This window comes from Notamacropus eugenii, chromosome 1 (genome assembly GCF_028372415.1).
Source record: "Notamacropus eugenii isolate mMacEug1 chromosome 1, mMacEug1.pri_v2, whole genome shotgun sequence".
Classification (NCBI taxonomy): domain Eukaryota; kingdom Metazoa; phylum Chordata; class Mammalia; order Diprotodontia; family Macropodidae; genus Notamacropus; species Notamacropus eugenii.
The window spans coordinates 413,293,208-413,365,296 of record NC_092872.1 but is presented as its reverse complement, the minus strand read 5'-3'; the positions used below and the strand labels follow the sequence as shown (position 1 = coordinate 413,365,296).

The 72,089-nt window shown below is 42.6% G+C and overlaps 2 protein-coding genes across 2 annotated transcripts; both read right to left on the bottom strand.

Annotated features, from left to right (window-relative positions):
• Positions 1-26,748: 26,748 nt before the first annotated feature.
• On the bottom strand, positions 26,749-48,679 carry TSPAN17 (tetraspanin 17). The gene is made up of 8 exons (XM_072631103.1): positions 48,070-48,679; positions 45,677-45,727; positions 45,362-45,508; positions 42,134-42,304; positions 38,136-38,261; positions 31,461-31,508; positions 28,960-29,076; positions 26,749-27,400 (listed from the first exon to the last, which is right to left on the bottom strand). The coding sequence occupies exons 1-8, from the start codon at positions 48,154-48,156 to the stop codon at positions 27,335-27,337; spliced, it is 813 nt and encodes a 270-aa protein (XP_072487204.1). The 5' UTR covers positions 48,157-48,679; the 3' UTR covers positions 26,749-27,334.
• A 5,863-nt stretch (positions 48,680-54,542) lies between these two features.
• On the bottom strand, positions 54,543-59,720 carry EIF4E1B (eukaryotic translation initiation factor 4E family member 1B). The gene is made up of 7 exons (XM_072642535.1): positions 59,591-59,720; positions 59,314-59,414; positions 58,847-58,942; positions 56,303-56,366; positions 55,560-55,673; positions 54,923-55,062; positions 54,543-54,761 (listed from the first exon to the last, which is right to left on the bottom strand). Exons 1-7 carry the CDS (start codon positions 59,609-59,611, stop codon positions 54,647-54,649), a joined length of 651 nt encoding a protein of 216 aa, XP_072498636.1. The 5' UTR covers positions 59,612-59,720; the 3' UTR covers positions 54,543-54,646.
• Between the last annotated feature and the right edge of the window lie 12,369 nt (positions 59,721-72,089).

The window sequence follows — 72,089 nt, the reverse complement described above, 5'->3', positions numbered from 1 at the left end:
GTCAGAGGCATAAACCATAAGGACACACTAGCTCCTAGGACAGAATACCTGCCTCCCAGTCTCGCATAGTCAAGAGCCCTGGATTTGGAATTGGGAGAACTTGGCCCCAAACTACCTGGGCCCCTGCCACCACTTCACCACTCTGGTTAAATGCCCTCCTCTGTGGAATGAGCAAGACTATAGAAAAGATGTCAAGGGCCCTTCCCGTGCTGACGGCTGGAAATTGGGATTTCATGTCCTGTGATTTGGCGGCCTCTGGTGGACATTAGATGTCTAACAGCCTAAGTGCTTGGCTCCCCACCCACAGAATCCTAGCATCTTGGGGTTTGGGTATTGAGAGAGGTCATAGGGGGTTGTGGAAAGAACTCTGAAGGTAAATGTTTAACAATCAGTTCTCTAAATAAAAATGTAGCCATGACACACCTTAAAATTTAATCTGCATTATTAACATTTTCTCCATCGTTTCATAAATCTAAACAATCCAATAAAACAAAACAAAAAAAAGCAAGCCCTGATTGGTAGAATTTGCTCCAAGGTATAAATGCACACACTGAAAATTTAACCGTTAGCTTAGAGTCCATTGGAGTTGACTCTAGCGCAATCCTGGGTAGATTACTGTTTGTCCAGAGCTAGAGCTGGGGAAGATTTAGTCGAATCTTACACCCTAGCAACCACAAAATCCCTGTATGTGCCTAGAAGAGATCTGACTTTCCTAAGTGTGTGAGGAGCATGATAGTAAAGGCAGCACTAGAGTCCAGAGACCTGGGTTTGAATCCTGGCTCCAATACCCACTCACTCTACAGCCAAGCAAGACATTGACCTCCTCTGAGTCTTGGTTTCTTCAGCAAAATGGGGATATTATTACTTTAAAACAGTTAACATTTATATAGCACTGAATATGTGCCATTCATTGTTAACACTTTGTAATTATTATCTCATCTGATCCTCATATCAACCTTGAGTGCCCCCATTTTGTAGATAAAAAAACTGAGGATATATGACTTGCCCAAGGTCATCCAGCTACTAAGCGTCTGAATGTAATCTTAGGTCTTCCTGAATCCAGGTCCAGTGCTCCATCTACTGAACCATCTAGCTAGCTTGCCTTCAGCTGGGTTGTTGTGGTATCAGATGAGAAAGATAATAGATGTAAAATATTTTTATATGTAATTAAATAAATATCAGACTATGGAAAATTTAAGGTAGCTTGGGAACACTTGTATAAAATGATGCAGAGTCAAGTAAGCAGAACCTTGCTTGACCATGGTAATGTAAGAGAAAACAACAGTAAATGACAGCAAAACTCTCAGTTCAGGGACCAGTCATGATTTCAAAGGAAAGTGCAGAGAAGGATCCACATGTACAAAAATATTGATAGCAGCTCCTTTTGGGGTGGCCAAGAACTGGAAATTGAGGGGATGCCCATCCACTGGGGAATGGCTGAACAAGTTGTGGTATATAAATGTAACGGAATACTTTTATGCTATAAGAAATGATGAGCAGGCAGACTGTGGGAAAACCTGGAAAGACTTGTATGAGCTGATGCTGAGTGAAGTGAGCAGAATCAGGAGAACATTATACACAGCAATTGTCATGTTGTGCAGTGACTAATTTTGATGGACTTGACTCATCTCAGAAATGCAGTGATCTAAGACAATTCCAAAAGGCTCATGATGGACAATGTCATCCACATCCAGAGAAGGAACTATGGGTTCTGAATGTAGATTGAAGCATATTATTTGTTCTCTCTCTTTTTTGTTTTTTTCTTCTTTCTCATAGGTCATTCCATTGATTATAATTCTTCTTTGCAACATGATTAAGGTGAGAAATATGTTTAATATGAATGGTAAAAAAAAATCTTAAAAACAATAAAGGACGGTGCACCAGACAGAAGCATGCACTTGGCAGAGAAGTGGTGGGTTACAACTGTCAGTATCCTGCTGATTTGTTTGACTTTCCAGTCCTTTGTTTCCAGAGAGTTCTTGGAGGTGGGAGTGGGGCAACAAGATTGGAGAAGAGTCATTGAGAAGTGATGTCTGTGTAGAAAAAGCATCAGTTCACTTATTTGTCTGCACATGTGATTTCTTTGGAATGAGGAACTCCTAGTAGGTGAATTCCCTCCACCAATGCAGACCGATCAGAATAGCCTTAGAATTGCCTGGGGCATTGAGAGGTGCCTTGCCCTGGGCCACACAACCTGGATATATCTGACATTGGAGATGAAATGAGGCCCCAGCTAACTCCAGAGCTCACTCTCTATCCATTCCCAGATGCTCTCAAAGCGTGGGCCTGGCACCTCTAAGGATCAACAAGACATTTTCAGGGGATTTTCAGAGGATTCACAAAGACAAAACTTTTTCACGTTTTAACTTCTAGATAGAAAATATAAATAGATATAAGCCGTATAAAAAAAGGTTCTTTGGAGGCCTCAACCATTTTTAAGAATATGAAGGGAATCTGAGACCAAAAAGTTTGAGAGCCACTAAACCATGCCACGCTGCCTTCAAATATAGAAATAGCCTGTCGCCATAGCTATCTGTCTGTCACTGTGGTCCTATCTGGAAGCATCTGACAGGAGGAGATAGACAAGACTGAGAAGAGGAGTCCCATGGGGGAAGCCACACACCACAGCTGAACACAAAGCCTCCACAGTTTTCCATGAGGAGGGCAGACATCCTGGGCATGGGTCCAGGACAACAGGGGGACTTGGATCTGACACTCCTGCCTCTGTGTGTGTATGTTCCCCACCCCTACCCCAACCAACATTAGATTGAAGATCCATCAATCAATCAATCAATCAACAAGCATTTATAAAGTACCTGCTATATTCCAGGCACTGTGCAAGGTTCTGTGGTTACAAAAACAACAAATGAAACGATCTCTATACACAAGGAGCTTTCACTCAAGAGAACTGTCTCAGTTAAATTTAACATCTCTGTTAGTGCCCAGGAGATCACTTCTCACACTTAATATTGATTGAATTGAACTGAATAACATACCCAGGACCTGTAAGACCAAAGCTTCTGTTCCTAGTCAGTGTTTGGGATAAAAGCCCTTAGCTTTGAGGATAAGAGGCCTGGGCATCTGTTTCTCTCTATAAACCCTCCCTGCTGACTTAGCAAATTGATGATGATCTCAGACACCTGACCCAAGTTTTATCTGGCCTGTTCAGACCAAGTTACCCTCTAACAGCCCTGGCCAGCCTAACCATGCCTTTATCTCAGGGTCACAGAATCTCCAAGTTTTCAGGGACCTCAGAGACCACCTAAACCAGCCCATCCATGACGAATGGTCAGCTACCTTTTGCTTGAAAAAGACAACTCAGTGAAGTAGAAGAATGCAGTGCCTAAAGACCCAGTTCACAGGTTTAAGCGTGGGCTCTGCCTCTACTGACTGTGTGATCTTAGAGAAGTCAGCCTGTGTGGTGTCAGCCTCCTTATTTCCAAAACAAGGAGGGGAGGAGATAGATTGCCCAGGAAGAAAGTTCTAAAATGAGAAAATATTTGTAAAGCACTTGGCAAATCGTCCTAGCTGTTGTTAACTCAAAGAAAGATGGGTCGTCTCCATGAACTGATAGAAAAATAAACAGAATCCACAGAACAGTAAGCACAGAGCCTGTAACAATGTAAATGGAAAGAGCACTGAAAGGAAATTGAAATCTGACCAATGGAAAACCATTGGCAATCCTGGAGAAGAAATAATGAATCATGTTATGGTGAGTCTGTGCCCTAAACAGTAACTTCTGCTGTCACTTTTGTAATCATGAGAACAAAAACTCTATATTTTCTCCCAGCTGGAAAATGGGAATAATAATAGCACCTACCTCTCAGGGATTCTGGGAGAATCAAATGAGATGATATTTTTAAAAATACAAAAAGGGTCATGGGGAGAACTTGGTGTAATGCCTGGCACATAGTAGGTCTTATAAATAGTAGGCTTTACTCATCCCTTTCTCTTCTCCTTCTTGTCTCTGAATGCAACTAGTAGAGCATGCTAGAAATTGGTAGATGAATTAAATGATTTATGTAGCTTCTCTAGAGACACGTTCAACTAAATTAGTGTCATTTGACCAGCAATAAGTTTTGCTTTGTGTTCTGTGTTCCAAGTGCATGATTCATGATAAAAATTATGTTTGTATTGTATCCATGCATTTCTTCCATGAGATTTTGTGATATCTTTGTATAGAAGCGCTATTGAATTATGAGATGATACCTAGAGTGTGATGCTTTTACAAATGCAGCTTTAGGAAGTTAGCTCCTTATTTTTGATCTGAATGCTGTGATTTAGAACTGGAGGTAGTGTGCCCTTCCGGTTAAAGGCTGTCTTAAGTATTTAAAATGGGTATCCTCTGGCTCGTCAAAGTGAACTTAATACTTCCAAATGTCTCATCGTCATTATGAAACTTTGTGAGACTTTGCCAAACCTTCTAAATTTTTGCACTCTAGGAAGATCGTAAACCCTTCTCAGCTCCGTGAAAGAAACTGCTGGGAGGATACGTAAATGGGGTTTGTAAATTCTACCCTGAAACTAGAGATAATTTTAAGACTTTTAAATTTGACTTACCAAAGAACAAAATCTCATCCTTCTGTCAAATACTCACAATCTAAGGGGGAATGGGTTAAAGGTTGCTTATATGACATAAAAGTGATTTATATGGTGAATTGTATGTCTTATGAAATCTGTGGTAACTGAATTTATTGGCATATATCAGCATATTGTCTGAGTCAATTTGGATCACCAATTCAAAGCTTAAAAAAACCCTACAGACTTCTCTTTGGCTCTAGGCAGGTTTGGGGAACCTGCAGCCAGAAGGCCACAGTAGGTCCTTGGGTGAGGCCTTTTAACTGAGTCCAAGTTTTACAGAATAAATCTTTTCAGTAAGGGGAATCTGTTTTGTGAAGTTTGGATTCAGTCAAAGGTCCCACTTGAGGACCTAGAGGGCCATGTGTGGTCTTGAAGCGTCAGGTTCTATACCCCTAAGAACCCAGGGGTTACCATGCAGTCTACCATTAAGATATTCAGGCCAAATGCAGCATTTCTTTGGATTTTAAGTGAACTCATGGATTTACTTTATGAATAAAACTTCAGAATGTTATTATTTTCTTAATTTCTAATGGCTGATTTTTTTTTTTTGCACTAGGGTGTTTTAAACTGTAAAACTGAAAGCTTTAGAAAGAACTTGAATACTTTTAAGTACACAAGAATAAACATTTTTACTAATTGTTATTCATTATGAACTCACTGACATTACTGTTAACTTGGGAAATGATTGTACTCTGTTCTTAAGCTGTGCCATGAAACTTATTAAGTGAGAGGGAATATTTTGGGATTGTAATTTGACTTGCTCTGAGTTTGAATCCAGGTATGACTATTTAAATTATTAAATTGTTTGAGGTTGTCCTCCATTCAAGAAAAGATACCAAGAGTCACTAAGAGGGAATGTCATCTAAAAATGCTCCAGGTGAATGGCAATCACTGGGAAGGTTAAGAAGATGACTTTCTGAAGGTAATAACAGGACCATCTTGACTCAGTTTCCCCATTGTGCAATTTCCTTTATGAACAAGAAAATCCCCACTTTGTAGATCAAGAGCCTGGCTGTTCCAAAAGGCATGAATGACTTTTGCCTGAAGTTGAAGAGAACTGAAGGAGTTTTATACAACCGTTTCCCTCATTTCATGGCAAATTTCTCTATCCATTATAAGAGAACTGCAAATGTTTTATAATCTGACTGCTTCAATCACCTGGAATCACTAAGCCTTCTATAATGGGATACAGGTATAAAAGACCCTATTACTTCTATCCACACAGTTCTGAATTTGTGGCCATTATTTGTCTTAACCTCTTAACCTAGACATCTAGGACAAATCAGTTCTTGGATTTGCCATTTCCTCATACATTGGTTTAATAGTTACATTCACGGATAAGATTATGCCATTACAGTCTCACATTCTTCCTGTTTAAATAACCCTTCCTCTCCCATGATATGAGAATAAAAGTATCCTCAAAGGGAGGTAATACTGAAGACACAAAAGCTCTAATTCTGTAAACCTTCCTTTGAAAAAGGCAACGAGATTAGATTATTTCCACTTGAGAAACAGGATATATGGGCTTGTCTTCCAAATGTTCGCCAGTATGTAAAAGAATATATAGTTATCCTTTCCACAAGAATGGGGTTAGGGACATGGCAATCCTCCCCCTCAAATCTGGAAAATCTGTGTAAAATTTTTTTTGTCTCTCCCTTTATACCAGAGAAGAAGTCGGGAATTTTTTTTTCTTTTGTGAAGTATTTATAGCTAGGTGGTGCAGTGGATAGAGCACCAGTGCAGGAGTCAGGAGGACCTGAGTTCAAATCTCACCTCAGACACTTGACACTCACTAGCTGTGTGACCTTGGGCAAGTCATTTAACCCCAATTGCCTCATCCTGGGTCATCTCCAGTCATCTTGATGAATATCTGATCACTGGATTCAGATGGCTCTGGAGGAGAAGCGAGGCTGGTGACCTGCACAGCCCTCCCTCACTCAAAACAAAGTCAAGTGCAAGTCATGTCATTCTTTCTCTAATGGCATGGTCTTCTTCAGTAACGAAGGATGAACACAGACAGTACTGTATTGCAAAATTTGGGTGGATATTATATAATATTATTGTCAACCATTTACCAAGGTTTGGTCCAAAGAAACAAACAGAATCAGTTTCCCCCTTAATAGAAGTTTGTCCTAAAAAGAAACAGAATGGGGTCCCCCTTACCAAAGGTTTATTCAAGAACAAATAGAATCAGGCTGAACATGTGCTATAACATGCTTATTTATTCTCATTAAGCCAGAGAATCATGCATTGCATGGGATTCAGAAAATAATTCTGAACTCAGAGGTAAGCAAGCTGAAGGAGACTTTTGATACACTTAGAGCGATCCCAACTCAGGATACTTGTGTGAACTTATAATTATAGCTTCCATATGTGTTAACCATAATATAGGAAAAAAATTTCTTAATAGGATAGCTGCATAAATGCAGTGAGATAGAAGTGTCAAAGTGTCCATTGAAATTATAGTTCCAGGATGTTTGTGTTTCTTCCCATTATTCAAGACAGTGTCCAGTCCAAAGCTCCTTGTCCTTGACAGTCACAAACAGAAGGGCGCTCCTGATCGACTTCATCTGGCCTTGTAGTTGCTGACACAGGAAGTGGCATTTTGGGTTCATTCAGAGAGCAAAGCAAAGCATCTCTGTCATGCCAGAGCACACAAAGCATTATAGTAGGTTAAGCTCAGAGTGGGCCAAAAATTGTCTTTCTCCTGATTGGCCAAACCAGGTTTTAGGCCTTTCTCAGGGAATGGAAGGCTCAAAATGGTTCACTACATTTTGTGCATTTCTGAGTTTCTCAACTTTTTCTATGTCATCCGTTGGCCTTCTCAAGTTATCTTCCACAAAATTTCCAAAACAGCTCCATTTAATTTCATACGCCAACCCATGACATTTCAAAAACATGTTGGGGAAAGTCATGATATGAAAGGGATAACTATATTTATAGGAGTCATGGTAATTAGTAGCCTAAGAATTTTTGCTGTTATGCCAATGAAAAAAAGTGACAAAAGGAGAAATGAAAGTAATCGTCCTAAAGTGGTTTTATATTGGATTCTGTAAATAATAGTGAATGTGATTTAGAAAGGTTTAGAGCAGAGTTCTGAACCTCTTCTGGGTCTATTCAAATATCCACAGATGCCTCTCCATATCAATGCCCAAGTAGGCGGGCTTTGATTACATGGAGAACTGTTTCAATAGGAAACATTATATGGGTATTTTTCCTGTTTGAAATCTTTTTTCTGATAATATCAAAAGAAAAAAGGACTCATTTTACACAAAAATTTTTTATCTAACTTACAGACAGCTATTATCCTTGTCATTTACATAGTTTAGGTAAATTGAAAAGAGCATGGTATATGAATATTGAAACTCAAAATATTTTAGATGAGTTTTAGGTCCCTTGCTTTGATGGGTTTTTCCCCTATACTTCTGATAAGATAAACTGCATAAGGTTTGCACTGACTTTCATCACATGAACTATTTACTAGAAGGCCAATGTAGTTAGGCTTTGTCAGAACTTGCCAAATCCAACAAAGTCTTATCCCTGACAGATTTAAACAGCATTATATAGGGAATATCCACAAGTCTTATTGCATGACTTGGAATCTGGAAAATGGATCTTCTAGAAGAAATACTTTTACTAATTTGCCTTAGAAACAAGGTGGAAAGGTCCATTCCCAGTATAAACAGACAAAGCTGATGATATGTGGTCTAGGACAGATCCTATCTGATGCAGAATTTCAAAGGAAAATTGTTCCCCCAAAACAGCCGACTTCATAAAGTAGACAACTAAGTCCAAGACAGAACAAGGAGAGTGTTGTCTAAATGAACATTGAGACACTTTTTGTCCCTCTGGTTATAGAGTTCTATCATCCATTGTCTCTTAGAGTATCCTAACTGTTTTGTAAAGTTGAGATCTGAGTTATTCAAACAGCTTTTTTTTTCTCATACTAAAGGGCAGTACAATAATTTTGTTGTTTGATGTTTGCTACTTAGTTCTTAAAATATTCTGGATTTTATGTGATTTGTTCTCCACAATTATTTTTTAACTAAAATAACTCTTTTTACACTAAGTTTCCTATTTTGCTGTACAAATTAACTTTTTTAAAATTAATTAATTAATTTAACTTTTAACATTCATTTTCACAAAATTTTGGGTTCCAAATTTTCTCCCCCTTTGTCTCCTCTCCCCACCCCAAAACACCAAACATTCTAATTATCCCTATCACCAATCTGCCCTCTCTTCTATCATCTCTCCCTTTCCTTGTCACCATCCTCTCTTTTGTCCTGTAGGGCCAGATAACTTTCTATACCCTGTTACCTGTATTTCTTATTTCTTAGTTGTATGCAAGAACAATACTCAACAGTTGTTCCTAAAACTTTGAGTTCCAACTTCTCTTCATCCCTCCCTCCCCACCCCTTCCCTTTGGAAGGCAGGCAATTCAATATAGGCCTTATCTGTGTAGTTTTGCATATGACTTCCGTAATAGTCGTATTGTGTAAGACTAACTATATTTCCCTCCATCCTATCCTGCCCCCCATTGCTTCTATTCTCTCTTTTGATCCTGTCCCTCCCCATGAGTGTTAACCTCAAATTGCTCCATCCTCCCCATGCCCTCCCTTCCATTATCCCCCCCACCCTGCTTATCCCCTTCTCCCCCACTTTCCTGTATTGTAAGATAGGTTTTCATACCAAAATGAGTGTGCATTTTATTCCTTCCTTTAGTGGACTGTGATGAGAGTAAACTTCATGTTTTTCTCTCACCTCCCCTCTTTTTCCCTCCACTAAAAAGTCTTATGCTTGCCTCTTTTATGAGAGATAATTTGCCCCATTCCATTTCTCCCTTTCTCCTCCCAATATATTTCTCTCTCACTGCTTAATTTCATTTTTTTAAGATATGATCCCATCCTATTCAATTCACTCTGTGCTCTCTGTCTGTGTGTGTGTGTGTGTGTGTGTGTGTGTGTGTGTGTGTGTAATCCCACTCACTACCCAGATACTGAAAAGTTTCAAGAGTTACAAATATTGTCTTTCCATGCAGGAATGTAAACAGTTCAACTTTAGCAAGTCCCTTATGACTTCTCTTTACTGTTTACCTTTTCATGCTTCTCTTCATTCTTGTGTTTGAAAGTCAAATTTTCTTTTCAGCTCTGGTCTTTTCATCAAGAATGCTTGAAAGTCTTCTATTTCATTGAAAGACCATTTTTTCCCCCTGAAGTATTATACTCAGTTTTGCTGGGTAGGTGATTCTTGGTTTTAGTCCTAGTTCCTTTGACTTCTGGAATATCATATTCCATGCCCTTCGATCCCTTAATGTAGAAGCTGCTAGATCTTGTGTTATCCTGATTGTATTCCCACAATACTTGAATTGTTTCTTTCTAGCTGCTTGCAATATTTTCTCCTTGACCAGGGAACTCTGGAATTTGGCCACAACATTCCTAAGAGTTGGATCCTCTTTTTGGATCTCTTTCAGGCGGTGATCAGTGGATTCCTTGAATCCTTATTTTGCCCTCTGGTTCTAGAATCTCAGGGCAGTTTTCCTTGATAATTTCATGAAAGATGATGTCTAGGCTCTTTTTTTGATCATGGCTTTCAGGTAGTCCCATATTTTTTAAATTGTCTCTCCTGGATCTATTTTCCAGGTCCGTTGTTTTTCCAATGAGATATTTCACATTCTCTTCCATTTTTTCATTCTTTTGGTTTTGTTTTGTGATTTCTTGGTTTCTCATAAAGTCATTAGCCTCCATCTGTTCCATTCTAATTTTGAAAGAACTATTTTCTTCAGTGAGCTTTTGAACCTCCTTTTCCATTTGGCTAATTCTGCTTTTGAAAGCATTCTTCTCCTCATTGGCTTTTTGAACCTCTTTTGCCAATTGAGTTAGCCTATTTTTCAAGGTGTTATTTTCTTCAGTATTTTTTTGGGTCTCCTTTAGCAAGGTGTTGACCTGCTTTTCATGCTTTTCTTTCATCTCTCTCATTTCTCTTCCCAGTTTTTCCTCCACCTCTCTAACTTGATTTTCAAAATTCTTTTTGAGCTCTTCCATGGCCTGAGCCCACTGAATATTTATTTTGCCTGTTTGGGATACAGAAGCCTTGATTTCTATGTCTTTCCCTAATGGTAAGCATTGTTCTTCCTCATCAGAAAGGAAGGGAGGAGATATCTGTTCACCAAGAAAGTAACCTTCTATGGTCTTATTTTTTTTCCCTTTTCTGGGCATTTTTCCAGCCAGTGACTTGACTTCTGAGCTTCCTCTTCACACCCACCTTGCCTCCAGATCCTCCCAGCCAGCTCTTGGGGTCTGAGATTCAAATGCTGCTCCCCAGCCTCAGGGCTTTTGGCAGGGGCAGGGCTGCTATTCAGTGTGAGATTAAGTTCAGGTGCTCAGGTGGGGGCAGGGCCCCCACTGGGGCTCAGTTCCTTCAGGGGGTTTATGCTGAGACCTTCAACAATGGATCCAAGCTCCTGCCTGCTTTGGGAGCCCCTGTCCCTTGCTGCCTCTGCTGCTGCCTCCACTGCTGCCTCCACTGCTGCCTCCCGAGGGGGCCTGAATCATGGGGACACCCCACTCCCCTCTCGGCCACCCAAAAAGACTCTCTCACTGACCTTTGTCACCTGTGGGTGGAGGGACCTGCGTGGCCTCTGGAAATTCCATCCCTGAAGCCTGCTCAGATCTGCCCCTCTCAGTGCCGTGCAGCCAAGGCAGGGCTGGGCTCTGCTCTGGGTCTGGTGCATGACGGACCTTTTGGGTCAGTTTTTTGGGTCTCTCTGGAAAAGTAATCTCCTCCACTCCATTGTTCTGTGGCTTCTGCTGCTCCAGAATTTGTTGGGAGTTCTTCTTTACAGGTAATTTATGGGCTGTGGGTTTGGAGCTAGCATATGTGTGTCTTTCTATTCCGCCATCTTGGCTCCTCCCCCCTGTACAAATTAACTTATTGTATTGTGAACCTATTGTATAGGTGAGGGGTGGTGAACCTGCATCCCCGAGAGTTCTAGGTCTTTAGGTATGGCCTTTTGACTAAGTCCAAGTTTTATAGAACAAATCCTTTTATGAAGGGCATTTGTTCTGTGAAGTTTGGATTCAGTCAAAGGGCTTCACTTGAGGACCTAGAGGGCCACATGTGGCCTTGAGGCTGTAGGTTTCCCACCCCTGTTGTAGTCTATATTTGATGATACTCCTAATGAAGTATCAAAATGGGAAACTGAGGAGCAAAAGGACAAAACCTGTGTTCTGTGAGTTTGGTGAAAACATCGCCACTCTGCCTTCTGATGGCCCCATGAGATTAATTACAGGCAAACTACCCAGAGCAGACCTGATTCCCATTACGGAAGACCTTTAGGCAAAGGGTGAATCGACTACTTGTCAGAGATGTTGTGGAGGGGTTAATGTTAATCAGATTGTTCCAAAGCTAAAACAGTCTTCCTTCCCTCCCTCCCAAATCACCTGCCTTCCAGTCCCTATTACTCAAGCTCCCAAATAAGGAAAGTGCCTGAGCAACCTCACCTGACAGGATACTTTTGCCACCTACTGAAAAGCTGTGTAAAACCGTATAGAAATGTGTGTCTTCTGTTCTGCAGAGTTATGAGCCACTGTGGCAACTGCAAATTAGCTTGTGCTAATTAAACTTTTTAATCTTCTAGTCTGGCCTCTGGATTTTTGACCTCCAGTCAAAGGAATATCAGTGGAAGGAATTCACTATTCTCTTTGGGGATCTTAGGCTGTCTGGTCCGAGGAATTCCTCAACGTTACCTAGCCTTCAGGGCAGGAAACTACTAGGCAGAATATAGTATGCATTTTTGGACCTAGTTTCTGTATCCGATGTTTTTGCCTGTTTTTCTTTGTCATAAGGGAGAATTCATTCTGGAAGGGAGTAGGAAATGAATGCAACATGAAAACAAAAGGTATCAATAGAAATTTATATATAAATAAATGGATAATATCCAAATGTATATTAACTTATCTATAAAATGTATATTCTCTACCTGCATAATATGCATATTGTATATGCATGTATACATGTGTACACATAATTTGTATACATTACATGTATATTGTATAATGCACATGTATATATGTATAATATGTATATCTATGATATATGTTTGCACATGGATATAAGTATTAAATATCTTCATATTTATATATTAATATGCATTTATGTGTTATTGATATATTTTATTTTGCCTATAATATATAAATGTTTGAAGTATGGGTATTCACTCAGATATATAAATCTATTTATTAAATTTATATATTTATAAAGAAAAAATAAATTCATTTCAGCTTAATGGCATGTTTTGGATAAATAGATATTTTAATAAAAGTGGAAAAAATGAAAAAAAAATGAGGGGTTTGGGCAAGACCTGGGAGATGACTTTTAGTTCTCCATCTATGAACTATGAAACCTCAAGTGAGGGGGAACTTACTACCTCCTTAGGCAGCTTGTCCTATTTTAAGACAATTCCAATTATTAGGATGTTTTTCCTTATATTCAGTCTAAATTTGCCTTCTTTGCAGCTCTATGCCCACTGTGGGGCCAGAGATAAGAAGTTTAATCCCTCTTTCACATGAGATCATTCAAATCCTTAAAAGCTCTCATGCCATAGTGTCATCTTCTTAGCTGGAAGCAACCTTAAAGGTCTGATTTCCCTCTGTCTTCTCTTTCCTGAGCTAAACATCCCCAATTCTTTCAACTATTCCTCCTATACCATGAGAACCTCATCCTATTGGCCATCTGAATCCTCTTGCATGCCATCCTGAGCATGAGGGAAGACAAATATGGGGAAATTGTAGATAATGGGGTTGGTGCGACTAGACAATAGTTCATGAGGAAAAGACATGGGGTTAGTCAACCACAAGTTCAATGTGAGTCAACTGCAGGACACAGCAGCACAAAATACTAATTGTAGTCTTAGTCTGCATTGAGAGGGATAGCACCCAGAATGGTATAGATGATAACTCCAGTATTCCCCATTCAGCCCCTCCTCTCTGAAGTATTGTTTCTGCTTGTGGGCACTGCATTTTAGGAAGAGCGTTGAAGATACAGATGTCCAGAAGGCAACCAAGATGAGGAAAAGGACTAAAGACCATGCCATGCAGAGACTAAAGACAATGCCAGGGACAGCTAGGTGGCACAATGAATAGAGCACCAACTCTGGAGTCAGTAGGACCTGAGTTCAAATCCGACCTCAGGCATTTGACACTACATGTATGACCTTGGGCAAGTCACTTAACCCCAATTGCCTTGTCTTCCCCTCTCCAAAAAAAAAATAATAAAATAAAAAAGCAATGCCATACACAGATGAGTTGAAGGAGCTGGATGTGGTTAGCATGAATATGAGAAGATTCAGTGGGAACATAATAAAGTACCTTCAGCGATCCCCAGGCTGACTGTGAAAATGAAGAGTTTCATTTACTCTGCTTGGCCCCAGAACACAAAACTCTGAATAGCTGATGGAAAGCTGCAGAAAAGGTAGATTTTTGCTTTCACTTTCTTATCAAACTATCCACTTCTTGAGGTCAGGAATTATTTTTTGCCTTTCTTTGTTTTCCCATTGCTTAGAACAGTCCTTAGTACCTAATAGGTGCTTAATAAATGCTTATTGATTTAATTTGACTCCTCAAAAAGTCAATGGATAAGGGGTATCTATCCAGACGATCGGAGCCTCTGAAAGTGGAATAGGTTGTTTACCTTCAGAGAAGTAGGTACAAAGTAATAGGGTTCCCATTATAGAAGGTCTTCAGGCAAAGGGTGAATGACTACTTGTCAGAGATGTTGTGGAGGGGTTAATGTCCTTGGAGTTTCCTTCCAATTCTGAGACGTCTCATCCCATCTGTTCCCTCCATCACTTCCTACCCCACCCCTTCTTGTCAAGGGAGAAGAATATGGACTGAGCAGAGCTGACTGTGAGCAGGAGGCCCAGTTCTGTCAGGATGGAGCTCTTGAGGAGCCTGTGAAATCCCATCACGGACCGGAGCCAAGACTGCAAAGAAACTTAGCAAGGCAGGAATCATTTTAGCAATTCAGAGTCCTCATTTTAATGCCTTGGCTCAAGGATAAGGGTTGCTGTCCTAGGGTCCAAGAAAGTGAATTTTAATATTTTGCTAACTATTTTGATAACATTTTTTTCCTTTGTGATCTTATGTATTTTATTTTAAGCATTCAAAAACATTCTGAGGTAGGGGTGAGGAGTCTGAGGCCTTGAGGCCACATGTGACCCTCTAAGTCCTCAAGTGGGGCCCTTTGACTGAATCCAAACTTCGCAGAACAAATGCCCTTCATAAAAGGATTTGTTCTGTAAAACTTGGACTCAGTCAAAAGGCTACACACCACATGTGGCCTCCAGGCCACAGGTTCCTTACCCCTTAGAGGAGTCTATGAGGCATCTCTGAGATACCAGAGGGGTCCATTTCACAAACAAACACACACACACACACACACACACACACACACACACACATACATACACATTACGTATGCAAAGTCAGCCACTGGTGCAGAGTCAGTCTGAGTAATCTCAGACCTTTAAAGCTTAGGTATGGGACAGCTAACCTGTATAAAATAGTTTGTACACATGCATTAATCCCATCTCCCTATGATGCTTTAATGAGGGATGAGTTGAGAGGTCACTAATCCCATCGCCTCATAATTACCTGCACCAGTCAAAAATACTTTTGCCCTTATATGGAAGGCATTTATTATATTTACATTTCTAGAAAAAGAAGCACATTGGAAATGGGGACCAGCTGCTCCCATCTGGGTTGGTTGCCTTGGTGTGCCAAATAAAATCCTTTTAACTTTCTTGAATTTGCCTCATTAATCCAGGCAATGTGTAAACCAAGATTTCTTTCACAATTTGGCAATTCAGGCAGGAGCCACTCCCTCACATGGCTATCACTAGGTGAGCTGGCACTAGGACCTTTGTCCAATCACAGGTCAGAGTGGACTCCCCTGGTGATTAGTCAGCCATGAAGTGCTTAGAGAATCAAATTCCCAGAATCAGGAAAGATAAAGAGAAATCAGCTTCAAACCTAAAACTGATTCTTTCTCATTTGGGCAGAATAAAAGGTGTGGTCAGCGCATGGAAAGAACATGGCTGTGATGAGTAGATGGTCTTGTCCAACATTATGTTACCACAAGTCCAGGAGATACCAGGATCTATGTGGGATCAGGACCAGGTAAACCTCCTACTGATTCTCTCTTAGGCAAGCTATTAAAAGCTCTGGATAAGGGAAAATGTCCCATTCAACTGAAATTTCCTTGAATGGTAGAGCTCAGTTAAGACTGGACTCTGTGCTTAGACAATCATGGGAAACAATTTGGCTAGATAAATACAAAGACTTGTGATTACTGTCAGCTTCTGTGTGCTAAAAACTAAATTTGAATAACTAGAGCCTAGGCAAATGGGTGGTGCTATGGGTCAGGACTTTCAAACCTCATGAGACTGCCCCTCATTACCATGTCTATATAATCCCCATTTCTCAAAAACAAAGACCATGGCACCCTTAAGAACCATTTTTGTGGTTAAAAAGAAAGGAAGTCTGAGAAAGCAAAAGTGATGGTAGCCACAGTAAAGGAGGCCCGAGTGTTTTAATGTAAAAGGGAGGGGCACTTTAAAAGTATTTGCTGGAAATATGAGGGGACATCCGCCAGATCATTAACAAGGGTTGAAGAATAAGCTGCCAAGTGGACCACCATCCCCACTCTCATGGTCATCCTTTGTCCCTGCAAATTAGAGCTGCTGCTGGCCAGTCTAAACACATATTTGCAGTATGGAATAATTTGAGGAAATCAGGCATTAATGGAAAAGACATCTGTTATTTGCCATTATAGCAATATGTTTAGAAACTGTAAAGCTAAGTTTTGTTAAAGGTATAATTGGATCAAAATTACTCTATATTAGTCTTGAACGTAATCAGTATAGAATGCCAAAAGTGATTAAAATGAATAATCTTCTACATAAGGTAATTTGGAAATGCATTCAACTGAATTGATGTCATCTGACTGGTAATTTCATGTCTTAAAAACATGATGTTGGGTATGTTATTATTGTGTTTCTAAAAAAAATAGCGCTGTGAGTTTTGGGAAATCATTGTATCAGAAATGATCCTAACTTGAAAAATGGTACTCAGAGAACATTATAATTATGTCATTAGAAAGGCAGCTTCTCTTTTAATCTGGATGCTGTTAGATTATGAATTGAGCTACTGAAGAATGTGGTAAAAATGACTGAAAACTGTTAAATAGTTAATTGGGTATATTTTGCTTTAAAAATAGATAATAAAAATAACTTATTGTTTGGGGGCAAAGGTAATAAAGATCTCTTAAGTTGTCCTTATCTGTGAAGTTTTTAGGAGTTTTTATTCATGAAGAATTGTGAGATCCTATCAACCCTGCTGACAGTATATTGCAAAATGCTAAAGTAGTAAAGTTTGAGAAATTAGAACCACTCTCGGTCAAAGGGGTGGACTTTTATCTGAGATTATTTGACTGTCACTTATGAAAATTAGTAATTGTACCTATTAATGAAATGTATGTATTGAAGTTATATCTTTGAGCTTACTTAATAGTAAAAGACAGTAAATGCAAAGATTTCGTTTTTGCAGGGGCTTATTGTGGTCAGCATTTTCTGGGGTTTTGAGTGAACTATCATATGTTGGCTATATGTATGAAACTCCAAATTATGATTATTCTTGATTTGTGAATGAAGGATAAATAAGGCATCCTTATATGTATGCATTGCCAATTGTTATTGCAAGATAAGAAAGATTAACAATAATATCCTAGCTCCAAGTTGTGATAAGTGAAATTTTGCTGTTGGAGGTAAAATCTCTTGGGACTATAATCTGATATTATTCTGAGTTTTGATTCAAGTATGATTGTCTAAATTGTTGTTAATTCAATAGTTCACCATTCAAGGAAATGTCATATGCTGCCCAAAGGGAGTGTGTAGTCTGAGAACTGCTACAGGTGGATGTCTGTGCCTGGGAAAGTAAAGGGTTCAATCTTGGGTATAGAAAGGTAAGAACCTTTTGATTCAGTTTCCCCCTTGACTCAGTTTCCCCTGGTTTCCCTGAATGAGAAAATTTTCCTGCCTGGTAAATTCTGAGCCTGGAGATGATACTCGTGAATAATGTGGAATTTTGCTGCAAAATTAGTTATTAACCATGGCTTTTATCTGGAATCAAACAGAGCTAAGGGAGTTTTTTCCCTCTGTTATGGCTTATATCAAGTCAGTCCACACCTTTAAGGTACAATTTTGACATTGTCATAACTATATCCATCCTTTTTCCTTCATAACAAATTTCTATGTTCAGGGCAGATGAGCAGTAGAAGTTTTGTTGTTGCAATACTCAATCTATTAATTAATAGATTAATACTAAAACATTTGAGTTACTACAATAGGATGCATGTATGAAAGATCTTATTATTTTTAATCTGAATCTGTGGTCAACTCTATATCCTAAGTGACTAAGCAAATGAGTTCTTAAGCTTGCCATCCCCTTGCTAATAGCTATACATTCAAGTATATGATTAGATCCTTGAAGTGTCTCTTCTTTCAGGATGATATGAAGATAATATCTATGTCTTTGAAAGAGAGGAGTCAACTTTTTTTAAAAAGGAAACTTTGAAAAAGCAACAAGATTAGATCGTTAGAAATCTGAGGAGTAGGATATATGTAAATGATTGCCCTTCAAATGTTTCTAATGGGAAATTCAGGCTTTGAGTATGTTTTCATAATAAGTTCTAAAAATTGGTTTGAGGATTATACGTATAAAATTACATTAATAATTGTAAAGAAAATTTTAAATCATCATTTTCCTTATTTTGAAGACTGATGATATTAAGGGAAAGAAGGGTTCATTTTCCAAGTCAGGCCCTCCTGGATCCCTCTTAAGAGTCTTCCTTCAGCATGACATGGCATTGTCCATGTCACATAAAGAGTTTGGGTAAAGAGAGAAAGAGCAAGTGCTATGTAAAAACTGAAATTCTCTGCAGTTTTAGGTGAATTATGGGCTCCTAATTTAGTGTTTCTCTTACAGCTCTGTTATTAATAAGATTAGATACATAAGATCTGAACTGGTTTTCACCACATGAACTAATCACTGAAAGACTAATCTGATTAGATTTTGTTTTACTACATTGTACTAAGTTTTATCACTAACAGGTTTTAGCAGCATTACCTAGAGAATCTCCACAAGTGACCTGGGAATGGTCAAGGAAATACCTCCATATGCCTTCCCTGTCCCATGTGCAGCTGTTTGTGAGATGCACAGGAGGTGTTTGCCTGTTTGATCATGGATGCTGCCAAAGGACTTGATGCCTCTAGAGCTACTGTTATATTAGGTAACTTTATTCACTCTATTGTAATTTTGTTTGTTTTATTAGTTCTCTGTGCGTGATGGACCTGATATCTACTTTGTAAGCTGCTTATTGTTTCTACTCAGACTGATACCAGTATGGGAACTGAGGTTTTTGTATTTCAAGTTTGCTGGTAGTGGTTTGCACACAGTGTTTATACAGAGATCCACCGTGTGGTCTCTATCTGTCGATTCTTGTCAATAGTTTAACTCCTCAGGAAGAAAACTGTGACAAAAGGGCAACCCTACTATCTGAAACACCATAGATTGACTTTATCACCCCTACCATTCAAACAATCACATACTGACTTTATTGAACTGCCAAAATCTATGGGCTACAAATATGTTTTGAGGGCAGCTAGGTGACTCAGTGGATAGAGTGCCAGGCTCAGAGTCAGGAAGACTTGAGTCTAAATCCAGCCACAGACACTAACTGGGCAAATCATTTAATCCTGTTTGCCTCTGTTTCCTCATCTGTAAAATGAGCTGGAGAAGGAAATAGCAACCACTCCAGTATCTTTGCCAAGAAAACCCCGAAGGGAGTTATGAAGAGTTGGACATGACTGTAAAATGACTAAACAACAACACAGATTGCTTTTGGAATGTAGAGACCAATTGAGCCAGTGGATAGAGGCTTTTCTAGATCCTGCTGACCAGTCATACTGCCAACACCATTGCCAAATGGACAACCTGGATACAGCACTCCCATGTGAAGCCTTATGTGAATGACCTCAACCCAGCAGAGGAACATTAAACAAAAAATCAAATCTAATCTAATCATCTCCTGGACACAGTTAAACTGAAATGGGACCCCAACGCCAGTCAGTGGACTTTTGACCACTTATTTGTTCGAACCTGATAATTAGGACCTAAACTCTCACCTGTTATCTACCATGCATTTACTGTTTGAGCTGTATCTCCAACATTTGAGTTTGTCTGATCCAACGTGCCAGCCATGATTTTAACTGGACCAACTGCTGGATATGTGCACATGCCCCTTTGTCCTTGAGGGAAGAGATGCCCCTTGTGGGTGTGGGGGCAGATACCCAGGATTTGTATAATTATTATTTGTTATCAATCAGGCAAACTTAGGTACAACACTAAATTGTGCTGCCATGAGCTGGGAAAATGAGTTCTCCCATTCATTCACTTTTTTTTTTAATGATGATTTAATATTTAATTTTTCCCCAATTACATGTAAAAACAATTTTTAACATTCTTTTTTTTTTTAAGTTTTGAACTCCAAATCCTCTCTCTCACTCCCTCCTCACTGACAAGGCAAGCAATTTGATAAAGGTTATTCACATGCAGTCGTGCAAAACACATTTCCACATTGGTCATGTTGTGAAAGAAAACACAAACCAAAAACAAAAACAGGAAGAATGAAGAAAGTAGAAGAAAAGTATGATTTGATCTGCATTCAGACTACATTAGTTCTTTTTCTGAGGATGGATAGCATTTTTCATCATAAGTTCTTTGGAATTGTCTTGGATCATTGCATTGCTGAGAATAGCTAAGTCATTCACAGCTGATCATTGTACAATATGCTGTACTATGTACAATGTTCTCCTGGTTATGCTCATTTCACTTTGCATCAGTTCATATAAGTCTTTCCAGGTTTTTCTGAGAGCATCCTACTCATCATTCTCATAGCACAATAGTATTCCATGATCATCATATACAATAACTTGTTCATACATTCCCCAACTGATGAACATCCCCTCAATTGCCAATTCTTTGCCACCATTAAACGAGCATCTATAAATATTTTTGTACATGTAGGTTCTTTTCCTCTTCGTTTCTTTTTTATTTCTTTGGGATACAGACCTAATAGTGGTATTGCTTGGTCAATATATGCATGATTTTACAGTCCTTAGGGCATAGTTCCAAATTGCTCTACAGAATGGTTGAGTCAGTATACAACTTCACCAACAAGGTATTAGTGTCTCAATTTTCCCACAACCACTCCAACATTTGTCATTTTTCTTTCCTGTCATATTAGATAATTTGATAGCTTTGGAGTAGTAGCTCAGAGTTGTTTTAATTTGCATTTCTCTAATCCACAGAGATTCAGAGCACTTTTTCATTATAGAAAGCTTTGATTACATTATCTGAAAACTGCCTGTTCATATACTTTGACCATTTATCAGTTAAAGAATGGCTCTTATTTTTATAAATTTGACCCAGTTCTCTACATATTTGAGAAACAAGATTTTTATCAGAGAAAGCTACTGGAAAATTATTTTCACATTTATGACTACTGTCTATTTCCCTCCATCCTATTTTCCCCATTTATGCTGCTCTCTCTCCTTTCACCCTGTCCATCCTCAAAAATGTTTTGTCTTTTATCGCCCCCCCATCCTTCTTCCCTTCTATCACCACACCCCCTTCTTTTATCCTCTTCCCCTCCTACTTTCCTGTAGGATAAGATAGATTTCTATCCCCAATGGACACTCATTCACTTTTCATTAGAAGAAGATCACTAACTTTTCACAATTCTTGACCTGCTCCTCCTCCCCCCAAGTTTTCAACATGTTGTCAGGCCACCAGTTCTGTGTTATGAGCAAAATGAGACACAAGGACAGGAAATGGGATGACAAAAGGGATATAATTATATCCCACCCCTGAAATGAAATGTGACCATTCAAATGTAAAGAGACTTCTGGGAATTTTTCTCAGACTGCCAGGCCTGGCACACAGGAATGATTTTTTTTTTTAGGATAGCTTCAAAGGGATTTTATTTCCTGTGTAACCAAAAAAAAAAAAGGTGTTATTGGCTCCTCTCAAATTGGGCAGGCAGATGTGGGTTAAGGTGAGCACCTTCAGTCCTTGAGCCCACACCTACCCTGTCTCCTGGAGCAGCTAGGTGGTGCAGTGGATAGAGCACCAGTGCAGGAGTCAGGAGGACCTGAGTTTAAATCTCACTCAAGACACTTGACATTCACTAGCTGTGTGATCTTGCACAAGTCACTTACCCCCAATTGCCTCATCCTGGGTCATCTCCAGTCATCCTGATGAATATCTGGTCACTGGATTCAGATGGCTCTGGAGAAGTGAGGCTGGTGACCTGCACAGCCCTTCCTCACTCAAAACAAAGTCAAGTGCAAGTCATGTCATCATTTCTCTGATGGCATAGTCTTCTTCGGCAACGAAGGATGAACACACATACCCTGCCTCCTAGCACACACTTGTGAAGCAAGCAAGCAAACCACCCTCCAAGTTTCTGCTGCAAGCCCCCCTTTAGTGAGACCAAATGCACCTTTTCCATACAATTACCTATTTATGGGACAGGTCCAAATCTGATGCTCCTGAATAAACTGAACCAATTTTTCCAAGTATTTGCTAATGAAACCACAGGCACATTGAAGGACATTTATACTGAGGTCCCTGCCTTTAGGGCTATGGCCTTACAAAAGGGGCTGGCTCTAGATCTTCTCTGGCAAAGAGGGGAGGGGTTTGGGCTCTTCTAGATCAGGAGTGCTCCAGTTGGTTTCCTGACAACTTTCATGACAACCTCTGAGCTCCCAAGTCTCTAATGGCCGAAGTATCTGTTTATGGATTTTCTCTTGTGTGTCTTCGTAGGGATTATGTGTCGCTTGTGTTTACAGCACCTCCCTTGGTGCAAAGAAGTTATTCCCAAGCCAACTCCCAAACTACAAGCAGCAGAGTTTAGGATGATGCAGTTAAGGATAGAGGAAGGACATAGGTCCGATCGTGGTACTGCACCATGAGTACAGTCAGCAGGAAATGGGGATTATTGTGGAAAATCAGCCCCTGATGAAGAGGCAGTCTGATTGACCTCATGACCTTTAGACTTTAGATAGTGGTACTAGCTTGTATGAGATGGCTGCCAACTAATCCCACCTCCCTAAGATGCTGTAAGGAGGGATGGGTTGAGGCACTAATCTCATCTCTTCATAATTACAGGTACCAGTCAAAAATACTTTTGCTCTTATTTGGAAGATGTTTACTCCTATCTATAAAAAGCAGTGGGCAATTCGAATTGGGGAGTGGGGAGCAGCCCTAACCACACTAGTTGCCTTGATGTGCTGAAAAAAAAAAATCCTTTTAACTTTCTTTCCTGAGTTTGCCTCTTTAATCAGTTGTTGTTCAGTCATGTGTGACTCTTCATGACCCCATTTGGGTTTTTTTTGGCAAAGATACTAGTATAGTTTGCCACTCCCTTCTCCAGCTTATTTTACAGATGAAGAAAGTGAGGCAAACAGGATCAAGTGACTTGCCCAGGATCACAGGCTAGTAAGTCTTATAAGTCTCTGAGGGTAGATTTGAACTCAGGACTGCTTGATTCTAGGCCCCGGGCCCTATCCACTGCACCACCTAGCTGCCCTCCCATTGCTCAGGGAGAAGCTGAAACCAAGATTTATTTCGCATAAGGTTCCAACAGACAATGAAATGCAGATTCACTAAGCCCTTACTATGTGCTAGGCCTTGTGCTAAGCTCTGAAGATACAAATTCAAAAATTAAACAGTTCCTGCCTTACACTCCAATGGGAGAGACAATCACACACACGCACGCACGCACGCACGCACACACACACACAGACACACACACACACACACACTGGATGGATGAGGATGGGGAAGAGACATTATAAGCCAGAGGGAATCAGGGGAGGCTTCATGTAGAGGGCAGCACTTGACCTGAACCTTTAAGGAATCCGGGGATTCCAGGAGGCAGAGGTGAGCACAGACGTTACTTACACACAGAGAGCAGCCAGCACAAAGTCCCAGAGACAGGAGATGGAATGTTGAATGTATGCAACAGCAAGTTGGCCAATATGGCTGAACACAGGCTGTGTGGGGTTATGTGTAAGGACACTGGAAAGGTAGGAAGGGTTAGTAAAGGTTCTAAAGAATTTAAAACTCTAAAATCCAAACAGTTTATTTATAATCCTAGAAATAAAAGGAAGGTATTGGAGATTGTCGAGTGGTATATGATGTTGAGAGAGAATGACAGTCAGACCTGCATTTTAGGGATATTACCTCAGCAGCTGTGTGGAGGAGGGATTTGAAGTTGGAAGATGCTCAAGGTAGAGAGGCCAAATTGAAGACTATTGCAATAATCCTGGCAAGAGGTGATGCTGGCCTTCTCCACTTCTCCCTCTATGCCTACTTTTTCACTTAGGGAGTTCATCAACCTCTGTGGATTCAATCACCTCTATGCTAAAAATTCTTAAATCTACTTATTAAGCCCTAACCTTTCTGTTGACCTCTAGTGTCCCATCTCCAAATGTCTACTGGACATCTCAAAGTGGACAGCCTGTAGATATAGACATCTTAAACTCAACATTTCCAAAACTAAATCCATGCTCTTTCCCCCAAACCCTCTCCTCTTCCATACTTTGCCACTACGCCCAAGGACACCACCACATTCTCAATCACCCAGACTTGTCCTCTTGCTTTGGCTGGTTGGGAAGGAGACCAACTATGTAGTTAGAGATGTCACTCCTTCGCTCCAAAATCTTCAGTGGCTCCCTACTGCCCACTGAACAAAGGTAAAGCTGGTTTGCCTAGCATTTAAGGCCTTCCACAATTTGTTACCACCCTGACTCCCCAAGTTTTTTCATGTATTACTTCTCTCCATTAGGCTGCTCCCCCCCCAAAAAAATCCCTTTCTTTTCTCTGCCTCCATGCTTACACTTTTCAACGCCTACAATATCAAAAAAAAAAAATGCCTACAAAAAAAATGAATTCCTACCTATGCTTTAACTCAATTCAAAATACCACTTGCTCTAGGAAGTCTTCCCTGATGTTCCTAATGGGTAGAAGTTACCTTTTCCCTTTGGATCTCACAGAGCCTGGTGATCCCTTAAAAGAAATGCCAAAGCTGAACGAGATCTGAGACTGGAGAGAAGATGACTATTGCTCAAGGTAAAACAGCACAGTAGATACCAAGGTCAGAGCTTTCTTCCAGGAGTTTTAAAAATCTCTAAATATAATAAATTCCAAGAAACCACCGGGAAAATAGCACCCCTCAAAAATGACTTTTGCCCTGTGGAGGGAGAGGAATGGGATCCCCAAAAGGAAAGGGAATGTAGAAGCTGAAACCCCGGCCCTCCAGACCTGGAGGGAAGAGGACTGCGAAACTGTCCTGGAGCCCTGTCTGATGGCCACAAGGCAGCAGAATTCACCAGGCTGGATTTAGGACCACCCTCTCCTCTGAGTAGCCCTCCCCCTCACCAATGCCCTGGAAGCCTGGCCCCCAAAACAAAAAGGGTCTAAAGGAAGATCAATCAAGGAAGGCCTTCCCATCGGGGCCCTTGATTTCCCAGAGCAAAGCAAACAGGAAGCACTAGGGAAAACAGTGAGAAAGCTAAAAAATCAGACTTATAGTCAAGAGTTTGGATCCTGGCTTCATAGATACATTGACCAATAAAAAGTCAGTTAACCTCTTTCTGCTTGTTTCTTCAGGACCAAATAGAAATAATGGCTAGAAAGCACTTCATGAATCTTAAAAGGGGCATATGTATTATTTTTAATATCATCTGAAAATTTTAAATGGGCCCATTCAGTAGTGAGCTCCCCATAGCTAAATGATCTTCAGTCAAGACTGCTCTAGATTCTTCTACAGAAGTTGGACTACAGCAAGGGTTCTTGACTTTATCATGGACTCCTTTGGTGAAGCCCCTTCTCCGAATGTTTGGGTTTTCTTTTTTTTTTAATTCATAATCAAAGGAAAAGCTAAGTTTCAGTTAGAAGTTAGTGAAAATAAAGATGTAATTTCTTCTCATCCACATGCACGGATCTGAACAAAGCCCCTGGGGAAGCCTGGTTAAGATCCTTGTTATTCATCCTTGAAGAGGTCCAATGGTATTATGCGCAGGATATCTTGACTTCTGTGCAAGCTGGATTTGAATGCTGCAGAGTCCAGTGGTGAGACAAAGGTCAAAATGACTGGCCATAGCCCACTTAAGACCTCTAGATTTAAACCCTGAGGTCATTTCCAATGTGATATCTCTGCGAACAAATGGATGAGGAAGGCTTTGCCCTAAAATGTTTGTAGAGTCAGGACTCCCAAAGTTCTTCTCCCTCAGAGGGCCCCTCTCTATGACTCCAGTCTAGATATCCACAGATGCTGCAAGTCAGCACATGGGTCTTATCACCTGCCCCTCCCTTCATCTCTGGTTCAGCATATCAAAATGACCAATGCTACTGGCAAGGGGGTGACAACTGCTCACCATTCATGGGATTCCCCAGACGGAACCCCTCATCCCACTTTCCAACATGGCTAAATATCTATCTGAACAGAAGTTTCTTGAGGTCAGGGGCCACCTCCCTTTTGTAGTTGTACCCCCAGTAAAAACTAGCACTTAATGAATGGTTACTAATTAAAGAGCCAGTGTGGTACAATAGAAAGTACACTGGCCCTGGAGTCAGAGGGCTTGTATTCCAATCTAGACACTGCTATCAACACAAGAAGTTCCTTCCTTTTCTGGGCCTCTATTTCCTCATCTCTAAATAAGACCCCGTGGGAGGTTCAAAGAGAACTACATGCCCATTCTTTCATTTGGTCTTCACAGATGCCATATTTTACAGATGAACAAACAGGCCCAGAGGTGCAGTTGCTTGTTCGTGGTCCCATAAGGGACAGTCAGGATTCAAACTTGGGTCTTTTGACTTCAAGCCCATTTTGTTTTTTTTTCTACTACACCTCTTTCTTCCTGTCCTATGATCTGAGGAAGAACCAAACAGACAAGCCTCTTGCCTCCGCTTCCCACCCTAGGAAAGGCCAGGATTCACGCAGGGTCTCTCAGTGTGGTGCAGTAACAGGCAGAAGGCACACAGCAAGTGAGTGAGGGTGAGGACAATTTATTAGTCTCCATAGGGTTGGTGGGGCAACAGCAGAACCCCTCCCCAACCCAGCTTTCCCCAGCACACACCCTCCCCCCTCACCCCAGGGTCTGGGGTCTGGGTAGCATCAGGGAATGATACTGTTCCTTTTATCACGACTCTCAGGAACCAGTACCCAATTTAGAGTCTTTTACTCTCCCCCTACCCCTCATTACATGGAGCTGTTTCCATGACAACCAGCCACCCCAGAAGTCCTTGTCATCATCTCTGGACTTCACAGTTGTGCCCAGGGGAGGGAAAAGGCAGCTGCGCCCCTTACATTGCCCCAGCTTGGACACATACCCCACCCCCACTCTGTACAGTTCTCTGTAACCTAAATATAAATACCCTCCCTGCAGCCCCACCCGACTGCATCAGCTCAGGGGTGCCAAGGCTATGGAGCAAGGTGCTGAGTGGGGGCCCCTCAAGGTGGGCCTGCTGAAGTCACCCCTGGAGTTCATCTGCACAGCCTCCTATGGCCCCAGCCAGGGCTGCCCACCCTCTGAGGCCTGGATGCTGCTGGCTCAGAGTCACCCTCTCCACCCTCACCAATTGGCTTTCACCGCATTGATGTCACTCACAAGATTCTGGGCCAGGCAAATGCCAAAGATCTGCAAAATGAAGAGGACCAAGGGGTCAGAGGATAAGCCCTGTTCCACCTTGATCCCATTTTCCCTCCCCATGGCCCCCACACCCCTGGTCCAAGGCCCCATCACAACCAATCTATTGTAGTGTAACAACTTCTAACAGGCTTTCCCCATCTGCAGCCCATCCTGCTAGAGCCAGGGCATCAATGGTCATGGTAGAGCCCTAGATTGAAAATTAGAAAACCTGAGTGTGACCCCCTCAGTTCAGTCCTTTACAAGCTGCAGGACCTTGGGTAAATAACTTTGCTCTCTGCAGGTCAGTTTTTTTATCAGTAAAATGGGAGTATTAATATTTACATGACCCCACCTCACAATGTTCTTAGACGAGATCTGTGATCCTGAAAGCGAGACAGGACCACAGGATTCAGAACTGAAAGGGACCTTAGGGATCCTTCAGTCTCAGCCCTAAATCTGTTAGGTGATGAAGATGGCCCCAAGAGGTCAAAGTGATAGAGCTAGGAAGGCTCAGAGCTAGGGAGTCCAATCTGGCCCCCCTCAGTCACTGAAAAGATGGAGGCTGTTCTTATTATGATGAGGATGGAATATAATCTTCACTCCTTAGCATGACATTCAAAACCCTCCACAATCTGGCTCCCATTTACTTGCCAGACTTGTGTGCCATCACTCCCCCTCACAGAAGATGCCCCAGCCAAACCGGACGACTCAGTGTTCCCTGTATGTCATCCCACTAACTCTGCCTGTAATCGCCCCCAGCTCTCCCCCTCCCCCATCACCCTTACTTCCCCTTCAGGATGCACCTCAGGTGCCACTTCCTCTAGGACCCTGACTCAGCCTTTCCCTCTTCCCTCCCAGTCCCTACTCTCCAGAGCAGAGAGAAATCCACCCCCCTTCACAGTGTTAAGAAGCCATCTTCTCCTATCCCTCTTTCACTGTCCTGATCATGCATAACCTTCCTGGTTTACTAGAGTGATTGCTGTCAGAAGACCAGAGGCCAGCTGGTATAACACCCTTTTACAGAGGGGGAAACTGAGGCCAAGTGACTTGCCCCAGAGACAGCATGTGAACTGGGGGCCCTCTCACTCCAAATCCAGCGATCTTTCCACATACTACTTTGTAGAAGAGCAACATAATAGAAGTTGTGCTGGATTTGGAGTCAGGGGCCCCAGGTTCTGCCACTAATTTTAATGAAAAGTCCCATAAGTTCTCGAGGCTTCATTTTATTCACCTGGAAAATAAGATTGATGGATTAGAGAGTAACTTACAGTTCTGATCTATCCTATGGGCCTCTGGCTCATAGAATACTGTCAAGTTACTTGAGGGCAGCACCCGAGCCTTGGCCTCCTTTGCCTCCTCATGATGACCCAAGGTTTGGTCTCTTCTCCCTCCCCCAGTGACCCAAGGCTTGGACTCCTCCACCTACCCCTGGGGACCCGACACAAGGAAATGGCTGGTGGACTAGTGGACCTGATCCAGCCCAAGTGGGCTAGCCCAAGGCCCCTTAGGATTATAGGAGGTAGCACAAGGGACAATGGAGCCCCTAAGCAGGGCCCAGCCTGCAGTACCTGGAGCATGGCGATGCCCACGAAGACCCCGGCCACCACCACCAGGTTGTCTTGGAGCCACTTTTCAAACTGGCCTACACAGCCTTTCGTGTGGATGAAGCTCTGCTGCTCCAGCTCCTTTGAATTAAGTACAAGCAATTAACATCGCTTCCCCACTCACCTCCATAGTGTTTATAAAGGACTTTCCTCATAACTATTTTTGGTAGGTATTCTCACCCCCACTTTACAGATGAGGAAACTGAGGCACAGACAGGCTCTCTGACTTGTATTCATACAATGGTAATAAACTCTCAGCTGATCTTGTGGCCATTAGTCTAAGACTATAAGACCCTAGTCTTCCCCAACCCAGCAGGGCTCCAATGATGTTCCTAGTAGCTTCTAAGTGCCTCCCTATGGTCTCTAAAACTTCTATGTTATTTAAAGCCATGCAGTCTAGCTCCAGTCTACCAAACGTCCAATTCTTATATTGCCCTATCTCAGAGAACGGCTCTGTGAACCTCAAAGGGAGATAAGACCACAGGATTCAGAACTGAAAGGACCTGAGGTCCTCCAGTCCAAGTTTTAAATGTACAGGTGAAGAAGCTGACCCAGAAGCACATTTCCCGTCCCCACCCCCAGAACATTCTAAGCTCCAGCCAGACTGGCTCACTTGGCCGGGCTACATTCCATTGCTGGTCTCCTGGCCTACCCACAGTTCAGGAATGCTCTTCCACCTCAAAGGTTCCGGGGCAAGAGAGGCCTAAGCTGACTTCCCCAGGGGTTACCGCCCCACCCCCAAGGACTAAGTTTGCATTTCATTTAGATTTTGGCTCTTCTTATCTGTGTCTAAGTGGTATTCCACCACTTCCCCCACAAAGAAAGTAAATTCCCTGAAGGCCTGTGGCAAGAGCTTAATAAACACAGAATTGAGGTGAACTCATCCAGCAATGTTTTGACCAAGTCATATCTCCACACAAAAAATTTCAGTGCCTATCTATTGTGTTTCAAAGAAAGTATATAGATTCCTGGCATTCAAGGTCCACTATAATCTGACTCCAACGTCCCAGTTCAGCCTTATCTCTCACAAAGTCTACATTCCAGACAAACTAAGTCTTTCCTTCTCCCATCTCAAGCATGCTCTTTTCTCATCCCCTCTCATACTCCATCTCTAGCAGTTAAGGTCCCTCCAACTCAGATGTTACCTTCCCCAGGAACCTTTCCCTAACCACCCCACTCTATCCCCACCTCCAATACCTGACCACCTCCTCTCCAATGCCCTTTCCACCCAAGGGAGTCCCAGAGCAATATTCCTCAGAATCTTCACACTGGGGAGGGCCAAGATGGTACAGGCACTAGCTATGCCTGCCCCTTTTAGCATATGTCCTCCTCTCTGTCACTGTTTACTCATCTGAAAAATGGGGATAACAATTCTTGTATTACCAATACCTCATAGCATTAGGGTTATATGCTACTCAGGGCCAGGGAAATAGGAGTTCTCCAAGAGCCTCCTAAGAGCTCAGGGGGCCACCCAGTCCTCCTAGCAGCAAAAAATCAAAGGGCCATGTGGGAAGGGCAAAGGTCTGAAAACCACACCAAAGGAAGAGCAAAGGAACTGGAGAGGGTTGGCTGAGAGAAAAGGCAGGAAGAGGGAGATATGACATGTTTTAAAAAGTCAGAAAGATCATAAGGAGGAGTGGGCAGATTCGTTCTATTTAACTAAAGGGAGCAGAGGTTATTATTTGTCCTTTTTTTTCCCAAAGAGTACCAAAGACATCACATGGGCATGAACTGGATTTAAGTGAGGTAGAGTTGTACAAAGCAGTCAGCCTCACTCTCTCTCCCAGAGTCAGTCCAGTGGCAGAACAAAAGTCAGGATGACTGTTGAAGGCCCAGGGTGCAGTGGATGACCTCCATGTCTTCAATGACTGACCAAGGTCTAAGTGCTCCACAGCACCTGCTTCAGCTGCCTGCTGAAGTGCTCCCATCCACCCATTCTACCAGGGAAGGTCTTCACATGCTTGGAGTAGACATCCCCCTAAATTTACTGACAGGTTTGAAGCTGTAGGTTATCTTCAACCTGGTTTAGCTCATCTGCGGAGACAGTTTTACAGGCCCGTGGCCACTGTGCATGCCGTAGCTTATTGGAGCCAAAGGTAAGAGCTGGGTGAGTCAGGTGGAACCAAATGAACTAGTCCTCCCCATGTAGGGAGCAGAGATAAAACCACTGACTTAATACACAAGGAAGAGAAAGTGGATTCAATTAAGGAAGAACTTCCAACCAGTTGGGAGTTGTCCATTCCCAGAATCCTCACCATCACTGCAGGGCTTCAAGAAGAGGTTAGACAACCCTCCTTTAGCAGGAATACTGGAAGCAGGGACTCCTTCATGTGGTAGGAGTCATACTAACCAACCTCTAAGGTCCCCAGAGATTAGAGAACAGTTACCTTACAGTAACCTGCCCCACCCACCCACCCACACAGTCTCCACTCCCACAGGTCCTCACTTCCATACTTCCCTCTTACCAGTTTGAGCCGGACATCATAGCCACATTGGGTATTGAGAACATCCTCCTGAGGAAAAACAGACTTATTAGAGAGTGGATTTTTGTTCTGTCTTTCAATTAACCAACCAACCAATACGGATTTACTAAAGTGCCTACTATGTGTCAGGTACTTTGCCAGGAGTGGGGGACACAACTTCAAAAGTGAGTTGGCAGTTCCAGCCCATCAAGGAGCCAACATTTTTCTTATTTCTGGGTTTTGCCTACGCTTCACAACCTTGCTCAGCCCATCAGATGACACCCCATGCCATCCCCAGCCTGTCAGGAAAACCTACTCTCAATAATCAGGGGCCCCAGGTTCTGTCACTAATGAATGAAAATTCAATTATGTTCTCTAGGCCTCAGTTTCCTCATCTGGAAAATAAGACTAGACAGTCCCTAAGAGTCCGTTTCTGCTCTAATCTATCCTACAGGCAGATCTCATTCCTAGAATGCTGTCAGTTTCCTAAAGGTAGAACCCAAGGATCGATCTATTCTGTATTCCTCTCAGGACCCAGCATAAAGAAATGGTTGGTTGACCTGAACTTAGTGTTCAGTGATAGGGAAAGGCCCAAGACCCCTTAGAATTTCCAGAGGTACTACAGGGGTTAAGGGAGTCTCTAAGCAGGGTCCAGCCTGCAGTACTCAGAGTATAGCAATGCCCATGAAGACCCTGGCCATCAAGCTATCTCTAAGTTATATCTCTAAGTCAAACAGACAAAGATAATAAAAGATGAGAACAGGCAGTATTAGAGGAATCAAGTATGGGAGTACTAATACATTGTTGGTAGAGTTGTGAATTGGTATAACTATTTTATTTTTTTTTTTTTTATTTTTTTTTTATTTATTTTTTTTTATTAAATTTATTTATTTAACTTTTAACATTCATTTTCACAAAATTTTGGGTTACAAATTTTCTCCCCTTTTATCCCCTCCCCCCCCAAACACCAAGCATTCTAATTGCCCCTATGACCAATCTGCTCTCTCTTCTATCATCCCTCTCTGCCCTTGTCTCCATCTTCTCTTTTGTCCTGTAGGGGCAGATAGCTTTCTATACCCCTTTACCTGTTTTTCTTATTTCCTAGTGGCAAGAACATTACTCGATAGTTGATCCTAACACTTTGAGTTCCACCTTCTTTACCTCCCTCCCTCTCCACCCCTTCCCTTTGGAAGGCAAGCAATTCAATATAGGCCAAATCTGTGTAGTTTTGCAAATGACTTCCATAATAGTTGTGCTGTATAGGACTAACTATATTTCCCTCCAACCTATCCTGTCCCCCATTACTTCTATTCTCTTTTGATCCTATCCCTCCCCATGGGTGTCGACCTCGAATTGCACTCTCCTCCTCATGCCCTCCCTTCTATCATCCCCCCCACCCTGCTTGTCCCCTTATCCCCCACTTTCCTGTATTGTGAGATAGGTTTTCCTACCAAAATGAGTGTGCACTTTATTCTTTTCTTTAGTGGAATGTGATGAGAGTAGACTTCATGTTTTTCTCTCACCTCCCCTCTTTATCCCTCCACTAATGAGTCTTTTGCTTGCCTCTTTTATGAGAGATAATTTGCCCCATTCAATTTCTCCCTTTCTCTTCCCAATATATTTCTCTCTCACTGCTTGATTTCATTTTGTTTTAAAGATATGATCCCATCCTATTCAATTCACTCTGTGCACTCTGTCTCTGTGTATGTGAGCGTGTGTGCATGTGTAATCCCACCCAGTACCCAGATACTGAAATGTTTCAAGAGTTACAAATATTGTCTTTCCATGTAGGAATGTAAACAGTTCAGCTTTAGTAAGTCCCTTATGACTTCACTTTGCTGCTCACCTTTTCATGGTTCTCTTCATTCTTGTGTTTGAAAGTCAAATTTTCTTTTCAGCTCTGGTCTTTTCATCAAGAATACTTGAAAATCCTCTATTTCATTGAAAGACCATTTTTTCCCCTGAAGTATTATAGTCAATTTTGCTGGGTAGGTGATTCTTGGTTTTAGTCCTAGTTCCTTTGACTTCTGGAATATACTGTTCCATGCCCTTCGATCCCTTAATGTAGAGGCTGCTAGATCTTGTGTTATCCTGATTGTATTTCCACAATACTTGAATTGTTTCTTTCTAGCTGCCTGCAGTATTTTCTCCTTGACCTGGGAACTCTGGAATTTGGCCACAATGTTCCTAGGAGTTTCTCTTTTTGGATCTCTTTCATGCGGTGTTCTGTGGATTCCTTGAATATTTATTTTGCCCTCTGGTTCTAGAATCTCAGGGCAGTTTTCCTTGATAATTTCATGAAAGATGATGTCTAGGCTCTTCTTTTGATCATGGCTTTCAGGTAGTCCCATAATTTTTAAATTGTCTCTCCTGGATCTATTTTCCAGGTCTGTTGTTTTTCCAATGAGATATTTCACATTATCTTCCATTTTTCCATTCTTCTCTCTTTGTTCTGTGATTTCTTGGTTTTGCATAAAGTCATTAGCCTCCATCTGTGCCATTCTAATTTTGAAAGAACTATTTTCTTCAGTGAGCTTTTGAATCTCCTTTTCCATTTGGCTAATTCTGCTTTTGAAAGCATTCTTCTCCTCATTGGCTTTTTGAACCTCTTTTGCCAATTGAGTTAGGCTAGTTTTCAAGGTGTTAATTTCTTCAACATTTTTTTGGGTCTCCCTTAGCAGGGAGCTGATCTGCTGTTCATGCTTTGACTTCATGTCTCTCATTTCTCTTCCCAGCTTTTCCTCCACCTCTCTAACTTGATTTTCAAAATTCTTTTTGAGCTCTTCCATGGCCTGAGCCCATTGGGTGGGCTGGGACACAGAAGCCTTGATTTCTGTGTCTTTGCCTGATGGTAAGCATTGTTCTTCCTCATCAGAAAGGAAGGGAGGAAATGCCTGTTCGCCAAGAAAGTAACCTTCTATAGTCTTATTTCTTTTCCCTTTTCTGGGCATTTTCCCAGCCAGTGACTTGACCTCTGAATATTTTCCTCACACCCACCTCACCTCCTGATCCTCCCAGCCCGTGTTTGTGGTCTGAGATTCAAATGCTGCTTCCAGCCTCAGGGCTTTTGGCGGGGGCAGGGCTGCTATTCAGTATGAGATTATGATCTGGTGCTGAGGTTGGGGCAGGGCCACCTCTCAGGCTCAGTTCCCTCAGGGGGTTTATGCACAGACCTTCCGCAATGGATTCAAGCTCCCGTCCGCTTGGGGAGCCCCTGTCTGCAGCCGCCTCTCAGCTTCTACCTCCCGGGGGGGGGCCTGAATTATGGGGGCACCCCACTCCCCTCTCGACCCGCCAAAGAGACTCTCTCACCCACCCCTGTCACCTGTGGGTGGAGGGACTTGTGCGGCCGCTGGAGATCCCGACCCTGAAGCCTGCTCAGATCTCTTTCTCTCGGTGCCGCAGCCGTGGCCGCAGCAGGTCTGGGCTGGGCTTTGTGTCTGCAGCGCGACGGACCTTTTGCGAGAGGTTTGCAGATCCCTCTGTGGGTGGAGGGACCCGCGTGGCCGCTGGAGATCCTGTCTGTGAAGCCTGCTCGGATCTTTTCCTCTCGGTGCCGCGGGCCCGCGGCAGGGCTGCACTCAGCTCCCAGTCCCGGCGCCCAGTCCGCGGCGCGAAGGACCCCCCGCGAGAGGTTTGCAGGTCTCTCTGGAACAGAAATCTCCCTCGCTCCTATGTTCCGTGGCCTCTGGGTGCGGAATTCGCCGTGAGTTACTTCCCTGTAGCCATTCTATGGGTTGTGGGTTCAGAGCTATGTGTATGTGCGTCTTTCTACTCTGCCATCTTGGCTCCGCCCCCTGGTATAACTATTTTAGAAAACCACCTGGAGTTATGCAATGAAAGTGATTAAAACATTCATCACCTTTGATCCAGAAAGTCCACCACAAGGTATATACTTCGTGGAAGTTTGTGACAAAAAGAAGGATCCCCTCAACAGCAGATTATTTAAAGCAGTACTTATAGGGGTAGTAATGGATGGGAAACAAAGCAGATGATCACCTAGCAATTAATGGTTAAACAAACCTGGTACATAAATGTAATGGAATATTCTTGCATTATAAGAAGTCACTGACACAATGGATACAAGAGAAGCATGGAAAGATGTATGTGAACTGATGCAAAGTGAAGTAAGAAGAACTTCAGGAAAACAATATACGCAAAGAACACAACATATAAATGGAAAAGAGTACTGTGGAATTATAGCGACCAAGGCCAGATGCAAAGAATGGGTGGGTGGGAGAAAATACCTCCCCCAAGTTCTCTGCAGAAATTAGAGTGAAATGCTGCATAGAAAATCAGACTTCTTTTCCCCCCCAAGGCTGTTTAGTTCTGTGGAATTTTTTTTCCTATTTTATTGTAAGGAATAACTCTGGGAAGAAGAAAACTACACTGGGAAACAGAAATGATATAAGAACAAAAAATAAACATATTTGTAAATTTGTAAAAAAAAAAAAAATTATTACTAGGTTATCTGGAACTATTTCTTAACAAAACTTCCTACTATACTACACTGTCTCTATGAATACCCTGAACACAACATATCCAAACTTCACCCTCAGGTAGTAAAATCCCACTATATTATCCTTCATCCTATGGGGCACTGTTCCATAGTGCTTTGAAGTCAAGTGTATGACTTTATCAGATGGCATCTACCTGTATTTAGTGTAAATAGCACCAAATGCAGATGCTTTAAAAATGATCTACTTGGGAGACTGTACCCTGGGCCTCAACTCCTCAGGGGCTCATCTGATTGGTAAAAGATGTAGTACAGGCATGAAATTGTCTTTGGCCCTGCTGTAACTCAGAACACCCCAACCTGAGTGTTCCACCCACCTGAGGCTCACCAGAAGCAGGGACTAGAGTCATGTACATGGTACCAAGCTGGGCAAAAACATACACTTTTTTTTAAAAAAGAACTAGCTGTTTAGGGATGTTTAGGCTATAAATCCAGACCCTGGTTCTTCTCTTGTGTTTCCCCCAATCAGTTTTCTAGAGTTTCACATAAGGCTAGCACTCAGAAGGTCTCAAGAACAGAGAGACTTTGTCCTGTTCTCAGATGTGGTCAGACAGCATCTCAAGGATGGTGTCCACTTCTGGACACACTATTTCAGAAACATCACTGACAAGCTGGAAGACAGATCTCAGGAATGTGATGAGCATGGGGAAAGATCTGGAAACCACGACACCTTCAGATGGATGGAAGAACTGCGGATATCTGTATCGGAAAAGACTTCAAAAGGGTCTTGAAAATTGTTTTCAAGACTCTTGAACAAGCAATTTCATCTTTTAGTCTCATTTGTGTTATCTGTAAAATGAGGAGTTTGTTCTAAATAATCTCTAAGTCTGCTTCCAACCCTGAAATACCATGATCATAAGTACCTGAGAGACTGTCATGGGGAAGAGGGATTAGATTTATTTTGCTGGATTCCAGAGAGCAGAATTAGAAATAGTGATCACAAGGAGCAGAGATGTTTTGGCTCCATAAGAGGAAAAACTTTCTCATTACTAGAACCATCCAAAAACAGAATGAGCTGCCTTGGGGGATGGCGAGAGGGAAAACCCCTATCATGGAAGGTCTTTAAGGAGAGGCTGGAAGTTCATTGGTCAGGGATGTGGCAGGGGTCTCCTGCCCAGGCACCAGGGACCCTAGAGATCTCTAAGGTCTCTTCCAGCTCAGAGATCAGTACCACGTTTTCCCAGGCTGTCTTGATGCATTTAGATCAATCCACCCTGGACAGACCCTCAATTCTAAGTCATATCCTCAGGAAAACACAGAAACTTGAGGACTTTTGGCCAGGGGACCCCTCAAAATAGACACAGACACCCTACAGTCTCCAGGCCACTGGATTTCCCAATATCAGTGCATCATGATATTAAGAGAGTGCTGGGTATCATAGACTGTCATCTTTTGAGCCACTGGATCTGCATTTGATTCTCAGCTCCTGCATTTTCTATTTGTGAGACTGGGCAGGTCATGTTTTCTCTCTTTTCTTTCTGCACTTGTACCCACCTCCTAGGACTATTGTAAATCTTAAAGTGCTACAGAAATGTGAACTATTAATGTCCCCCCTCCCAGCTCTGATAGTCTATGTTCTAAGGTCCCTCCCAGATCTGACATTCTATGTTTGAAGGTCCTTCCCTGTCCTGACATTTTATATTCTAAGATCTCTTCCACTTGTCACATTCTGTGTCCTATGATCCCTTCTAGGCCTGATATTATGTTCTACATTTTAAGGTTCCTTCTAGCTCTGCCATTCTAGAGTTCTAAAATGCAGAAAAACAGAGAAATGTGAATAATCAAAACATTTTCTTTCCCATTAGAAGGTACTGAATTTGGGGGTTTTTGTTGGTTTGGTTTGGTTTAGGGGGAAAGGATTTTTGCCCACCGACTGGTGCTTTGCAGACTAAGGCCAAAGGGAATATTAGTTCACCTTTCTTAGACCCTCCACCTCACTGGTAAAATGCCAACCAGGCCCTGCGTCTAATCCATGAGCAAAGAGAGATGACCCTCCGTAGAGAACAGCATGCTAATAAGGTGGGCTCTGGCCAAATGGGAGCTGAAGCTTGTAATGCTCAGGAAGGAGGCCAGAGGGGAGAGGCCACTTCTCTCAGCCCTTGTCCTACCAGGCTGGAGCTGCCCCCACCATCCCTGCCCACCTCAGCCCAGCCCCTGCTCACCGCAGGATCCTTGACACAGCAGGAGAAGGGAACACCACAGCGCTCACGGCTAGGGTTCCAGTCAGTGCAGTTAAAATAGATGTTGAGGTTCCAGTCACTGGGCCCTCGGGCTCCACAGCATGACCACTAGGAGGAAGAGAAGCCCAGTGAGAGAGTACAAAAATAGGAAAGATCCCTCCCCTCCCCAAGGCTCCTGTCCCCTGCCTGATCCCCAATACATGATGCCTAAACCCTGCCAGGCCTGGCCCCATCTGCAACATGATCTTGGCAAGTACCTGCTATGGTACCCAATTCATCCCATGACCTCTACCCAGACCTTTGGCCCCTGCCCTGAAAGGAAGGTAGCACTGCTCAAATCAAACTAGAAGCAGATCATAAGGAAGGGGTCTTTAAAACAGACCTAAGCCTTTAGAGAACTAGATCTAAGTTCCTTGAGGGCATTTTTGCATTTGTATCTCCTCCACATATCTCCTCCTGGCACACAGTAGATATATAATAAAGTAATAAAATTAAAACTTTCAAAGTAATAAAATAAAAAAATAAAATTATTGATGTGGGCCTCAGCTATAAAAAAAGCTAGAAAGCCTCCATCCTTTCTAGAAGTCAGTCTCAGATGATTCCTTAGGACTCATCTGGCCCATCTAAAGACAGCGGTGGCCAGTGTGAACTTTGAGTGACCTGTTTCTTTCTCTTTCATCCTTCCTCTCCTTCTTTCTCCTCGGTCAGAAGACAAGAAATAAAATCAAGGCATTTGCCTGGCAGAGAGAAAACCTACAGTGGAAGGACTATTTAATCCCACTATTAAATGATGGTCATTTAATAACTCATGTGCCCTTGGGCAAGTCTCTAACCTTCCCTGGGGCTAGATTCCTTTATCTGTAAAATGAAGGGATTAGCTAACTAGAGATGGCCTTTCTTGCTCTAAGTCTATAATCCTATAAACCTATGAATTTGTATATTTTTTTTCTCGAAAATAATACTTCAATACATTGTAAATAAATACTAGGAAAACATTCTCCAGTTCAGAAAAGTTCAGCCTAGGGGGGAAGAAGAAAATGTGAGAAGTAGGTGCTAGAACCAGATAAGAGCTGGTGGCCAAGCGGAAGGTCAAGAGGTCCAGAGCTGAAGGGTGGAGAGCAAGAACCAGGTTACTTGAGAAAACAATGAAAGGTATGAGCCTGAGGACTGAGGGTCACCAGTTTTGAAGAGGAGTTGATGATGATGCATCTGGAAAGGCCTAAGGTCAGAGACAAAATCCCCATAACTCTTTCAGTGTCCTGGGACCCCTCCATAAAAAATGTTTTTAGATCCATAAAATACATAGGGTTACAAAGGGAAATATAGTCATCTATTTTTGAAAAGTTTACAGGACCTCAGGTTAAGAACCATTGCTCTACCTCCCACCCTGCATAAGGCTGTAGAGTCAGTTTCTACCAGGGAGGGGCAGGCATCCCCGAAAGAAACATGTAACTAGCTTGGAGTACTGGCAGGAGGAAAGGATCTGGGATCCTTTCTGGACTTCATAAGGGGAAGAAGTAAGGAGCAGGAGGGATGGGGCAGTAAAAGGTACCAGGAGAAAAAGAAAGCAGGCAGTGTCTGATACCTGATCAATAACGAGGAGACAGGAGAAAGAAAAAGCCCAGAGGTGGCTAGAGATTGGATTTCCTCCAAAGACCTGATGGGGTTCAGACTCTGGGAACCTCCCTGAAATCCCCTGGAATCTTCCCCACTTAATCTGGTCTTTCATATTCAAATCTGTTGCCCTAGGCCTAACCGGACCTTCCATAGTCTGTTACCTCTGTATTGGCCCACCTGCTTCCCACCCAAGACCTGCACTATCTGATATCTTCCAACTGTTTCCAGCTGCTTCCCACCCGGGATTACATAACTAGTTACCCCAATCCCATCAGGATCTTTAGACCCTCCTCCTAGACCACTAGACCATCTCTAGATCTTTCCCACGGACTTTCTGTATATAAGTTCCATCTCGCCTCCATTAAGACACTCAGATTCAAGCCAGCTCACACTCTGTCTAGCTGAGATTCTATCTGGCCCGCTTGTTAATACAAGTGTTACAAATGCTTAGGCTCCTTAAGAGTCAACCCAGCATGGCGAATCTTTCATAAACTTTGCTTTACTTTGGTTTAAGAAGGCTTAAGTCGAATTCATTCAAGCAGGACCTGGCATGTTGGTATCTTGGGGTCCCCAGCACCCCTCAGACCTCAACAGTCCCTCTCGAAACAATGGCTGAGGGGAGCTATGGTGTTGGTTTTAAGGCAGGGGCAGCATCTGTGAATCAACACCAGCCAAGCAGAATGAGAAAAAAGTTTGGGTCTGTGCCCACCTAACTGGAGAGCTCCAGGACAGCTGCAAACTTCAGTCAGTACTGAGCCAGTGGCTGAGAGCCATAGAGAACTAGGCAAATACGAAGGGTCAGGAAAGTGCTCCAGTGACCTAAAGACTCAACAAAGTCTGTGATTCATCCAGAGGCAAGGAAGGAACAACTACATGAATGCAAGGGCAAACTCCTATACTAGGAGTTTTTAACCTTTTTGTGTGTGTCCTGGATGCCCTTTGGTAGTCTGTTGAAGCTTATGGACCCCCTTCTCAAAATAATGTTTCTAAATGAATAAAACAAAATGCATAGGCTTACAGAAGAAACTAATTATATTGGAATGCAGTTAGCAAAATATTTTCTTTAAAAGACAACTTTAGGGACTCTGGTTAAGAATCCCAGCCTGCTATAGACTCTCCAGCTTAGCACTGTGAATGAAAGATTCCTGGAAAGAATAGAAGAGGTGTTTTTAGTGAACAATGAATAAAAAGAATTTGAGACAGAAAGAATTCCTAAGAAGGTTGGAGCATAAAAGAAGAAGCCACAGAGAAGAAAGGCTGGCAAAACCATTGGGACAATGGCACATTTTGATGCTTTTTCCAGAAAGGGTGGGGCTGTATCCTGAGAAGAGGAAGCAACTTCTCCTGTTATAATAATGATAATGAGAACCCAAACCAGGGTACAGATCCTAAGAAAGAGACAAGGAGGAATACTTGAGAATCTATCAATGACCATGAGTGATAAATAAGGAGGCATGCTGCCTCCTCAGACCTACAAACCTGTGACAGAAAGTCTCAGAAAACTGTGTCAAACCTAGTGATATTCCTAGCGATTCTAGGGATAAACAATATTGCTAAAAAAGAACCCAGAAAGCATCAGGAAGGATCTAGAAGACCTGGGAAATAAACTAAAGACCTTAGGTGATGTTTTCATCACTACTGCCCATGGAAGGACAAGGGCTTCAGAAGGGAAAGGCAGATTTGGGAAGTGAACAGCTGGTTATTAAGAAGATCATGTCTGAGAGTAGGATTTGGATTTCGAGCCTAGATGGGCTACATCCCCAGTAGTGAAAGAACAGGCAGATATGATGGCTGAGCTACCCTCAGTGATCTTTGGAAAACTGTGGGCAACAGAACATGTGCTATTGGACTGGAGATGGGCAATGTCCCAATTTTCTGGATTCTTCAACTACAGGCTGGTGAGCTGTACACTTACTAGCCATGGACAAGAAACACAGCTAATTTTTGTGAGTCTATTTCCTCCTCTGTAAAATGGGAATAATACTGGCTTATTGTGAAGAAAAAAATTCACAAATTTTAAAGTACTATAGAAATGTGAGTCTTAAGCTATTAGTTTGTATTCAAAGGGAAGGATAAAAATTATTCCCACTAAAAAAACCACACACACACACACACACACACACACACACACACACACACACACACACACAGAGACACAGACATACACACATACCCGCCCCCCTCTCTTTCCTCTCTCCAAACCTAAACCAAATTGCTGCAGGGATCATGACCTTATATGGGAGATAAAGCTGCTGGACGCTCCTCTTATGGGTCCTCCTTCCTTACCGCCTTAATCTTACCACCCACAATGGAGAGAAGTCAAGGGCACCCATTGGACCAAAGTTGAAACTTTGATGACTCACATATTCCTGAGCAAAGTCTATGAGGTTTTGCAGGTCAATATCATCCCGATAGGCCTTGACATTGTTATTGATGAATATATTGAGTTGGTCTCTAATCCAGTCCTTGAAGACAAAGGCCAGAATTCCGGTGGCCAGCTCCAGAAAGAAGATGAGCCCGAGGAACACTGAGAACTGGAAAGGAGGGGACAGACACAGAGTGATTGAAGATGGTAGAATTCAGCTTGAATCCTACTCGCAGCCCTGTACCCACCCAGACCATGGGGGTAATGGACAAGGGCAAAGGCAGGTTGGAGTCATGAAAAGAACACTAGACTGGAAGTGAGGAAATCTGGGTTCTAGTCCTAGATCTGCCTCTAACTTGATGTAGATCATTTCAAAGCTCCAGGACTCAGTTTACCCATTTGTAAAAAAAAGGATGCTGGACTAGATGACCTCTAAAGGCCTTTAAAGCTCTAAGAACCAATGATTATCTATGGCCCCCATCCCTGGGACAGGTGATTCCTGCTCCAATGTCTACCAGAAGGCTGAAGGCTGGGGGAGAAGGGGTGCGAGGGCATGGAAAGGCCTGCTTGAGATTCAAATTTTACTTCCCAGTCTCTTCTTAATTTCCATAAACTGTCTCCTGCTAGCAGAACTACCTCAGAAACATGGCTACAGATCAGATGTTACCAGCAAATAGGTATAGAAAGGTACTGAGGTAAGGGATTCCTTTCAGTGGTAGCAAAAGGGCATTCAGTGATGGATGTGCCAGTCTTTGGCTCCTTCCACAGCGAGGGATGTTGTCTTCTATTTTTAAGGTGATGAAAGCCTTGTATCTACATAGCTGACAAAGTGATTTGCCTAAAATACGGGTCTGACCATGTTGCCACCATCCTATACAATGGCTACTCCAATGGCTACCTGTTACCTTTAGGATCAAATAAAAACGCCTGTGTTTGTCACTGAAAGCCCTTTCAACCTTATTATATTCTATACCTGCTACAAAGTCAATGCTGGTCCATGGCCCCATCCAGAGCCCCAGTCCATTCTAACCTTTGGACACACTCTCCTCTTGGTAAGGTACCATCTCTTGGTCATTACTTCCCAAGTCCTCTGTGCCTTGTTATTTGTTCTGTTACTTCCCCTGTCCAAGAACCACTTGTTCTTTCCATTTACCCTCCCTGTGGCCCAGTCAAACTGGCTTTCTTACAGTTCCTTCAACAGAGCACTCCATTTCCCACTTCCATGCTTTTACCTTGGCTATCCCCTATGCCTGAAACACATTTCCCCCTCACCTCAGTCTTAGTATCATTCAAGACAACTCAGGTGGTACCTTTTACATGAGGTTTCTCCTGGTGCCTCCAGCTACTAGTGCTCTCCCCTGCCCCACATCCCTTCCCAAATCAGCTCGATTTTATAGGTATATTGTGTGGTTTAGTTGATTAGTTGTGTCCAAATCTTTGTAACCCCATTTGGGATTTTCTTGGCAAAGATACTGGAAAGGTTTGTCATTTCCTTCTCCAGATGTATACTTACCTGCCTATATATGTACATGTTGCCTCCCCTGATGGAACATAAGTTCCCTGAGGGCAGGACTGTTTAGTTTTTGTCCTTGTATCTTCATGGCCTAGTACAGTGCCTGGCATATAGTAAACATTTAATAAACCTTTGCTGATTGATCAACTGATTGATTTCAGGGCTTTTACTAGTAAAAGTTAGCTATGTGATCCTGGAGAAGTCATGATGTTTCTCTGAACCTCAGTTTCCTCATTTAAAATCTGGCTATGACAATATTTGCATTACCTTCCCCTCAGATAGCAAGGCAAATATTTAGTAAACCTTAGAGTGCTATAGAGAAATGGAGGGTTTTTTAAAAAAATCTTTCCCTTGGGAAAAGGGGGCAAAGGAAAGGGCTAGCAACTCCCCTAAATCACAAGGTCATATTTCTAGAATTAGAAGACTTCAGAGATCATCTAGTCTAGGGATGGGGAATCTTGGGCCTCAAGGCCACATGTGGCCCTCTAGGTCCTCAAGTGCGCCCCTTTGACTGAATCCAGATTTCATACATCCTCACTTCTGATCTAGGTCCAACACCCTCACTTTATAGATGAGGAAACTAAGGCCCATGGAGGTGAAGTGCCTTACACAAGTCATCCAGGTAGTAAGCATCAGAGAAGAGATTTGAACTCAGGTCCTCTGACTCCAGAGCCTGGCCTCTTTTTTTCTATACCACAAGTCTTCCAATGTCTTAGCTTCGGGAGCTTCCAGGAGGCTCTGTCAACAAAGCGGCAGCAGCAGCTCTGACAGCAATGGAGTTGTATATTCTACAATCAAAAGACCAGCCTAGCTAAGTGTGCTCTGGAGGCTCATCAGCTGGAAGATGGTCCCCAGGGGATGAATATTTGGAGCCATAGTAGCTCGTGAAGAGCCCATCTAGCAGGGCATGGCGCCACTGTGCTCTAACCCTGCATCATAGATTTGTTGAAGGACTAAAGACCAAAAAAGTTTTATCAAGTTTTTTTATTCTTGGCACATAGCACTGTACTTGGCACAAACCAAAACAACTTGCTGATTGACTGACTGCTGAATCCTTAAAGTATATATGTAGGCTGAACTGCCTAAACCTGCCATGCCACTGGGAGGTATTCGGATGGGTTAGGAGAGAGCCTAGAATTACTGAATGAACAATAATCCTGAGCCAATGGTCCCAGATAAGCAAATCTCAAATTGAGGGTTGGAGAAAAGAAAGTCCGGGGCTAGAGGTACCTTGGAAGTCATTTAGCCCAACACTCTCATTTTATAGATGAGGAGGAAATTGAGGCACAGGTAGTAAGTGACAAGCCCACCAAGGTCAATCTTTTTCTACTACGGAACATCATCATACTGTCTCTTCCCCAGGCAGCTGGACACCCTGGGTTAAGGCTTCCAGCACAGAATGAATTATAAGCCAACCTTGGCTTGGACAACTGTAGTGAGAGACAGCTTAGGAAGTCTAAAGACTGCCTAAGCTGGCAAGGGAAAGTTTCCTTTTATATTTATTTCTAATTATATTCTCCCTTTAAAGTTATTTCTCAAATTGTTTCAAGCTAACCTGGCTGAGCTCCCTGAGTCCAGCGTGGGTCACTGGCCATGAGTTTCTTCTCACCCACTTTAAGAGGTGATCCCTCCCCCTAGTACAGAGCCTTACAATTCTTTAATAAACAACTCTGCACCCCTACCCCCAGGGAGAGGGAATAATCCCTCACTTACAAACTTGAGTAAGAAGGTGTTCTCCCGAAGAGCCCCTATGCAGCCAGCAAAGCCCAGCACGGACATGATACCTCCAACCACCACGAAGAACCACACGGGATCCAGGCCACTCAGGTGGGTGAGTGAGGAGATGTTGGAAAGGACACCCTGAACGCACAGCATGGAGGAAGGTTGAAAATCACAAAAACAGTCCCACCTCTACCCCAATGGCTTCCTCAACTTAGCCCTATATGCCATCCTCAGGGCTTGTACCCAAACACTCCCTCTCCCCCTACCCTTTCTTCCCTCCCTTGTTCCCTCCCCACTGGTGCTTACCTTCTCTCCCCAGGCCCACAGGCCTATGATCAGCAGCACAGCCCCCAACAGCTGGAGAAGGAAGAAGAAGGAATTCAGGTATGTCTGCTAGGAGTGAGCAGGCCTGTAAGTATGGGCAACACACTCTACTGTTCCTGTTAGGTGCAGCACCCCAATGGCAGGCCTACCTACCCCAGTCACTCTTGACCACAACCTGGGGAACATGTACCTGAGCCGGGTATTATCCCCAGGAGCTATCTGGTCCCCAGAAACCTCTGCTGTCCTGGTGCCTGGGCCATCAAGAGGGACTGAGAGTGAGATAGAAAAGATGCTCCTCCCCATGAGATCAAACACAAACTTTGTAACCTTGGGCAAAAACTTCTGCTTTCAGAGTTTCACTTTCATCTCTAACAACAATAATATTTATATTACATAAAAAGATAAGAACAAGGTAAATCAGAAGAAAAAGGAAAACAAGATAATAATTATTATTTTTATTCACTCTTACAAAGCACTTAATGATTTTGCAAAGCAGTTTTCTCAAAGCAGTCCTGTGTGAAGGTACATAAGAAAAATACTAGCCTCATTTTACAGATGTCTTCATCAGTCTCAGAGAAGTTAAGTGACCTGCCCAAGGTCACACAACTATTAATTGTCAAATATGGGATTTAAACTCAAGTCTTTCCTCATCCTTAAGTCCAGCAAATAGTCCTTACTAGTCTACATTGCCTCTCCAAAACCTGTAAAAAATCGGGGCTGATCACACTGGCATTACATTCTTCATACAGTTTCCAGGAAAGTGTGTTTAAAACTTTCGAGTACTATGGAAGTGAGCTAACCAGATTACCATTAACTGTGTTTGCATTGGAGTCACTAAAGGGCATGAACAGCTACTTCATAAAGAATGATTACAACTGGCAACACAAAGCAGTAAACGATAGCTGTCAAATGAGTGGGGCATAGTCTGAGGGATGAACCTAGCTAAGAAGTCAATGCAATCGTCCCATGGAAAGGTGCTAAGGGAATGGAGAAGGAGGGAGAAGAGAGATGTTAGTGATTGTCTTTGAGGGGCAAGAAAATAGAAGTCACAGATGACTTGGCAGAAAGTAGGGGACCAAATCAGGGAGCCTCAGCCTTCTCAGCTGTGGGATGACTAATAAATATATGCTACCCCCAGAGCAGAGGGGCCAATTTCCTGCTGAGGTTCTTTCTCTTGAGGTAATAAGAGCACTATGTGGACAGCCTTCTAAGATAAGGAGTAAAATGTTCTGGATTCAAGTTTAGGCTCAGCCACTTATAGCCTGTTTTACATGGCCTTGAGGAGGTCCCTTTCTGGCCTATTCCTCTCCCCCTCTGTGGGAGTTGGACGAGGAAGTCCTTCCCAGACTTAAGGCAATGATCCTAAGATGATCTCTAAGGTCCCTTCCAGTTATAAATCCTATGCTATAAACTGATACCAAGGCTCTCAGCCAGTTAAAAGGGTTAAATGACACCCCTTGTGCCCACTCTCTGACCATGAGCCACTACAAGCTGAAGAGGTCCCTCCCATGAGGAAGGTCTTGGGTTCAGGCTAAAAGAAAAGCAGGTCTAAGACAGGGAAGCTGGAGAAATTACAATGATACAGAGAGAGTAGCGGTAGGAAAAATAATGGTATACAGAACAGGCCAGAGCTAGCAATCGGCCTGGAGAAACAGGCCCTGATCAGCACAGGGGCCACACCTAACCCCAAAATGTGGAGGTGAGGGCAAAGATGGCATTCTGGAACTCTGTGTCTCCACTGACCCAGTTCCTAGGTGACCGGGAAAACCAAGTATTCAAATCCCCCTTAATTAAGTTCTGCAAGGGTGACTCCTCCTAGAGAGAAAACTGGGGGTTGGGGTGGGGTGACTCTCCAAAGAAATACCTTTCCACATACACTCAAACCTTTCTTTCCCAGGTCTGGAGCTGCCAGCAGTCTGGGACTTTAAATGGGGGCCCCGCAGGAGAACACTTCATGCAATCGATTCCAAGGGGAGCTGCCCCCCTTCTTTCCCGCCCCCCACCCCAGCCTGAGAAGCAGCAGGTCTAGCCTATGAGTGGCTAGCCAGGAGGACAGGCGACCCCTCGCAGAGCCCTTTCTTCAGTATTCTTTTCTCCTCCCTTTCCCCAAGAAAGCAAGCCAAGTGGGTGGGGGCAGGGCAGCTCCCCAAAAACCCCAGGGAAAGAAGGGGGTGGGGTGTAGCTGCTCCCCTCCCCCTCTTCCCAGGGAAGGGAAGGGAAAGGAGGGGAGGGAGGGCGACTCTCTCCGGGAAGCCCAGGAAATGCATGGGGGAGGGTGGTTCGGGGGGCAGCCTCCCTCGCCCCTCAGGAAGCCCCCAGACGGGGTGCAGCCGGATCGTTCCCTCCCCCCTCGGCCTCCCCCCCACCCCACTCACCCAGAAGACAATATTGAAACCGAAGAGGAAGTATTTTCCGCAGCAGCCGACCTCGGGCTCCTGGAAGCGCTGCTGCTTGGCCGGCATGGTGAGCAGCCGGGCGGCCGCCGCGCGCAGGGAGCCGCTCGCCCGGGCCGGGGCCCGTGGCCCGCAGCAGCCCAGGGTTAGCGCCGGCCCCGGGCCTGGGCAGGCGGCCTGGGCTTCATGGCTGAGCACGGCGAGGCCCCGCCCCCCGTGCCCGGCTCCGCCCGCCGCCGGCCTCCTCCTCCTCCGACCCCACCGCCGAGGACACCTAGCGGCTCCGGCCCGACCCCGGGCTCTCCGACCCGGGTAGCCTCCGCTTTGGGGGCCTCCGCAATGCTACGCTGCACTGGCTAATGCAACTGTGCGCTGGGGAATGCCGTGCCTCCCAATCCGTCTCTCTGCTTCAGGCTCCGATCCATCACCCCCACCTCGGTCTAAGATATATTCCTAAGGGACCGTTCTGGTCCTGTCACTCCCCTGCTCTAGAGGCTGCAGCGGCTCCCTATTGTCTCTGGAACAAAAAAGCCTTCCGTTCCAGGCTCCTTACACACTACTTCCCTTTCAGGCTCCCTTCAGTTCCAGCCAGATTGTCCCACAGTGTGCCTACGCTGCATTCCAAACCCACGCCTTTACGGTCCCTTATGCCTGGAATGCGCTGGGCACTCGCCTCCGGCCTCTGAGAGACCCTAGCTTCCTTTAAAAGTTTTACAGAAGAGCTTTCCTAATCCTTCAGATGATAGTAATGGTCCTCCCCCTGAATTTACTTTGTATACGTTTTGTATCCATACGTGTATACGTTGTTTCTCCTGATTCAGGGCAAGGTTTGTTTCTTTTGTGTCTCCGTATCCCCAGCATCTAGGCATTTAATATATGATTGATTGGGTTCAACGTGAGTAGCATTATCAGCCCCAGTTTGTCGATGGCAACAGAAACTCACCAAAGTAAGGATTAAAAGTAAACTGGATTTGAAATCAGAAGACCTGGGTTCAAATGCTGACTTTGCCCCTTACTAGCGTTGGGACTGAACAAGGCACTCAGGGTGTCGGGATAGTCACCTTGAGGATGCCCACACCATTGACTTGATAGGATTGTTAGGCGGAAAACCCTTTTAGAGTGTTACGTACCCTTTTAAATTGGAACTAATAAGTTATTATTTATTATCAGACTTCCTTTCTCCACTTCCACACCCCCTGCCTTAGTTCAGACCTTCCTCACCTCTATATAATAGCTTCCTGCTTTGTTCTCCGGCAATCCATCTAGCACAGTGGGTCACCTTCCTCCAGAAATCATGTCACTTTCTTGTTCAGCTCTCCCCTAAGAAGTTTCCATACTATAAAGACAGAATTCCTTGGAATCTATTAAATAGATTTGCTATATTCTGGGCTTTCCATGCATGCCCTTTATCTTTTTTTTTTTTTTTGAGGGGAGAAGACAAGACAATTGGGATTAAGTGACTTGCCGGCACAGCTAGTAAGTGTCAAGTGTCTGGAGTGAGTGGAATTTGAATTCAGGTCCTCCTGACTCCAGGGCTGGTGTTCTATTTACTTTGCCCTCTAGTTGCCCCTCTCACATATTTTCATCTGGGAAGAAAGCTTGTGAAATGCTCAGGTCTTACCAGACCTAAAAAAGAAAAAACCAAATCCCTTGACTCTTGTTCCTCATCTAGTCTGTCCTCCCATTTTTTCACTGATAAAATTCTTATTTATTTTATTTTTAAAATCTACTTATTTTACTTTTTTCAACATCCACTTTTACAAGATTTTGAGTTCTAAATTTTCCCTCTTCCTGAAGACAGCATGCAATTGATATAGGCTATATATATATATATATATATAAATCATATGAAACATATTTTCACATTAATCATGTGAACCAGAGGAAAAGCAAAAGAAAGAAAAAAAGAGAAAATAGTATGCCTTCCTTTGCATTGTTGAGGTTTAGGGATACTGGTAAACTGAAATAACAACAGTAAGGTCCTGCCTGAATGAATTCGACCCAAGCCTTCTTTCAGCCAAAGACAAAGTTTATTAAAGCACAGATAGAGGGTGAGCATGAGTCTAAAAATCCACCCTATAGGCCAGACTCTTAAGGAATCTGAGCACTTTAATGGCGGCAAGATATATCTTTTTATACAGGAGAATATGAAAACAGAGAAAGGTTGTAGATGGAGTAAAGGAAGTATCGCTCTAGAGTGGGACCATGTGCAGACAATGGAAGGGCAGTTAATGAACTGCGAATATTGCTCCAGGCCAGTGCTGGGGGCCTGAGCCACATGGAGAAGTTCAGGGGCTTTTCACTTTGGGGTTTTAGATCCCAAACACATGGTCTTTGTCTTTTGGAGGTTCAGATCCCATCCCCATCACTTTCAGACTCCATGGTTCTTTCTCTGAATGTGGATAGCATTTTCCATCAGGAGTCTTTTGGAATTGTCTTAGATCATTGCACTGATGAGAAAAACTAAATCTATCAAAGTTGGTTGTTGCACCATGTTGCTGTTACAGGGTTGTCCTGGTTCTGCTCACTTCACTTAACATCAATTCATGTAAGTCTTTCCAGGTTTTTCTGAAATCTGCCTGCCTATGACTGATAAAATTCTTGAATAAGTTATCTACACTTCCTTCCAGCCATCCACGCTCTCAACCCCTTGCAATCTTGGGAAACCTCGATGACTCTTCGGAAACTGCCCATCACTTGTTACTACTGTATTCATGGTCAAGGTATCTGTAGCTTTTGGCATTACTACTCCCTCCCACCTCAGCATTCTTCCTCCTTTGGCTTCAGAGACTTCATGTTTTCTTGTCACTGGTCTTTATCTGTCTGAATGACCTCTTCCTGACCCCTCCTCTTTCTGTACTCATTAGCCAGTCCCTCGGCAATTATACTCACTCCCTTCTACGAAGATGATTCCCAGTCCAACCTCTGGGGCCTGGCCAGCCCCAGCCCCATATTTCCAAAGATAACCTTCATTCATGCAGTCTGTCATGTTCCTAACCTTGGAGTTATCTTTCACTTTTCCCTCCCTTTCGCATCCAGTTGCTAAAGCCCTCTCTGAAAGATCTCCAACTGAGCCATTCATTCCAGTGGGTCCCGACCCACTGTCACCCAATAGTACAGGCCCTCATGGCCCAACACAGGCAGAGACCTTGGGCCTAGGAGGCATTTTACAGACAGGAAAATCAGAGTAGCCAGAGTTGAATAACAATAATAGTTAATATTTTTATAGTGCGTTAAAGGTTTACAAAGTGCTTTACAAATATTATTTTTTTGTCTTCACAACTCCAGGAGGTAGGTACTATTATCTCCATTTTACAGATGAGGAAATGGAAGCTTGGAAAGGTTAAATTACTCTCCAAAGATCACACAGCTAATAAGTGTCTGATTAGGATTGAAGCTGGCTCTTTCCAACTTTAAATCTGGCATAGATTTCAAAGGAACATTTGACAAGAACTTGCTCAATAATCCTACATAGAAGTCAAAGGAAAAAAATCTGCAACATAGATATTACTGCCTTCAAGGTTACCCATAAGTTCAAGCCCCCCCTACTCAGGAGGTGAGCACAAAGGAAGATCATAGCTGGGAAAAACAAGAGGGAACACTGGACACCAACTAATCCTACACTAACCAACCATGAATCCCCTCTAGGGCATCGCAGAACTCATCCCAGGAAAATGAGGTGAGGCAGCCTTTAGGTAGTAGATCAGAACAGTCCCTGCGGCAAGAAGCTTAAGTTGACTCACTCACTATGCCAGCCTGGGCAAGTGATGTTGTTTTTCCCTGTCTATGACTTCATATTAAGATCATAGGACTATAGATTTAGAGCTGGAAAGAATATCAGAAGCCACTGAGTTCAATCCCCCTGCTTTACAGATGAGGACACTGAGGCACTTTGCTTCAATGACTCACCCAAGTTCATACATCTAGTATCTTAGATGGAATTTGAGCCAAAGTATTCCTAGCTAAAAGTCCATAATATCCCTAGTAATCTTAACTTTTTATATTGTGTTTATTTATTTTTGTCTTTTCACTTGACAAACAGAGTTGACTAAGAACTGACTAAAACTGCGCAGGTCTCCATTCAAACCATAATCCTATAAATTGCCTAGAGCTGACTAGACGTAGCCTTCTAGCCTCGATTATTTAGTCGCTCTCCCAAACTCTCGCCTCCAGTGATTCCCAAGCTTTCTTTAAGGCCTTTTACTTGTTATGCAAAACAATTTATCTAGTGAAACCTTCAAATACCTAACCCTTTCCACTCTTTCTGCCTCAGTAGTCCCAGCCTCCTGTCTAAGGTACCCCAGCACTTGCTATGCGGTACTATGAGCTGCAACGCCTCTGCCCCATTAAAGACCTCCATTTTGTTGTATTGACTGTTTACACTGACACACTAGAACTGTGATTTAGTCTGTAGGGAACTGTCTCAGGGAATTGCCTGGGGGCACTGGCCCAGGATCATCACACAGCCAGTGTCAGAGACATGACCTGAATGAAGATGATGATGATAGCTAACTTTTATATAATGTCTAGTATGAGCCAGGCACTGTACTGTGCTTTACAGAACTTATCTTGTTTGCTCATCACAACCCTGAGAAGTAGGTGCTAGTATTTTACAATTTTTTTACAGTCTTACAGCTGAGGAAACTGATACAGAGGTCAAGTGACTTGCCCAGAATCACCTAGCTAGTGTTCTGGGTCTGAATTTGAATGCATCTTTTTGACTCCAAAGGTTCTGTTCCCTGTGTACCCAGCTGCCTCTTCTTCACTGTTAGGTCAGCTTTATCTCCTTTACCCCAGTCTGCCTCTTCCTTAAATCTTATAAGCCCATGAGCCACAAAACCAAACACCTACTGACTTTTTTTTAAAGATAAAAAGGTCTCTCTTTTTTAATTATTATTTTTATTTTTATCATTATTATTTTTTTAATTTTTATTATTCTTTCTTATGGTTTTCCCCTTTGCTTCTAATTATTCTTCACAACATGACTAATGTAGAAATATGTCTAATATGATTGTACATGTATAGCCTATATCAGATTGCACACTGTCTTGGAGAGGGGGAGAAGAAGGGGAGAAAATTTAGAACTCAAAATCTTATAGAAGTAAATATTGAAAACTAAAAATAAATTTTTAAAAGACATAAAGTTTATTAGCATCAACTGATGGGTAGACATACACACAACATATATATGCAATAATATATTATAAACATATACACACATATATATGTATATACTGTGTGTATGTATGTGTGTGTGTGTGTGTATATATATATATATATATATATATATGTATATACTCTAATCCTGGGCATATTATATATATTATATATACAGATTAGATTATTTTGATGTGTGTGTGTGTGTGTGTGTGTGTGTGTGTGTGTGTGTATATCAACTAGGTAGTGCAGTAGTTAGAGCACCAGGTCCGGAGTTAGAAAAACCTGAGTTTAAATTGCCTCAAACACTCACTAGCTGAATGACCCTCTGTTTGCCCCAGTTTCATCATCTGTAAAATTGAATGATAGAATCTATGTCCCAGGATTGTTGTGAGGCTTCAATGGAATAATTATAATGAAAAAGCCTTTTCTTCCCCATTTCCTATTGGCTTTTGGACTTCTCCGTAGCTATCATGCCTTCCTTCCTTCCCTAGGAAACTAATCCTGGGAAATTATCACCATGCTGCCAGACTGAATCAGCCTAGTACTCATATCCCTCTGATTGGTCTCTCCATAGGGGAGCAGGACATGGGTCCCCAGCACTATATAAGGAGGGGTCTCAGCACAGTTTTTCTTCTCATTTCCCACCAGCTTCCCCGCTCCTGGACTTCTCTGGAACTCTTCAGCCTGCCCTGAGCTGTGTACCCACCCTCCATTTTCAACTTTCCTTTCTATGTAGTCTTTCCCTTGAGACTATAAATTCCCTTGCCAGGGATAGTCTTTTTATTTGCATTTGTATCCCCTGCACTTAGTAAATGCTACATAAATGTTAGCTATTATTATCTATAAGGTTTTACATGGCTTTAAGGCAGGGAGTAAAAGGAACCTGTCTGTTGAGGCTGATAGCCACTTTTCTTGATTAGGAGGTTGAGTAATAGGGACAGGTTGTCGGGTGATTTGGGAGGTAGTAGGGACAGAATGTCTTACCTTTGGGGTAACCTCAGCGTCACCCAAGATCAGGGCTGTTCTGGATAGAGGTGTGCTCCCTTTTGTCTAGGTGGGCCTAACATTTGGAGACCTCAGATGGAGGCCACCATTTGAGATAGAACAGGACAGCCCTACAGGCTCCATTTCTTTGACCTCTACAGTTACTTATAAGTGTTGGAAAAGGGAGACAGAAAGAGAATAGTTCCCCCAAACTCACAGCGTGAAGGTTTTGTCCCTTTGTCCCACAATTTCCCCCTTTGATACTTCATTAGAAGCATCATCAAATACTCAATAAATAGGTTCACATCTAGTGATTTGTATTTGTTTTTATTTTCTGGTGAAACGAGGGGTGGGAGTGGAGGCAGGGCACTACTACAGCCCAGAATAGGAGGGACCTGGTATATGTGCTAGGGCCTCACACCACAAACTTGCTCTTGGTGAAAGAATTGCTCTTGGTGGCTGTGTCTGCATGGGCCTGGTAGCCAATAACAATCTTCGATGTGAGCCCCAGCCTCTCCTTGAAGATACGTCTAGGAGGCATAGGAAATATTAGGTTTCCTATCCATGCATTCCCAGTATCTTCCTCCCTCCAGTCTCAGTATTTTCTGTTCCTTTCTTTACTTTCCAAGACTATAACCTCATCCTGGAAAACCCTTACAGTTCCCCCTCCCCTTCCCCCCAACATACTTACCCAATAAAGGTGACAGCTGGCTGGTTCTCAGCCTCACTCGTCCAGATGGCTATCTTGTCCCCCTTGGTGCGCACATTGACCACAGCCCCACATACCTCCTCACTGTACTCCTCAAAGGCCTCTCCAACCAGACAAAGAAGCTGGCCCCAAAAGCATAGAATGAAGTATTTAGCCTTGGCCCTGGCTAGCAGTCCCAGGGCTGACCATCTGAGGCAAACCGTGGGCCTAAAGTCATCCTCTAAAGTCAGGCCCTAGACGGCCCCTCCTAAGTGTTAAGTATAATCCCCTTCCCAACCCCAGGTGAGAGGTAGAGTGATTAGAGGTTCATCTAGTCCAATCCTGTCATTTTACAAAAGAGAACACAGACAAGGGAAGGAAAGCATCTGTATAAGTCCATAAACAGTGACTTTTGAAAGTCACCAATTTTTTGAAAGAGTTGGGATTTCCAATTCAAGTTCTAACTTCAAATCTTCTAATTTTTTCCAGGTTAGACCAGGCCACAGGGAAAGCCCCATCCCATATCCTCACTTTCAGGAGTATCTGGGTGAACTATGGGCGTAGCCTGAGTGGGTGCAGTCTGGGATTCCTGTAAGGGGTACCTTCTTTCCCTCCCCTCCCCCCTCAGTCCCACACTGACTGTCTCTAGCCAGAGGCGATCGAGGTTGTTTTGACGCTGTTGCTTGGCCAGGCTGACCAACCATCGGCCACCATGCTTGTTCCTACTATCTTCCCACATAGGCTCAATGCCATCCTGGGGGGGGGGGGGGGGGGGGGGGCGGGGTATGGTGGGAAAGGAAGAAAACATTCAGTTCATTCCAACCTGTGCTAATAGCAGCCTCCTTTCTACTAGAAGTCACACACCCCTTCTGCCATTTAGCTCCCCATGATAGAGAAGACTCTTCCTCCCAGCCTAAGAAGGCAACATTTCCCCACCTGTCCCAGGCTTGGCACTCTTCAGCAGGGAAAAAGCTCAAAAGAATAATGTCTCTCTAGGACCAATGTGGCGAACCATTCCAGGAATATTTCTACCACCACCCCCAGCTACCCCAGCCCTTTCCCTACAAATGAAGCCAAGTTTTTAGGATTTAGAGCTAAAGAGAATCTTTAAAGTTATAATTTAGACCCTCATTTCATTCACTGGTAAGGAAATTGAAACCTAGGAGGGGGGAGGAATTTACTCATGGTCACAGAGGAAGTTAATGCCAATGAAAGGAATTCCAACTCAGTTTTCAGAAATCAAATAGATCATTCTTTCCACTCTACTACAATGTATCCAGGTGATGCTAATTCCACTAGTAAGACTCTCTCCTTCCCTTCCTCCCTCGCCCTTCATCTCCAATCTCCCTCAAGTGGAAGGCTTGGTGGGGCAGGGAGTATTACCTTGAATAGTGCATAGTCACATCCCAAGGACAGTTTGCTGGCCAGCTGGATGTGGCTGTAGAGCCTAGGAAAAGAAACCTTAGAGTCCCATATCATTTTAGGCTTAGAAGGGAGTCCAACACCCTCATTTTATAAGTGGGGAACCTGAAACCTAGAGAGACACCATAACGCCCTCACTGCGGGGGCCCTGTGCAATAAAGAAATGTTTTGTATGCTACCCTGGAAGAAGGCCCAGAAGAAAAGGCAAGTCCCAGGGCAGAGCCACAAATACCATATGAATGGGAGGAATTCTCAGGACAAGAGTTTAAAAGGCCAAAGCCTAAAAGGGATCACAGGCTGTACAGTTAAAAAGGACTACCTTGGAGTCACTCCGCTTTTGACCCTGCTATTTTACAGATACAACATGAGTTATACAGAGAATGCACAGATACTCCCTGCCTCATGAACACCTCAGAGCTCCAGTTCTGACAAGTCAACCTTGAAAAGACTTGACTTTTTAATATGCTATAGCACAGTGGTCTCTTGGTGTGCCCCACCATGACATCTGAAATGGGGCAGGACTCACCATCCCTTAAAAGGAGAGAGAGCTTCTGGCTCTCTTCCTCCAACTCTGTCACCAGTCTTTCTGGGGTGTCACTCTTTCCTCATCCCCAGGTTGCTCCCACATGGAATATGAACTCAACTAGTTGATCTCGTACCTAGACCCATTGGCTGATTTTTCTACTTTGATTTTCTATTCTCAATATTCTCAACTGAGCAGTCAGCCCAGAGGCAGATATGTCTGGGCTTGGAGGAGTCTTGTAAGCTTGAGAGATCTGAAGAACCTGGGTCCGTTAAGTGAAACAAGGGTGTGTTTCTTCCTTAGTGTTCCCTCAGTGTTCCCTCTGGTTCTTCAATGTTAGATGTGTGGGCTTGTCCAGGATCAAAAACCACTTCTGGGCCAATAGAGGCTGGTGTACTACTTGCTTTCATTTCCACTAAGGCACCCATCTGTTCTGGACCCACAAAGGCAAGGAATGTCAGCAAATGCCATCCAACCCACATAACATATTTACCAATGTCACACAGAAAAAAGTGAACTAAAAATTACACTCAGACACTTGGACTCTAAATCCAGTTTTTTTCCACCAGGCCACAGGGAAAATTTAGGGCCAGACAAGAGTAGAAGGGGCTTTCTTGCCCAGTAACCAAAAGGGATCTTTTCATTCACACTTACACCAAACTGTAAAGGTATGAAATGCTTTCTTCACAGCTGTTCTGGTAGGGAGATAGGAGAGTTGGTATTGACCGCATTTTACAAATGGGTTCAAATACTAGTTCTGCCATTGACTCACCATGTCACAGTAGTTTTTAAGTCACTTCAGACATGTCCAGCTATCCATGACCTCCTTTGGGGGTTTTCTTGCAAAGATACTGGATTGGTTTGCCATTTCCTTCTCCAGATCATTTTACAGATGAGGAACTAAGGCAAGCAGGGTTAAGTGACATGCCCAGGGTCACACAGCTAGTGAGAATCTGAGGTCAAATTTGAACTCAGGAGGATGAGTCTTTCTGATTCTAAGCTCAGTGCTCTATCCACTGCACCACCTAGCTGCCCTCTGTCACCATAGGCAGGTCACTTTGCCTATACTTACAGTGATTGTCTGTCTTACTCAAACTTGTAGATATTGGAGCCAGTACCTTAAACCTGGTCTTCAGACTCCAAGACTGGAGTTCTCTTTCCGCATCCCATCATTGATAAACAGACGCAGCAGAGACATGATAGCTGTCTTCAAGAATTTGAAGGGCTGTCTTGTGAAACAAGGATTAAACTAGCTCCATTTGGCCCTAGAGGGCAGAATGAGGAAAGGACTATATTTTGCCTGGATGTTAGAGGAAAATTCCTAATAATCAGAGCTGTCTTGAAGTAGAGCTGTGACTGATGCTTCAAGAGAGAATTCTCAGTGGAGATCTTTAAGGAGATTGATGGAAGACTACTTAGGGATGAAGAATTCCTGTTCAAGCACAGGTTACCCTTGGAGATCACATTAGCAACCAAGACCTTCTATGTTTTAGGCCCATACAAGTCAAAAGGAACCTGAGTTTTAGTACTACAGACCCCATAGACTACCTAGGGGTTTCAGGGTCAGGCTAGTCAACCAAACACACACCTTATAGAAATAAACCCCATTCAAATAGCAAATTGTGTTATCCTTCTGGGTGGGATCTTTATGAGGGGACTGGTCATGAGTAGAATTGAGAGAAGTCCTGCTAGGAGGATGTAGGATTCCTACTCACCAAAGGAAAAGGCAAATGCAGATATCCCAGTGGAGTAGAAAATCCAGAGAAAAAGAACATTCTTTTTTTTAGGGGAGAAAAAGAAGATCAGACAGAGCTGTCCCTCCTTCACCAATAGAGTTTGGCAATTGAGTGTAGATGTGGTTTAGTCAATAGAGAGCTAATGAAAATTTTTTGAATAGAAAACTATACTTCTTTCCCACAACTCAACCCTCTCTTCCCTCAGGGCCCAGCTGAAACTCCTTCCACCAAACCCCAGATACCCACGCCCAGAAGTCCTCCACAGTATCAAACTTGGTGACCAGGTGAAGGTTGTCCCGCCAAGCCCTGTTCCTGTCATTCTTGAAGAACCATAAGGCCCACCTGCAGAGGGTGAGAAAGGGAGACAGAAAGGAAGCAAACAGTGAAACTCACTTATACAATATTGAACAAGTATAATGGATAAAGTTTGTATAATGGTTTTGGTGTCTAGAGTCCTGGGTTCAAATCTTAGCTCTGATACTGACTCAGTATGTGACAAGGCAAATCACTTTAATTCTCGAGGGTCTCAGTTGCCTCTTCTGTAAAATAACAAAGTTGAGCTAGATGATTCAGAGGGCTAAGTCCCTTCTAGCTCTAAATCTTAGGAGCCGAGTCCTGGGGCAGAAGAAGCAGAGGGAAGGAGGGCAGGAAGGGAAGAGAAGAGCCTTACTAATAAACCGAGGCAGGTGCACAGGGGCAGCCCCTACCAGTACCTGTTCTCCAGAGGATGCTTCCCCATCCCTTCCCCAAGAGACCACTTCCTCCCCATTGGGGACTCCTCCAGCATTTGGGCTTCCGTCTGCAAATCCTGCACCTGACCAGAGAAGGGAGGGAAGACAAGTGTGGAGGCAGAGGGAGTTAAGATCCATAATGGGCTGCCTTCCCGTCCCCCTCCCTGTCCCCCTCCCCCACCCCTCTCAGCATAAAGGCCCTGCCAAGCTCGTAGGGCGATGAGAGCCTCATAGGAAGGGGGAGGGGTATCAGACTCACAGTTGGAGCAGCTGTAGCCATGCTTAGCCCTAGACCTCAGCCCAGGGGGCTCCTTTTATCCTCTGACCACAAAGGAGGGCATGGTTCTTAAAGGAACAGTCACCAACAGAGGCTGTCTCGCCTCTAAAGTGGAGGGAGAGTGTGTTTGAGGTTGAATTGACTCTACAGCCCTGTCTTCCATTCCTCTCCCCCTCCCCAGGTGCCTAAAGGGTCTCAAGAGCCACTTAGCCTTGTGGGAGCTGGATGAATCTGTATTTAATCAAGTCAGGTCACTTCTCAGAAAATGTTCATTAGCTCCCTATGGACTAGGTCAAGACCAAACTCAGTTTCCTGACATTCAAGGCTCTCTCAGTAAGCTGGCACCAGTCTACTTTTCCTGACTTCACAAAGATTGTTCTTTTTCCATGCATTCTATACTCCAGTCAAACTGGACTACTGTCTGTCCTACCCTATTGACCTCCAAACATACGCTAGGACTGACTGCCTTCCTTCAGTCTCTTTACCCTTTGAATTCCTATCCATCCTTTAAAGTCAATCAAATGCCACATCCTTCTCTAAAGTCCCGCATCCCCTCTGAAAGACCTGCCCCCTCAGGCATCACATAAGAATAGGAATATGGACTAGACCTGTCCTTTCATTGCTCTAGCGAACTCCCAGAGGGGGAAACTCCCTCTACTAATACAGATTGGCACCTTCTCTCATTTGTGCTTATTGTTTGCTTATTGTCTCTCCCATTAAATTACGAGCTCTGTGAGCGCAGGGACTGTTTCTTTCTTTGTATCTGCAGTGCTTAGTGCTGTAGTGCCTAGCACATAGTGAATTCTTAATAAATGTTCATTGATTGACTGATTGCTAACTACTTAGTAGTCTTAGAGAGCTGCCTAGAACACTGAGACTAAGTGACTTGCTCAGGGTCACACAGCCAATATGTGTTAGAAGTAGGACTTGAACCCAGCTCTTCTTAGTCCCAGGCTAATTCTCCATCCACTGTGCGAGATAGATTTCACATAGTATAATGCTAGATTTAGAGCCCAATGGGCAGGGTTCAAATCTTGGCTCTACTTACTATCCATGTAACTTTGGATAAGTCATTTACTATCCCGAGGCCCTGATTTCCTCCCATAAAACAAAGGTGTTGGACTAAATGGCCTGCATTTTCTGCTCTAGATTTGTGAACCTGTGACAAGGTACTTTTTTCTGTACTTCTCTAATCCACATATCATGTAATATTGACTACAGGCATCATCTGTGTCTTATTCTCCAGGGCCCCAGCGAGGAGATCCTGTGACTTAACCTGCCTGTGTATCTCCCCCAGAACTCTGAATATAGCAGGCAAATGACCCAAAGGGGAAAGTGTAGCGTGGTGTGGTTTGATCAAAAGCTTTGGATCCAGAGGACCTGGGTTTGAATCCTACCCCTGCCAATTATTTGCTGTGTTACCCTAGGCAAGTCACTTAACCTCAGTTTCCTTGTAAAGTAAGGATATTGAATTAGATGAGATTTCAGTCCTTCCAAGCTCTGCATCAATGATCCTATAAACAGCCATCAATGTAGAATGTATGAGATAGTCATTTGTGAGTCCCAGAATCTGGCCCATTTATTACCAGTTATCATAGGGACCTAGGATCCTGGCTCTCCCCCTTATTATCTATAATCTAATCAATAGTATTATTGCTTCTGCAAAGGGCATGTCAATAGACTACTCTATATATCAACTCACCATCTCTGTGATTCCCCAGACCAAAAGTGTCCTAGATCAGTACTGAAGGTCTTAAGACAAGATTTGTTTGTCCTTTGTTTTCTAAGAGGACCAATGATATCACAAGGTGATGTGCATGAATTGGATTTAAGTGAGGCACAGTTGCACCAAGTGATCAGCCTCACTCTCTTTTCCAGAGTCATCAAAGTCCAGTGGCAGGACAAAAGTCAGGATGATTGACAATGGTCCTGGATACACTGGATGACCTTGACATCTTGGATGGCTGACTAAGCTCTAAGCACTCCACAGTACCTCCTTCAGACACCTTCATGGATATTGGAACAAATTGTTCTCATCTACCCATTCTACTGAGGGAAGTCTTCACATGCTTACAGAAAAGATCCCTCTATTTCATCAACATGTTTGACGTCTGTTGGTTACCCTCAACCTGCTTTAGCTCATCTGCCGAGACAGTTTATTGAGATGTGGCTTCTGTGCCACATCTTCCTGGAGCCATAGGGAAGAGTTGGGTGAATCAGGTGGACCCCAGAAGGGGATGAGCAGCCCTCATACCTCCTAAATTCCCCATACACCCCAAGGCAAAATTTAGTAATTTATTGGATATGATAGGTAAAGGAAACTGGATGACCTGCATGACAACAGGTTTTAAGACAGAGAGTAGGGGAGAAGAGGAAGTTAATGGTGAGTGACCTCCATTTGAACAACAATTTGGTAACTGTATCAAGACCTGGGAATGCTATAGATTTCCATGATGTCAGTAGACTCCAGAGGAATTGACCTAGCAATCCACACAGAAGAAATAAATGACCAGCACTCTGGATCATCCAGTTTATGATAGTCTAATTGGATGGACAACCCAGAGAATAGTCCCTCAGCATCATGGACAGGCAATGAATATGAGGCAAAGAACTGAGCCTAAAAGTGAATGGGAAGAGAAGACCAAGTTAGACCACATTTGGGAAAGTGCATGATACTTTTCTTGATCCCATGCTGTTCTTTGTCTACAAAGCTCATCATTTTAATACTAGCATTCTTCTGAAGATGACATGTAGCTCTGAGTCATAGAACACTGTGGATTCAGCATTCCGATATTTACAATTCAATTCAATAAACATTAATTATGTGACTGGCTACTCAGTGCAAAGCACTATACATTAAGGATACTGTCAGGATTCCCATGCCAAGACCACCCCTCTCTTTTCACTCCTTTCTTTATACTATTAGGAGACACCCTGTTTTTTAGAGCTAAGGTCCATAAAGCAAGCATGGCCCTGAGCTTGGCATAACAACAACCCTTTGCACCCACCCTCTGGATGAACTCTGTTGCAGTAAAATCCCAGAATTGTTTCATACCAGACCTAGGGGGTCCCTGAGCTCAGACAAGCACCTGCAGGAACCATGTTCTAGTCATGAAGTCCTGCTATGAATCAAACTATGAATCTCACTGTTGCTGTTATCACTCATTATTGTAGCTACAACTCACTAAGTAGCCACTGCTATATGTGTCAAGGCTTAGCCTTTCTGTGTTCAGGTCTCCTCCTAGAAGAGGCCCTGGCACGTGTGTCTAGTTTCCCTCCTCTAATGGAATAAAGCATACTTTTTGCTGATAACCACTCTTAGCTCTTCGGTTTTAGTTTTCCTTTATTTTATTTTTCAGAGTTAACAGCAGTTGGTGTATAATATCTGTGGCTCTTTGGTCATTTATTTTCAAGGTTTGACAATATGAAGAACACAATAAAACAATGTCAGCTCTCAGGGAGTTTACATTCTACTGAAGGAATGACACATGTACATAGATAAATAAAATACAAGGAAAACTGAAAAGGGAGAAGTCCAAACAAGTAACATTTCACAGAAGATACGAATACTTCTTGGAGCAAGAGAAAGATTCTGAAAAGCAGAGATAAGGAGGGAGTATGCTCAGGGATTGCAGACAGCTTGTGCCAAGGTAGTAGAACCAAAGTATGCAGTAGAACTTTGGAAAACAACTTAGTAGAATATAGGGTACATAAAGGACAGTAATGTGAAATAATACAGGAAAGGGCCAGATTTTAGAGGGCTTTGAAATAGCAACTGAAGAGTTTATATTTTCTCGTAAAGCCAATGGGAAACCACTCAAGGCTTTTGGATAGGGGATTAAGTGGTCAGACTTGTGCCTTAGGAAGATGGTTGGAGAAGCAAAGGATTGCACAAATTTGGAGTCAGTGCAATGATCCAGTCAAGAGGTGATGAGAGTCTGAATGAGGGTGGTATCCATGTGAAGGTGGAGATGGTGGAAGCCACAAGGTAGGTTGGGAAGACAGGATCCAAAGAACTTGGCAGTTGATTAGATTTGGGGAGTGAAGGGGGAGGAAGAGTCAATGATTACTCCAAGGTTGTGGGCCTAGGTGATTGGAAGGGCAATGCCATAACAGAAAAACAAAAGTATGGAGGAGGAACAGATTTATAGGGCAAGACAACTTCCATTTGTGGATATAGGATTATATATTTAGAGTTGGAGGGGAATCCTTAGGTCAGCTCTTCCAACCCTCTCACTTTACAGAGGAAGAAACCAAGGCTCAGAAAATTGATTTGCCTAAAGTCACAAGGTGCTGTCAGAGATAGGACTTAAACCCCAGTCCTGTAACTCCATTCTGCCATGCTGCATGTTGAGTGTGAGATGCTGATGGAGCTTCCATCTGCACTGATGATGCTGAAGTTCATAGAATTAGATGCACAGTTTTGGGAATCATCTGAACAGAGCAGATAGCTAAACCCAGGAAAAGTGATAAGATGATTGAGCGAGAAAGAGAAAGTATCAAGGCAGAACCTTGGGGACACACACATTTAGGGGCAGGAGATGATGCTCTAACTATGGAGATTAAGAAGAAGTAGATAGAAGAAGCAGAAGAGAGCAGTGTTATTGAAGCCAAAGGAGGAGAAAGGGGTCATCAGAGTGAAATGCAATAAAAAAAAATAAAGGCAATGAGGTTAAGAATTTCTATGTCCAAGGACCTTTTAAGAGGTCCCTGGTGACCTTTAAGAGAGCAGTTTAGGAGACTGAGGAGGTGGAACCAAGCAGGCAGAGTAACAGAAAGTTACAGCCTATCTTCTCAATCCCCAACATCACTACCAAACTACTCCAAACATCTAGAAAATGCAAAAACCAAATCCCAATGAGAGAAATCCAAGGAAAAGTGATAGTGAATCATTTTTCCAGCCCAGATTAGCATAGGGAAACAGACAGAGAGGTCAATGGACAGGGTCTGGCCAGGAGCAAACCACTTGGAGCATTTCAGGGCAGCGAGAGGCAATATACAAGGGCAAATCCCTGCTGAGGCACCAGGTACCGGATTGGTGTTGTCTGGCAGCTCTATCACCCACTACCCAGTTTCAGGTCACCAATCCAGAATGAAGTGAGAAAGAGATCTGCATCAGGGGTGGTTTTCTGGGGTAGGGAATACTTGCAGGCCCAAGGTGGTATGCGGAGAGAAGAGTAAATTAAGAAGTAAGCAATAACTGTGTGACTTAGACTCCAGAAGCAGGGCACCGTCTCAGTTGCAGCTTCTAACTCAGTCCAAAGTCAGCAGCCAGAGCAGAAATCCCAGACCAAAATGCAGCCTATTGTTCTGTCACTGATCCAGCAGCATTTCCTCTGACAGTGACTGAGTACAGCAGCAACCTACAAGAACTCCAAAACAGGAGAGCCAACAGCCTTCTGCTCAGATCTAGAACGCAGATCAATAGGGCAGCAATCAGACTGGACCCTGTAGCAGACCATTTTGAGAGCCCTGAAAACCGGCAGTTTCCCAGCATGAGCTTTTCCTGAGATCCAGGAACAAAACAATATTCAATAGCCAAAGAAAGTCACAACAAGGTCAGCCCAGACCTTTCCTCCAGAACTACATGGAGCCTGGCCCTAATATGTTGGCTGAAGTCAGGAAGCAGGTTGGAAAAATAAACAAACAAAAAAGAATCCTAGCATAAAAACCAACTGTGGTCATAGGGATGCTCAAGACACAAACCAAGAAGAAGAGTCATTACTCCAAAATATCTGTAAGAAAAACCCAAAGAAAAATGTAGCTTGAGCTGTGTTCAACAAGGATCCCCGGAAGATATGAAATGAGTTACAAAAATTTTTTTAAATAAATGAAATTTTGATATATGATTTGAAATGATTATTATGCTATCAAATATGAAAAAGAAATGAGGTTTATGGAAGAAATAATTAGAAAGAAAATTGATAGTTTGCTACAAAAGGTACAAAACCTTTTTCAAGAAACAAACTTCCTGAAAATTGTTGTTGTTGATTCATTTCAGTCATGTTCTACTCTCTGTAGGGTTTTCTTGGCAAAGATACTGGAGTGGTTTGCCATTTCCTTCTCCAGTTCATTTTACGGATGAGGAAACTGAGGCAAACAGGGTCAAGTGTCACACAGCTAGTAAGTGTCTGAGGTCAAATTTGAACTCAGGTCCTCCTAACTTCAGGGCTGGTGCTCTATTCTTGGCACCACCACGCTGAAAATTAGAGTGGACCAAATAGAAGCCAATAACTCCATAAGACATCAAAAAATACTAAAGCAAAGTCAAAAGACTGAAAAAAAGAGAAGAAAATATAAAGTATCTCATAGTAAGAACTAGGTTAGAAAATGGAACAAGCAGAAAAATATTTCAGAATCATTGTACTATCCAAAATCCATAACCAAAACAAGAGCCTAAATATCATATTTCAAGAAATTTTCAGAGAAAACTACACAGATCCCTTAGAACCAGAGGGCAAAGTGGAAATAGAAAGAATCCATCAGTCACCTTCCGAAAGAGACCTTCAAATGAAAACTCCCAGGAATATTATAGCCAAAATCTAGAGTTTCTAGGTAAAAGAAAAAAAAAATAAGCAGCCAAAAAGCAAGAATTCAAGTACCAAGGAGCCACAGTAAGTATCACACCCTATTTAGCAACCATCATGATGAAGGAGCAGAGGAGGTTTGAATATGATATTCCAGAAGGCAAAGGACAAAGGCTTACAGCCAAGAATAAATTACCCAGCCAAACTGAATATAATCCTACAGGGGAGAAAATAAACCTTTAATGAAATAGAGGACTTCCAAGCATTCCTGGTGAAAAGTATACAGCTTCATAGAAACCCTAAAGTTCCAACATGGGATTCAAGAGAAATATAGAAAGGTAAACATGAATGAATAATCATAAAGGACTAAACAAGGATAAATTGCTTGCATTAGAATATAGGGAGATTATATATGTCTCCTCTGAACCAAATTATCATTAAGGGCCAAAGAGAGAGTCTAATTAAAAAAGACTGGGAATAGTTGTGGTAAATCTTGATCTTAAGAGAAGAATGGAAAGGGAAAAGAGGAACACACTGAAGGAGGGAGAGAGGAGAGAAGGGAAGGTTTGGCAAAACTATCTCACATAATTGTGGTGTACAGGTAAAAGTCTATACAAACAAAGAAATCTATGAAACAAAGAGAGGGGAAGAGGCTAATACTTCAACCTCTGAAATGGTCAAAGGAGGGAAGAATACACATATACACAGTTGGGTGCAGAAATACATTTTATTCAATGGGAAACTAAGAGGAAAAGAGAAGGGGGAACTAGATTAAGATTAGTCCTAAGCAAAACAAACTCCAAGGATGTACAAAAATATTTACAGCTCATGCCATACCAATCAAACTACCCAAAAATTATTTTATAAAGCTACAAAAAATAATATCAAAATTCATCTGGAAGAACAAAAAGTCCAGAATATCAAGGGAATTAATGAAAAAAAAAAAAAAGAAATGCTAGGGAAGGTGGCCTAACCATACCAGATCTTAAATTGTATTGTAAAGTGGCAATCATCAAAACCACTAGGTACTGGCTAAGAAATAGAGGGGTAGATCAGTGGAATAGGTTAGGTACACAAGACACAGTAGTCAATGACTATAGCAGTCTACTGTTTGATAAACCCAAAGACCCCAGCTTCTGGGATAAGAACTCACTGACAAAAACTGCTGGGAAAACTGGAAAATAGTGTGACAGAAACTGAGCATAGACCAATGCCTGATACCATGTACCAGAATAAAGTCCAAATGGGTATATAATCTAGGTATAAAGGCTAATACTATAAACAAACTAGGAGAGCAAGGAATAGTTTATTTCTCAGATTTATGGAGGAATTTGTGACCAAGCAAGAGATATAGAACATTATGAAATGAAAAATGGATAACTTTGATTACGTCAAATTGAAAAGTTTTTGCACAAACAAAGCCAATGCAACCAAGATTTGGAGAGAAGTAGAAAACTAGGAAAGAATTTTTACAACTAATGTCTGTGATAAAGGCCTCATTTCTTAAATATATAAAGAATTGAGTCAAATTTACAAGAAAATACAATTTATTTCCCAATTGATAAATGGTCAAAGGATATGAACAGGGAGTTTTCAAAGGAAGAAATTAGGTCTATCTATAATCATATAAAAAAAATGCTCTTAATCACTATTGATTAGAGAGATGCAAATTAAACAACTCTGAGGTACCACATCACACCTATTAGATTGACTAACATGACAAGACAGGAAAATGATAAATGTTGGAGAAGATGTGGGAGAGTTGAAACACTAATTCACTGTTGGTGGAGCTGTGAGTTGATCCAACCATTCTGGAGAGCAATTTAGAACTATGCCCAAACGGCTATAAAAATGTGCATATCCTTTGACCCAGCAATACCACTTCTAGGGCTATATCCCAAAGAGATCATAAAAATGGGAAAAGGTCCCACATGTACAAAAATACTTATAGCAACTCTTTTTGTGGTGGCCAAGAACTGGAAATCAAGGGGATACCCATCAATTGGGGAATGTTTGAACAAATTGTGGTATATGAATGTAATGAAATACTATTGTGCTATAAGAAATGACGAACAGGCAGACTTCAGAAAAACCTGGAAAGAAGTATATGAACTGATGCTGAGTGAAGTAAGCAGAGCCAGGAGAACCTTATACACAGTAACAGCCACAGTGTACAGGGACTGTTTTTGATAGACTTAGCCCTTCACAGCAATGCAAGAACCTAAAATATTTCCAAAGGACTCATGATGCAAAATGCCATCCACATCCAGAGAAAGAACTATGGAGTCAGAACGCAGAATGAAGCAGACTATTTTCTCCTTTGTTATGTTTGTTTTTCTTATGGTTCCTCCCATTCATTTTAATTCTTCTATGCAACATGACTAATGTGACAATGTGTTTAATAGGAATGCATGTGTAGAACCCATATAAGATTGCATACTGTCTTGGGTGGGGGGAGGGGAAAGAGGGGGAGAAAATTTGGAAATTATGGAAGTGATTGTTGAAAACTGAAAACAAATAAATTAATAAACTTGGGGAAAATATTTATAGCTCTTTCTGAGGTGGACAAAATGGGAGTCTAATTTGGGAAGTGGTTGAACAAGTTATGGTATATAAGTGTGATGGAATATTATTATGCTACAAGAAATGAAATGAAGGAATGGTTTCAGAGAAACCTGAGAAGACTTGTATGAACTGATGTAGAGTGACGTTAACAAAACCAGGAGAACAATTTATACAATGATACAGTTTTATATAATAATAATGATATTATATGGTAAAGACAAATAACTTTGAAAGACTTGGATCAGTGTAATGGCCAACTATAGTTTCACAGGACCAATGATGAAACATGTTATCTACCTCCTGTACTCAGAGTACAGAATAAAACATATATAAGCATATACGTGTACATATATATTTATAGCTATATCTACATGTAGAGATAGATATACATACCACATATATATACATACATCTATATATATATACTTTTAGACATAGTCAATGCAGAAATTTATTTTGCTTGACAACATATATTTGTACAAAGGATTTGGTTTTTGCTTTTTTCCATTCTCAATTGGTAGAAAGAGAGAGAAGGTGGGTTTTTGCGAACTGAAAATATTTAATTTAATTTTTAAAAAGAGTGGTTTAGGAGAGTGTGGTAGAACAACTCTATAGAAGCCTGGTGGCCACTGGCATCAAATCTCCATTAAGGTTAAGAAAGTGCTTTGAACCTACAAGTACTGTAATGCCCTTTATAATTTAGAGAATAGGAGGAAGAATGGAAATCTGAAGGTACTAACTACAGGGGAAAGACTGAAAAGGATTGCATATACTTTGTGATCTCTGTCTCTCCATATATAGACATACATGTACATATACACACACATATACACACGTCTGTATATATGCTTTTTTCAGTGCTTGTGATTTCTGATTTTATATTTGTAATGCATGAACAGTTCATCTACCTTGTTCATAAAAAGAGCCCCAATGTAGTAGATTTGTAAGAGGTTTTAGTCCTCAAAAAATAAAAGAGAATCTCTGTAGGGGAAAAAATAAGTGGTAAAATCAAAGCCAGACTGCAAGGGGTTGAAAAGTGAATAGATGGTAAGAACACACAGTCAGTGAGTTTAGATGATTCTGGGAATTTGACAAGGAAAGAGAGGAGAAATATAGAGCACTAGCTTGAGTGGTTGGTATGATCAAGTGAAGATTATTTTTAGTATAAAAGTCATACAGACACACATAAAGAAACAAATGCTTTATTTTGGCTTTGAAAGGAGAGTGGTAGGGAAAACTACTCAGGGTGTAATGCCTATGCCCGCCACCAGGTGGCAACTCAATCTCATGCTGTTCTGGCCCACCTTCATTGAAGCAGGGATGAACATACTCTCTGGACTAGTTTTCAGCCATCTGCTCAGGGCAAATCAGCATACATGGGTGGGCCCTGCTTGATTCATGCATTTTTTCCTGGATAACCTTTTACAGAAAAACCCTGTGTTGAAATTGTATCTTGTTACAGTCCCCATGACCACCCTTCCAGTATTATAGTATTTAAGTAGCCAATGAGGTAACAATAAACAGAAACTAAAAATATAAAGAGAAATATAGAAGCCGTTTACCCAGATTGTCTCCTAAATTAATTATAGCCACATCTAGAGACTTATTTGCTAAATTAAGAGAAGCCAGCTGTGCCCCAACAATATGGTCCTTGGCCTGCAAGATGCAGATAAGCATCAGACATGCATAGTAAAACTAGAAAAGTACTGGGTTAATAAGACTTAGTCCATTTCCTCCCCCACTAGAACCCATAAGAATAAGACCTCCAAAACTCTCCCCCTTGAGCACTCCTTCAACTGCTACCTGTCCATGTTACCCAGGTGCTCCCAACTCCAATCAACAGTTTTACAGGTGACTCTACAAGTCACTTAACCCTGTTTGCCTCAGTTTCCTCATCTGTCAAATGAGCTGGAGAGGAATGGCAAACTCCTCCAGTATCTTTGCCAAGAAAATCCCAAATGGGGTCACAGAGAGTCTGGCATGACTGAAATGACTCAGTAACAACAACAAAAGTGCCTGTCTCCTTCCCCTATGGACCCAGCTGTCTCCTCTTCCTATCCTATTCCCTGAGCTGTCCTCCAGTCTTCTGCCTCTGTACTCTGTACTTTATTAAAGTGGGACTATTGTATTATTCACCACTCGATGCCAGTATGATCTTTCTCAGCACCCAAAGAACCAGTATTGTTTACCCTGACCCAGATAAGACCTCTTCCTAAAAATATAAACCAGATGCCCAGGCTAGGACTTAATTTGTCAGCAGCCAGACACCATATTTCTTATAGGAACTCAGACACCTATAGTGGAGAAGCATGGCACTATGAAATCCACTGGAAGAAAGCAACGACTGATGAATGCCCCTCTAGATAAGGATCTCCCCTCATGTTTGGGCACCAAGTTTCTATGTCTTCTGATAGCATGATGAATTTTCACCAATTATTAAGTTTGTCTTAGCAAATAGAGGGCCAGACTTAGTCAGGAAGACCTGGTTTTGAGTTCTAGTGTGACCTGGGGCTATTCATTTAACGTGTCAGTGCCTCAGACAACTGTCCAATACTATAAGTTTCAGAGAAGATATAGATCTGCATTGGTAGAGAGAGTCTCCTCATTCTGGGGCTCCTTTTGCCATTAAATGATAGATTCTAACCAAAAAAGAAAAAAAACATAACTTAAAATGTCTCTAGCCTCTATTCTCAAAGGATCTTTATCTTTCTCCACTTTGGGTGACCTAAAAAAAAAGATTACTCACACATACATAGTGTGTGTGTGTATATATAAAAAGTATATTGACTAAAGCAGAATCAAAGTTATACAAAGTGCTGTTTCTAAAGGAGCTCTGAAGCAGCAGAAGCTCTCTACGTGGCATGTTTTGCCTCTCCCTTGGGGAAGGGGGAGATATCATACCCAAGGATTTGACAGAGAAATGCTGGCTAATATCCCCCAAGATCAGAGTCCCAAGAGAAGGAGGAATCACCTCATTGCCAGTGGCCCTCCTAGATCTGCCCTCAGATCCTAGCCATCCCCTAGGAGAGATGCCATCAGATCCTTTGGACCAGTTGCCTCCAAGGAACTCAGGCAGCCTTTTTTCTGCATCATCATCTCACAAGGTATTGTAGCTACCGCCCAAGAAACCTCAGTTACTGAGCTCAAATAGCCAAAGGGCAAGTGCTGTTTGGAGCCTTCATGAGTCAGTCACCCTTCCTTTTCCTCATCTTCCAGAGTCATAGGCAGTCAGGATTAAAGAAGGACCATCAGCTAAGCCTTAACTACCAACTCAAACCCATGGAGGATCAAGAGATAGAGTTCTGGAGAGTCAGTGAGACAGAGAGCTCCATAAAGCACTGCCTCTGTTCTTTTCAAAAAGCCCTTCTGTCACAGTACATCTTGTGCTA

Coding starts and splice junctions, on each gene's coding strand:
- EIF4E1B (XM_072642535.1), bottom strand. CDS start 59,611: ATGGCTACAGCTGCTCCAACT. Junction 58,943..59,313: donor AAGCATCCTCTGGAGAACAG/GTACTGGTAGGG, acceptor CACCCTCTGCAG/GTGGGCCTTATGGTTCTTCA. Junction 54,762..54,922: donor CCAGCTGTCACCTTTATTGG/GTAAGTATGTTG, acceptor TATGCCTCCTAG/ACGTATCTTCAAGGAGAGGC.
- TSPAN17 (XM_072631103.1), bottom strand. CDS start 48,156: ATGCCGGCCAAGCAGCAGCGCTTCCAGGAGCCCGAGGTCGGCTGCTGC. Junction 45,728..48,069: donor GTTTCAATATTGTCTTCTGG/GTGAGTGGGGTG, acceptor TTCCTTCTCCAG/CTGTTGGGGGCTGTGCTGCT. Junction 42,305..45,361: donor ACACCTTCTTACTCAAGTTT/GTAAGTGAGGGA, acceptor CCTCCTTTCCAG/TTCTCAGTGTTCCTCGGGCT.